Genomic DNA, 72,089 nt, shown 5'->3' with positions numbered 1-72,089 from the left:
AAAAACTCATTAATAATATAAAAATTCCACTTAAATCAAATTCTTACAAATACAATATCAAGAAAAAACCACAACACTTGCATATTCGAAGAACTCAAAATTCTTACAAAGAAAAATAAAAAAATAAACTTTTAATTTTTACAGATTTATAAACAAACAAATAAATACAAAAAAAAAAAAATAAAGAGAGAAGAAAGATAGCCTCCATCCCTACATAATAAATAAATAAAAACTCACAACTCTTACAAATTCAAAGAACTCAACATTCTTACAAAGAAAAACAAAGTTCTTAAACCCATTTCTTTTTTGCTGATTCATAAACAAATACAAAGAAAATAAAAGAGATAAGAATTATAGCCTCTATAGCCTCAACTATCTTCGCCCCTTCACCACTTCTGAGAGACTCCACCACTGGCGAGAGCCTCCACTATCGCCGACCTACATGAACAAAATAAATATAGAGAAAGAGAGAGAACAAAAGAGGAAGATCATGAAAGATGGGAAAATGGGGCTAGGGTTTTTTTGAGAGAGGGAGAAGAGTTTGAGAGAAAATGAGAGGTGGGAAGAGGGAAGGAGGGGATGGCAGCTAGGTCATGAGAGAGGGAAGAGAGAGACAAAATGAAAGAGAAAGAGGATGATGAGAGAACTTCATCAATTTTTATGTTTTTTAAGTTTAATAATAATAATATAATAAATTTAGATTGATATAGAAAAGGAGAGAGAGAAAGTGACAGGTATGTGGGTTTTGTTAACTTAATTGATTTATTATATTTTTTTAAAATAAAAAATTAATGAAATTATTGTGAGACAGAAATTGTAGCTTGTCTTCAAGGAAGAGAGAGATGTGTATTGTCAGTCTTTTTAAGTTTTAATAATAATTATAATAATAATAATAGATATAATATATATATAGAAAGAATCGTGGGAGAGAGAAGTTATTCTAAAATTCTATTATTGGCTAACCTTTTTAATAAATATATTTGATTATTTAAATGGTATTTTTTGAAATTATATATTGGGTATTTAAGTGTGATTGTGTCTCATTTTGGTAAGAATCAATTCTTTCTTATGTGCATTTTATATATAGTCAAGTTTCCTTAAATATTTATGGTAACCTTGTCTATAATGAGTATGTGTCTTAAAGAAATATTCTCTGTATATTTTCCCTTGATTTTATCTGTCTAAAATAAGGAAATTGAATGAAGCTTGTGCCCAAAGGAAGGAAATTTTGAAATGAACCTGGTTGGGTTTTAAGATCTGGTTCATCCATTTCCTGATGCTACAGAATGGTTGTCTGTCACATCTCGAAATTCCTGCAGTAAATGAAATAAGAAGTTATTTTGAGTAACTTCCCGATTTGGTCTGATTTAGGTCATTAACGAGATTGGATGGCTTAGGGGTTTCTAAAACTCTATAAATACTAAACCTAAGCAACATCCATTCTCACATATTCATCATTTCTAACGCTCTATGCTTTTGAAGAGTTATTTTATTTGTAAAGAGTAGTTATTGTTATACTATCTCTTGTTTATTTGTGAATTGTGTTGTTTATTCTTGAATAGGTCATAAAGCTTGTGAACGTGACATATAAGTCTTTGAGAGAAGGTTTCCATAAGTCTTACTTTGGGATGATGTAAGCACTCACCAAGATCAGAAGGGATTTCGTTCTTTTGGAGATTGTCAAAACCAGATTATTAAAGTTGAGTACTACAAGGTTGTGACAAAGTTTTAGAGGGAGTCTAAACTTGTATAAGTCAATTTCTTTTTGTATTCTTGAGACTTTACAAATTGATTTTATCTCTGGGTGTGGCCCCATGGACTAGGTTTTCCAAACCATGTAAAAACTTCATGTGTCGCGTTACTTTTAGTTTATTTATTTTATATTCGTATATTTTGAGTCATCAGCAATCTATCCTGATTCATCAGAATATCTATCTGATCAAACAATTCTTTAACTATTCCGCATTACTTAACTTGTTTGTTAAATTCACTTGGTAATCTTAAAAAATGGAATTTCAATTGGTATCAGAGCAGTTCACTAAACTCTTAGTGAGATCTTTTGGTTTTCTTTCCCTTTGTTTGTATTTTGTTGTATTTTTTGGTTGTAACATGTCGTTTTTTGCAGAAGGGAGTTCTATAACTCGACCACCATTGCTTAATGATTCAAATTATCCTTACTGGAAAGTTAGGATGAAAGCCTTCATCAAATCTTAAGATGAGAAGGCATGTAGAATTGTTTTGACAGGCTGGTCAGCACCAACAGAAGTTGACGAAAAAAACTGGAGAAACAATGGTAAAATCTGAGTTAAATTGGTCAACTGCTTATGATTTACTGTCTAGTTACAATTAAAAAGCCTTACATGTCTTATTCAATGGTGTTGGCAAAGGATATATTAAACTCATATCCTCTTGTGATTTGGCCAAAGAAGCTTGGCAAATCCTTCAAACTCAATTTGAAGGAACTGCTAATGTCAAGCGTTCTAGGTCCATTATGTTGCAAACAAAATTTGAGGATCTTAGGATATCTGAGACTAAAACTCTTTTGGAATTTTATGAAAGATTGTCTGATATTGCTAATAAATATTTTGCCTTAGGAGAAAAATTAGAAGAATATGTTTTAGTTCAAAAAATTGTTCATATCTTACTTCACAGGTTTAGCACCAAAGAACTGAATACCATGAAAGTAGAAGAACTAATGGGTTCTCTTCGAACCTTTGAACTAAATCAACAATTCAGACAAAAAGAAAAATCAACCAAGGTAAGAGAAAAAGAAAAATCTATTGCCTTGAAAAGTTCTGAGAAGGTAAGTTTTGAGGATGAAGATGTTAATGAGTTGGCGCTACTAACAAGAAATTTTGAAAAATATATGAAAAAATTGGGCAACAAAAATAATTTCTCTAAAGGTAATACATCTTCAAAACCCTATTTTTCTAATAATAAAAAAGGAATTCAATGCAGGGAATGTGAAGGTTTTGGTCACATTCAATCAAAATGTGTAAATACCTTAAAAAGAAATAAAAAAAGGTATGAATGCTACTTGGAGTGACAATGACTCTGAAAGTAGTGATGAAGATGGAGAAAATGTTGCTTTAACATCTATACTCTCAAATTCACGATGTTTTTTGCAGAAAAATAGACACTTTGTTTGTCTAAACAATATTCTTTCGGTAAATAAGATTACTGATAATACAATTGGTACTGTTGATGTTGTCGACACTGATTCTGATGAATCAGTAGTACATGAAGATTCACTGGAGGAATCTTACAAAAAATGTATGATGAATGGATTAAGTTGTGTGTTGTGAATATATCAAATGTAAAAAATATTAAATCTCTTTCTTACAGAAATGATGAACTTGAAACAAATGTTAAAATTCTTGAAACTGAGATTTTTGATAAAAAAAAATGCTAAAATTAATCGTTTGAAAAAAGAGCTTGATCTTATAAAAAGAAATATTCAAATGCTTAATCAAGGATCTACAATTTTTGAGGAGGTCTAGAATGCAGGTCAAAGAAACAATACTGGATTGGGATCTAAAGGGTTTCAATCGAAGGGAAAAACCGTGTTTGTTCCATCTCGCTCATTACCTATTGTATCTTCTGTTCTAACACTACAGGTTTCTGATCCATCAACATCACAAATTGTCTCATCAGCTAAGAGACAGATAGGTAAGAATCTGACGACCAATAAAAAGACTAAGAAATTCATTCCCACTTGTCATTTTTGTGGTGTCAAAGACAAAAGTGTTTTATTATGATGAATGTTTTTAATACATATTATTTTCATCATGAAAAATTCAAAAAGGTACAAAAGAAACACCATGCGCCTAAACAAAAATGGGTCAAAATGAATGTGAAAACTTGTCTTGCTACGTTTACATGTCATAGAACTCATACATCTAATTCTTGGTACTTTGATAGTGGATGTTCTAGACATATGACTGGTGACAAAAATATTCTTATTAATTTTAAAGGTGACAATTGTGGTGCAATCACTTTTGGTGATGGTGAGGCAGGTGAAGTACTAGGAAAGGGAACCCTAAATTTGGAAGGGTTACCTAAACTGAAAAATGTCCTTCTGGTTGATGGATTGAAAGCTAATCTAATTAGCATAAGTCAGATTTGTGATCAAGGATTTATTGTTAATTTTTCTTGTGATGATTGTAGTGTGATTAATAAAAATGGATATTGTGTTTTAAAAGGTTTCAGATCAGTTGACAATTGTTATACTCTTTCTCAAAATTTGTCATGTCACTCAGCCATAAATAATTCAACTGATCTTTGGCATGGGAAACTTGGTCACATTAATTTCAGAAACTTGAAAAAGTTGTCAAATGCAGGTATTGTTAGAGGTTTACCCAAACTGGGTAAAGAGTCTATTGATAAGTGTGAGCCGTGCCAACTTGGCAAGCAATTAAAAATCACTCAGAAAAGTATTGTGGATGTAAATACCTTAAAAGTTTTAGAATTGCTTCACATGGATCTCATGGGTCCAATTCAAGATGAGAGTTTAAATGGAAAAAGATACATTTTTGTGTGTGTAGATGATTTCTCTCGTTTTACTTGGGTTGATTTTATAAGAGAAAAATCTAACACATCTGAAGCTTTCAAAAATCTGTGTTTAAAATTGAGAGTTGAAAAATGTAATGTCCCAAATTTCCTAATAATGTTTAGGCCTTGATTAGGAGGTCAAGATGGAAAATTATAAAATTATGTGATATTTATGTGTATCATTATGTGATTATGTGAGCTATATTATAATATGACTTGATATGCATGTTTAGGTGTATTAAATATGCATGTGGGTCCATTTTTGTTTAATTGGGCAATTTTCATAATTTGGCCCGTTTTGGGTATATTTGGCATATATGTGTGGGACCACATTATTATGTGAGTATGTTTGGGTTACTCGGCACGAGACGATCCTAGGGTGCAAGCAAGTGGGAAAGTCTCAACGAGACCCATACTTGACTCGGAGTGAGTCAAGGGGTATATTAGGTATTTAGCACATTACCGGGATATAGGGTAATGGGAATGAATATTTGATGATTAATTGAGAGTTAGTGAGATCGGGAGGGAATTCTGGGAATTTTGACTATTTTACCACGGGGGGATCTTTTTGGGACCCCAAGCATTAGGATTTTCTTGAGGTTACTTAAGCTTGAAGTAACCTGTAAGAAACATAAAAAGAACGTTCAGAACGTTCTCTCTGTCTCTCGTTCCCTTTTCCACGCCCATTCGCATTTTCGAAGGAAACTCGAGTTTTAGGACTCGGATTCAAGCAAGGATAGAGGCATAGCGATTCTAGGAAAGATTTGAAGCTTATTAGCCGGAGGATTTGGTGAGAAACGACATAATTAGAGGTAATTTAACCTTTGAATTTTTGAGTTTCCGTTTCCTAGAATTTCTTATGTTTTGAATTTGATTTTTCTTTTGAGGATTTTTTGAATTGTTTGAAGCTTGAGTTTTGATGGTTTTGGTCGATTGAGATGATTGAGAACTTTGTTTATGAGATTTGGGTATGTTTGGACAGGTTTTTTAAAGATTTTAAAATGGGAAAAACAGAGTTCTTGGATGTGTTCGTGGTTTGGCCGCGACCCTTTTATTGTGTGTCGTAGCCCAGGCATGAAAAAAAAAGGTTTTTGGCTGTTGGGGGCACTTTGTGTCGTTGCCACTTTTTGTCAGGTCACGACCCACAATGCAGACAGAGAGGGGTTTAGCCCCTGTTCTTGATCAAGTCGCGGCCCAAAAGGGCAGAAATGGCCAAAATGGGTTTTTATTGATGGGAACTTAAACCTAAGGGCTCGAGAACGATCTTACTAGTCGGGTTTGTAGGATTCGACATCTCGGAGGCTAGGACTTGGTCCGGAAGTATTTATTTACTTGTTTTGACCAGATTCCATATTATGGTTGTTACTAAGTTATCGTTGGGGGCTTGGAAACAAGATCGTGCTTGAGGGTCGTTTATTTGTAACATGTGCTTGGACCAAAGGTAAGAAACTACACCCAGTATGTGATGCATGTGATACATGTGATTTTTACATGGCATGAGTGTGAAATATGGAATTAATCAGAGCTTGAGTCTCTGTAAATGTGCATGATTATGATTACGTTTGTGATCGTTGAGTAAGCATGCCGAATGCCTTATATTTAGATATTTGACATATGATATATGCCTTGCTGGATTGCTTACTTGTGAGTGGCACTGACTCATTAGTCAGAAACGACAGTGGTGTTAGTACTGGTCGTGAAGTCTTGACTTATCAGTCATGATTGGCAGTAGTACTAAGCACTGGTCGTATTGTATTGGTCTATGAGTCAAGAGCGAAATTAGCGTGATTAACACGGGCTAAAATGATTAGATTTAATCAACATGAACATTAAATGCTTGACCGACCCTAAGGTCGAAGAAAACTATAGCGCTTGTCTTTTCTAAAGGCTAGTTACTTTGAGCCAGGGCCAAAAGGCTCAGGTGACTGAAACGTCACATGGCTTTGGGTACAGAACCCTAGAGAGAGATTTATTAGTCCTTTACCCAGAGAGTGATTCATTAGTTGCCTACCTAGAGAGTGACTCATTAGTCACCTACTTAGAGATAGACTCTTTAGTCTTCTATTCAGGGCACAGGTCCCAGATATAGACTCATTAGTCATCTATTCAGGGAGTAGATCCCCAGAGATAGAATAATTAGTCATCTAATCAGGGCACGGGTCCCCAGAGATAGACTCAATAGTCATCTTATCAGGGCATGAGTCCCCAGAATAGACTCATTAGTCATCTGTTTAGGGCGCAGGACCCCAGATTGACTTAATAGTCACCTACACAGGGCGCAAGATCCCATAATCATTTATTTGGACTTTCTTAAACGAATGAATAGGGTTATTACTGCTAGGCATGCTTATTATCATTTAGTCACATGTTATTATCTGTTTATGAGCACGTTGAGTTTTCTTGCTGAGCGTCGGCTCACGGGTGCTATGTGGTGCAGGTAAAGGCAATAGAAAGCTGGACCATCCTTGAGTTGGAGAGCTTAGGTGATGATGTGTACATATGCGGCTACTCGACCACCACGGTCAAGGGTTTAAAGAGGAACTAGGGTTAAACCCTATTTTGTCGCTTAGGCCGGCTTGTTGTAAATCGTTTATTGTAATTAGCCTTTAAAATTAATATTGGGATCCCATTGTATACAGTAAACATTTTAGTGAAACGTTGTATCTTTAACAAAAATTGTTAACCATAAACTATTAATCACATTTAGTTACACGATTATGGCCAAATGACTCGGTTAGTGAGTTTATCACTGTTTAAAATGCCCAACGTAACGGTCCCTGGGTAGTAGGGCGTTACAAGTTTGTTTCAGAGCGAGCCAAGGTTAAGGGTTCCTATAGACAAGTTGGGCATGTACACTTGTCACTAATGACAAGCTTCACTTAGGGTATGGTAACTATTTATGTGGTTATGTGCTTAACAGCTTAAAAAAGATGTAAATGCTTTACCTGTACACCTTATTAGGGAGCATGAGATTTTAATAGAGCTTGACTCTTGATTATTGACATGATTATATGATTACCTGCTCAGTGAATATATGAATGTGTTATTTGTATGCTGGAATTGAGAGCATGGTATGTATGTTGGAAGAGCAGGGATTATGATTGATGTATGAATGCTATGGGCGTGTTTTTAGCACTGTTGTGGTTTGTGAATGTGGTGTTGTATGATTGTTCCAGTGGGAAAGGCTTTTGAACATGCTCATCATGTTTAATGGGTCAAGTTATTGACTACAGATTCAATTAGCAGGCATGTATCCAAGCCAAATAATGAGACCAGATGGTAGTTATACCGAGGCTGGGAATTACAGCCAGGGTTTAAGTTCTTCACCCGCCCCTTAGAATTTTCCGCAGGTGTTTACATATGTGCAATTAAGATTGCAGAGGCAATAGGAAGAGATTAGGTGTTTGAAACAGGAGCAAAATATTTCAGGGAACACCTCTTCCTTTGTTATGGTAGGAGTGGCACCAGTATTGGCTCAGCCTAAGGTTGAGAACAGGTGGGAATTTCTTTGTGGAAGATTCCAGGAATATTACCCTCCAGTCTTTGAGGGAGGCATAGATCCATTCAAAGCTGAACAATTGATGGGCATGATTAGTTCCATCCTCGACAGTATGGGGGTGGTAGGTCACGATAGGGTGATCTGTGCTACATTTTTATTGCGAGATGATGCCCGGACATGGTTGGAAGTAGTATCCCAGACACGAGACATAGCTGTGATGCACAGGAAAGAATTTAGGCAGCTGCTTAATGAAAGATATTACTGTGATGCAGTCAAGACTGCTAAGATGAATGAGTTTTTGAACATGGTTCAGGGAAATGCTATAGTAATCGAGTATGTTAACAAATTTGATGGGTTGGCCAAGTTTGCTTTTGATATTGTACCCTTGGATGTAGCTCGGAAGGAAAGGTTTATCCAAGGATTGAATCCTGGCGTAGCTCAGGGTGTTAGAGTTGCCCCAGAACATGAAATCTCTACCTATGTTCAAGTGTTAGGGAAAGCTCTTGCTGTTGAGAGCTTAGGAAATGAGATTATAAATGAGAGTGCCGGAGAGCATGGAGCTCAGATAGTGACACCTCCAGTTTATTGGATCAGGCGAGAACAAAAATTGGAAACTTTACCCAAAATGTGCTCGGTGTAAGAGGCGTCATCTGGTAAAATGCCGAGCAAAGGCATGCTTCTTTTGTGGAATGGTTGGGCATTTCAAGAGGGATTACCCAAGGAAAAGGAAGGATGAGAAAAAGGGGGCGGACATCTCAACTCCAGCTCAGGTGTTCGCTCTGATGCAGTCAAAGTCAGAGACTGAGGCTGGTTCCTCAGTACTCGTAGGTCAGCTTCCTAGTTTTGATTTTTGTATTGTACTGACTAGTTTTTGTGCCATGTTGTTCTTTGCTTGTTGCATCTGGAGAGGTATAAAATTGATATTCAGATTACATGTTTATGTTGTGATGAAAATTTGGTACTCTATTGGTAATTTTAAGAGATGGGTTAGATTATTGTGGGAAAGGACTCATCAGTTGATTTGATAGGATCCATTATGACTGACTTCAGTATGATCCTGGATATAGATTGGTTAACCAAGTATGGGCTAATGTTAGTTTGCAAGGAAAGTATGGTACCTCTTGGGTTTCAGGGTGAGAAACCCTTGTATTTGTTGGCATTGTGCATGGATCCTATATGCTTATGACATTAGTATTTAGAGCTAGAGATCTATTGCAAAAGGATGCATAGAACTCTCAGCTAGTGTGGTGGATACAACTTAGGTCGTGCCAGTGGGACCAGGACAGATTGGATTAGTCTATAAGTTTCTGGATGGATTTCCAAGGGATTTGTCAGGATTACCTTTATAGAAAGAGATAGAATGGTGATTGGATTGGTGCCAGGGATGGAATCAGGTTTAAGGCACTGTATTGAATGACTCCAGCTGAGCTGTAGGAACTAAGAGACTCAATTATTGGATAAGGTGGTATTCTCCAAGGTGGATCTTTGATCTGGTTCGTACCAGCTAAAGATTAGGGAGAAGGATATGCAGAAGACTGCTGTTATATTAGATAAGAGCACTGGGAGCTCTGAGTATTTTTTTAGAATTTGGTTAATGCCAAGTTATTTTTATAAATTAGATGAACAAAGTATTCAAAGATTTATCTAAATTGGATTTTTATCATCTTGATCGATGATATTGTGATATATTCTTGGTTGGAATTTTCCAAGGTCAAGGAACGCTTCAAAAGGCAGGAGTTTCTTTGGACGGACAGAATATTATATGTGAGTTTCTGGACGTGTTTCCAGGGGATTTGCAAAGATTACATTTATACAAATAGATAAATGGTGATTAGGTCTGTGTCGGGGATGGAACCAGGTCTAGGGCATTGTATTGAACGGCTTCAGCAGAGCTATAATAACTAAAGGGTCAATTATTGAGTAAGATGGTATTCTCCAAGGTGGATCTTTGATCTGGCTAGTACCAGCTGAAGATCAGGGAGAATGATGTGCAGAAGACTACTTTTTATATTAGATGAGGGCACTTGGAGTGCTGAGTTATGTTTTGATGATTTGATTAATGCTGAGTTATTTTGATGGATTAGATGAACAAGGTATTTAAAGATTATCCTAATTGGATTTTTGATCGTCTTGATCAACGGTATTGTGGTATACTCTCAGTTGGAGATTTACCTAGGTGAAGGAACACCTTACCGGGCAGGAGTTTCCTTGGATGGGCAGGATATTACCTATGCTTTGTGGAAGAGTTCTGAGTCTTCTTACAGATTAGAACCAGTTTGTAAGTTATTATGACACCTCATTAACAGGAAAAGGTGATTTCCCAAGCAATATGTTCTTTGAAGGATATGACCAGAACTAGAGTAGAGTTACTGGTTGGCCAGTTGGTCACCATTATGTTGAGTTTACTCTTGCAGAGAAGATCAAAGGAAAAATAGTTAAGGGACCCATAGATGGAAAGAGTTGAGGGAAATGTCTTAGCTAGAATAGCCATGGGGGATTATATGGGGGATTCCTGATGAATCTCCTACTACCCTCTTATTCTCTTCATCCAGACGTCATGAAGATGTATCAGGATCTAAAAGCTTTATATTGGTAGCCTGGGATGGAGAGGGACATAACAGAATACATGGCAAAGTTTTTAACCTGTTAGCAGGTCAAGGCCGAGTATTAGAAACGAGTATGGTCATTACAGCCTTTGTGTATTCCATAGTGGGAGAACATCACGATGGATTTCGAGGTGTGGCTGCCCAAGATAGTGGGTCAATATGATTTTCTTTGGGTCATTATGGACCAGTATACAAAGTCAGCTCACTTATATCGATAAGGATGAGTAATATAGTTGATCAGTATATAGGTCTCTATGTGAGAGAGATAGTACGTCTTCTTGAGATTCGAGGTCTATCTTATTAGATGAGGACCTTGCATTTACTTCCATGCTTTGGGGAAAGTTGCACAAGGCAATGAGTATACAGTTGGAATTTAGAACAGTTTATTATCCTCAGATTGATGGTAAATCAGAGGGAGTTATCTAATTATTGGAAGGGCAACTTATCAGATGTTGCATAGTAGGAAATGTATATCGCCCATTCATTGGGATGAGATGGGTGAGATGTTATATTTAGATTCTTGGGTGGTTTAGAGGATCATTGAGGCAATTAAAAAGGTTAGAGCTCGGATGCTCGCTTCTTAGAGTAAATGGGAAAGTTTTGTTAATTGGAAATGCAAGAATATGGAATTCCAAGTGGGAGACTGTATCTTCCTTAGAGTCTCGCCATGGGAAATGGATGAGGAGGTAAGGGCAAGTTGAGCCCTGGATTAGTAAGGCCGTTAGAAGTCCTGTATAGGATCAGTCAGGTTACTTATGGATTGGCCTTATCTGCTGGATACAGTGTATTTCATATTTCCATGTTGAGAAAACATGTGCTAGACGAGACTCATGTGTTGAGTTATGAGGATCTGGAATTGGAGGCTAAGTTATCCTCTGAGGAATACCCAATCCAGATATGAAACATAAAGAACAAGGTTCTAAGAAACAAAGTTATTCCTATGGTTAAGGTATTTTCCAAAAACAGTAGGGTTGAGGGAGCGACATAGGGACTTCAATCAGATATGCGGGATTGATATTCTGAGTTATTCAGTTAAAATTTCGAGGACAAAATTTCTTTAAGGAGGGGGTAGTTGTAACGTCCCAAATTTCCTAATAAGGCTTAGGGCCTTGATTAGGAGGTTAGGATGGAAAATTATGGAATTATGTGATATTTATGTGTATCATTATGTGATTATGTGAGTTATATTATAATATGACTTGATATGCATGTTTAGGTGTATTAAATATGCATGTGGACCCATTTTTGTTTAATTGGCCAATTTTCATAATTTGGCCCGTTTTGGGTATATTTGGCATATATGTGTGGGACCACATTATTATGTGAGTATGTTTGGATTACTCGGTATGAGGCGATCCTAGGGAGCAAGCTAGTGGGAAAGTCACAACGGGACCCATACTTGATTCAGAGTGAGTCAAGGGGTATATTAGGTATTTAGCACATTACCAGGATATTGGGTAATGGGAATGAATATTTGATGATAAATTGGGAGTTAGTGAGACCAGGAGGGAATTCTGGGAATTTTGACTATTTTACCCCGGGGGATGTTTTTGGCACCCTGAGCATTAGGATTTGCTTGAGGTTACTTAAGCGCGAAGTAACCTGTCAGAAACATAAAAAGAACATTCAGAACGTTCTCTCTGTCTCCCGTTCCCTTTTCGACACCCATTCGTATTTTCAATGGAAACTCAAGTTTTAGAACTCAGATCCAAGCAAGGATCGAGGCATAGCAATTCTACGGAAGATTAGAAGCTTATTAGCCGTAGGATTTGGTGAGAAACGACACAATCAAAGGTAATTTATGCTTTGAATTTACGAGTTTCTATTTCCTAGAATTTTTGAAGTTTTGAATTTGGTGAGGAGTTTTTGAATGGTTTGAAACTTGGGTTTTGATGGTTTTGGTCGATGGAGATGATTAAGAACTTTTTTTATGAGATTTGGGTAAGTTTTGATAGGTTTTTGGAAGATTTGAAAATGGGAAAAACGGAGTTCTTGGCTGTGTTCGTGGTTGGGATGCGACCCTTTTATTGTGTGTCGCGGCCCAGGCATGAAAAAAAGAGGGTTTTGGCTGTTGGGGGCACTTTGGGCCGCTGCCCCTTTTTTTCAGGCCGCGACCCACAACGCAGACAGAGAAGGGTTTAGCCCATGTTCTTGATCAGACCATGGCTGGGATTTTGGGGTCGCGACCCAAAAGGGCAGAAATGGCCAAAATGGGTTTTTATTGACGGGAGCTTAAACCTAAGGGCTCGAGATTGATCTTACTACTCGGATTGGTAGGATTCGACATGCCGGAGGTTAGGACTTGTTCCAGAAGTATTTATTTACTTGTTTTGATGGGATTACATATTATGGTTGTTACTAGGTTATTGTTAGGGGCTTGGAAACAGGATCGTGCTTGAGGGTCATTTATTGGTAACCTGTGCTTGGAACAAAGGTAAGAAAACTGCACCCAGTATGTGATGCATGTGATACATGTGATTTTGACATGGCATGAGTGTGAAATATGGAATTGATCAAAGCTTAAGTCTCTGTAAATGTGCAGAATTCTGATTACGTGTGTGATCGTTGAGTAAACATGTTGAATGCCTCGTATTTAGATATTTGACATATGATATATGCCTTGCTGGATTGCTTACTTGTGAGTGGCACTGACTCATTAGTCAGGAACGGCAGTGGTGTTAGTACTGGTCGTGAAGTCTTGACTTATCAGTCATGATCAGTAGTAGTACTGAGCACTGGTCGTATGGTATTGGCATATGAGTCAAGAGCAAAATTAGCGTGATCAACACGGGCCGAAATGATTAGATTTAATCAACATGAACATTAAATGCTTGACCAACCCTAAGGTCGAATAAAACTAAAGCGCTTGTCTTTTCTAATGGCTAGTTACTTAGAGCCAGGGCCAAAAGGCCCAGGTGACTGAAATGACACATGGCTTAGGGCACAGAGCCCCAGAGAGAGACTTATTAGTCCTCTACCTAGAGAGTGATTCATTAGTCACCTACCCAGAGAGTGACTCATTAGTTATCTATTCAGGGCGTAGGTCCCTAGAGATAGACTCATCAGTCATCTATTCAGAACGAAGATCCCCAGAGATAGACTCATTATTCATCTAGTCAGGCACGGGTCCCCAGAGATAGACTCATTTTTCATTTAATCAGGGCACGAGTCCCCAGAGATAGACTTATTAGTCATCTGTTTAGGGCGCATGACCCCAGATTGACTTGACAGTCACCTATACAAGAAGCAGGACCCCATACTCATTTATTTTGACTTTCTTGCATGCATGAATAGGGTTATTACTACTAGGCATGCTTATTATGATTTAGTCACATGTTATTATCTGTTTATTAGCATGTTGACTTTTCTTGCTGAGCCTTGACTCACAGGTGCTATGTGGTGCAGGTAAAGGCAAAAGAAAGTTGGGCCATCCTTGAGTTAGAGAGCTTAGGTGACGATGTGTACATATGCGGCTGCTCGACTACCACGGTCAAGGGTTTAAAGAGGAACTAGGGTTAAACCCTATTTTGTCGCTTAGGCCGGCTGGTTGTAAATCGTTTATTGTAATTAGCCTTTAAAATATATTTTGGGATCCCATTGTATACAGTAAACGTTTTAGTGAAATGTTGTATCTTTAACCAAAATTGTTAACCATAAACTATTATTCACATTTAGTTACACGATTATGGCCAAATGACTCGGTTAGTGAGTTTAACACTGTTTAAAATGCACAACGTAACGATGGGTAGTAGGGCATTACAAAAAAGATTGTAATATTGGAAAAATTGTAAGAATTCATAGTGATCATTGTAAAGAATTTGAAAACAGTGTGGATGATGAATTCTGTAAGTCCTGTGGTATCTCTCATGAATTTTCAGCACCCAATACTCCTGAACAAAAAGGAGTTGTTGAGAGAAAGAATCGTACTCTTCAAGAAGTGGGAAGAGTAATGTTGAATAGCAAGAAATTGTCCAAGCAATTATGGGTTGAAGATATTAATACTGCTTGCTAAACAATAAATAGAGTGTTCTTACGTCCAGGTAGAACCAAAACGCCTTATGAGATATGGAAAGGTAAACACCTTGTGTCTATTACATATTGAGGGATCTTGAAAATATTGGAAAATTTAATAGTAAAAGTGATATTGGTGTCTTTCTTGGTTATTCCATAAATAGTAGGGCATATCGTGTGTACAACATTAGAACCCAAACTGTTATGGAATCTGCTAACATTGTTGTTGAACATATGAAGAATTTTTTAGAATTTTCGACAGAAGCGGAGATTGACAAATTCATAGAAAACGTGCCTGTTGCCTTAGATGCACAAAATGATGTATCAGAAATTTTACCTGCTGCATCAGAAACATCATCTAAACCATCACCCTTGGTGTCTGATATTTCTCCATCTAAATAGGCAGAGGCACAAATGCCAAAAATCATCACTGATTCCGTGCGTAGCGAACCCTCAACCAGGGTGAAAAAGACTCATCCTACTGATCTCATTCTGGGTGATTTGGAGGAGAGCGTGGTCACAAGGAAAAGGTATGTGAATCTCGTTCAACATGTGTGTTGACCTGTGAAATTAGCCAATGGTTGTATGTACAGAATATGACACCTTTTGAATGAAATAAATATAATATATGACAGAGTACAAATATCTTAAAAACACACAGAAATTTTATAGTGGTTCAGCCTTGTTCTGATGAACAGTAATAACCTAATCCACTTAGCTTTTAGTATTGAATCACTCGATAGACAATTACACTGATGAACAAAAGTATTCACTCGTTACTAATTTGCTCAGATTTTCTCCCCAAATATTCCTCAGATCATCGTCCAAAGATCGATCCCCTTCAATGAAGCCCTGGGTCCTTTATATATAGTACCCAGGGGCTGTTACATGATTAGTCGTACTGGGATTGTGGTTTGGTACACCTCCCCATGATTATGAGATCGTAGGTCTTCTCGTTGTTTCTTTGGATCATGATAGAAAATGCACGATTGGAACCTCTAGGAAAATACTAAGTCTAGATTGGTCTATGAGACTTAGGTGCTAGGCTCAATGACCCTTTAGAGCTTGGGTGCTAGGCCCGTTGGTCCTCTGGGTACAAGGCATGTGATCTTCTGGGCACCAGGCCTTTTGATCTTTTGGGTACTAAGCCTGTTGATCTCATTCTCAACGAATGTGAGTTTTACCCATTTTTGGGAGTGTAGGTCGACCACCTAATGGAGGAAATGGTGGGCTGACCACCTGAGGGGTTCTTGGGCATGCTTGGGCCGACCACCCCTAGGGGTTGGGGTCAGGCCGACCACCCCTCGGGGTTAGGGCCAAGTCGACCACCCTTAGGGGGTCAGGCCGACCACCTCTAGGGGTTGGGGCAGGCTGACCACCCCTAGAGGGTTTAGGCCTGGTCCACTTCCCTATAGGCCTTGGACCTATCTTTTTTTCTCATTGGTCTTTTTTCAATACTTCATCATTTTTCCCTAATTTGTGATGCCACGTGCCGCTTTCATATTCGCCACGTCATCCCTAGATTTTTTAGGGATAACATTTCCCCCCCAAGTTTATTGTAATGTGTTCAACATTATGGTAAACTTGATCTTGGCCCAAGAAACATATCATAGCAGTACTTTAATAGCAAAGTCCCTCGAGACATTACGTAATACTTTTATAAACTATCGATAATTTGCTCAGTACGAATTTTTCAAGGATAATTGGTAATTAGTAAAAATAACTAGATTTTTCAAGAAAAAATAATTTTCTAAAATCTAGTATATTTTTCAAGGAAATTTGAAGTCTTAAAAATATAATACATTTTTCAAGGAGTTTGAAGTCTTAAAATTACAAAATATTTTTCAAGGATATTTATTCCTAAAAATACAAAATATTTTTCAAGGAATTTGAAATTTTAACCGTACCAGATATTTTTCAAGGAAATTTGAATTCCTAAAAATACATGATTAGCCTAAGAGGCTATAAGTAGGGCCTCCCTTCTCCCTTCCTTGCTCGTGCGCATCAGCTATAGGATTCTCCAAGCGTTGTTTCTCCAATTCTTCATCAAACTCAGATCTTTATTTGGGTAAGTATTTTCTCCTAATCCTTACATCATTTAATTTAAATGTGCTTAGATTTAGAAGAAATACTTTGAGTCATTAAGGAATCTGTCTGATTCTCCTTGTTTTTCTTTCTTTTGATCCAAAATAATTGACTTTTTTTTAATCAAGTCTACGATTTCCCTAGAATATCCTTAGCCTGGACGATTTCCAAGGTTTCAAATCCTAGCACATGCGATTTCCAAGGATGTAAAACGCTAGGCTGACTACCTTTTTGAGATCCATTAGCTTGGTGATTTCTTGGATTCCAAACCCTGGCATAGGCAATTTCTAGGGATGTAAATTCCATTATGAGCTGAGTACTTCTAGGGCCTCCCATGCATTTCCCTTTACTTGTGCGATTTACAGGGATGTCCATTCCCTCATGGGCCGACCACCCCGAGGGTTTAGTACCTCTAGGGCTTCCCTTGCATTTCCCTTGCCTTATGCGATTTCCAGGTTTAGGGATTAGGGTTTAGGCCGACTACCCCTAAGGTTTCCCTATGCTCTTGGTGATTTCCAAGTTTACATACCCACCATAGGCCGAGCAGTGTTTACCTCATGGGCCAACCACTACACCCTTGGGTGACTTCTAGGGATCCAGGGTCTTCGGCTCAAGCATAAACCGACCACCTAGGACCCTAACAATTTTTTTTTCTAATCCTTTACTGATCTCTTTAGGGTCTTCCTTGTACTGAACAATTTATTGGAGACTTGAACTTTAGTCCTCTGATATTTTTCTAAGGTTTGCATCCATGGGGTGGTCGGCCTAAGGTGGTAGGCCGACCACCTATGCCTTGTAATCTTAGGGACTCAGGGTGGTTGGCCCAGGCTTAGCTCCACTAGGCCGACCCCCCTTTAAGACTTCGATCAATTTTTCCAAATCTAGGGGAGTCCTATGGTGATCGGCCTAAGCTTAGTCTTACTGGGCCGACCCCCTATATAGGTTTTTCCCTTAATTTTTTCAATTTTTCTCCTAAGTTCATGAATATTCCCCCAGCTATTGGCTTTATTATGTTCACTTACTAACTTTACTCTTTATTTTTCCTTTGTTGCAGATGTCTAGCTCCTCTTCATCAGACAACTCAGTAAGCGAGCATACTCCCCAGGAGTTCTTAGAAAGGGTGAAAAGGATTTTCCCTACTCCGCTTTATATTTGTTCAGTGAGGAAGACTTCTTGAAAAGGTATAGCCCAATGGCGAGAGTAAAACAGACAACTCAGAAACCTTCTGAAGATGATCCTCATATTGCCAGGCACATCACTCAAGGCTCTTCGCCTGGCTCTTCTCAGATCTCTTCTCAGCATAGTACGCCCCGCGGCTCTCAAGGCACATCTTAGCGAACTCATTCTTCTGGAATATGTCCGGTTAGCGAGATTCATTGCATCGCCCTTTGCATCGGGATACCAGTCGGGTTCCCCATCACTCTTCTTCTCAGGGAGAACATACCGAGGGATCTCATCCTCAAGGGCATTCTATTCATACGTTTTGGCCTAAGATGGTTCACCCTCTTTCCAAGAGCAAGACAGTATCGCCAGCTGTGCAACAGAAGAAGAGATGACAAAAGGAGTTCCATTCATCAGATTCTGGGGCCACCTTGGCCAGTGAGATCATATGGAAACCGGTTGAGAAGCCTCGCCTTGCTGATTACGAGGTTGTGTTGTTCAAGGGGCTGCCTCCGACATGACTAAAGAGAAGGTAAATAACTTAAGGAAGATATTTGACATATCTGGCATGTCTATTTCTATCCCATGTCCAGAAGATAGAGTTAAGGACCCCAATTTGGGTATGTGCCTTGGACACGTTCTGCCATCATGTCTGGCGCCCTACTTCCTCTTCACCCATACTTCCGTAGTGTTGAGGACTATTTGGGTATTATTCCTTCTCAACTGGCTCCCAATGCGATCTTGGTGTTATCTGTGTTGTACATTATCTATCACCGCAGAAAATGGGCTACTCTAGTGCCTCACAAGATCCACTACTTATTTGACCTGAAGATGAATCCTTCTCAGCACAACTCGGGGTATTTCCACTTTCACCATTATATGAGCGAGGGTACCAACACCTTCTTGGAAGTGATCTCTAGAAATAGCAAGGCGTTCAGATATGCCGACAACTATTTCTTCAGTAAGGATGTAGAGGCAAACTAATCCAAGTTTATGCACGTTTGCCCTTTCTATAGATCGCTCTTGACCCAGGCTCTAATAGTTAGGGCCAAGGCATTGATTGCCATGACCCCTGAGGAGAAGAATGTCAAGAACCTCGTTACTTTAGAGAACCTTAGGAAGGTCGGGCTGTTTCCTCCTACTATAGATGATGTTGAGGATGACGATGGTCCCGAGCCCGTGAATGCCATAGACTCCCTGGGACCCATTCATGTCGAGGAGGTACCCTATTTGCCTGTTCTAGCTGGACAGGAGGGTGATGAGGTGGGTGCATCTGTCGCGTACTTATCGCTTGATTCAAATGACTTTGATGAGACTACGTTCGAGCACGAATCTCATTTAGAAGGTTCGACACTTTATGACCTTTAGTTTATGATTCATCTGTGCTTAATATCCTTCTAACATTTTATATTCTTTTGCAGGCTCAGACATGTTTGGTTTTGTTCATACACAGCAGAGGTCAACTCCCACCGAGGCCAATCCTTCTGTCCGAGCAGCTAAAAGGGCCAGGGTTGAGGCTGAGTCGATAATGGAGGTTCCTCTCGAGGTGCCTCGTCTGACTCCTTTATCATCTAGTCCGACCGCAAAGGTAGATCCATCTCTGCCTACGCCAGTTCCTACCATCTTCACTAATGCGGGTGCCTCCTGTTCTACGCCTGCTCCCTTATCTGAGTCACACCAGTCTACTATACAGAACTTAGGTGCCATCATGGACTGAGCGTCTCATCTGGAGCAAATGACAATGACTTTCAATGGGATTAAGAATGAGGACTTGAGCACCATGCTAACAAAGTCACTCCTAGATATTCAAAGTGTGAGTCCTTTACAATTCTCTTCTTGTCTCGTTAGCTTGTGTTCTGACGTTTATCTAACACCTGTATGTCTTTTGCAGGCAATGATGCTAGTCTCTCATGTCTGCAATAGGTCTGTGGAGTATACCTCTACACTCTCCAACCTTTGTTCTGAGCATGAAGCTGTTAGCCAAGAGGTGTTAGACCATAGGTGTGTTCTTGGCTCTAAGGATGCTGGCATTGCTTCAAAGCATGAAGAGATCAACACCGTCCGTAGTATCGTGGAGATGAAACAGCAAGAAGTAACCGAGTCGACTATCAGGATAACCCAGATGGAGGGGAAACTTGCCAATCAGCTCCAACAGTCTGAAGCTGAGAAAGAGAAGTTGATTGTTGACATGGACCAATTATAGAAGGATACTCTTGTTGAGAAGGAGCAAGAGGTCAAAGCTGCCTGGGACAAGGCTCAAGAGGAGTATTCAGAGAAAGCTTTTTCTTGCTTCTACTTGATCTGGAAGTCTAACAAAGATCTGAACTTGGATTTCCTTTCCGAGAAGATGCGAGCGAAGGAGCTTAGGAAGTGTCTGGCTAATAAGGCTGCCGAGGCTCAGGGTGGTCTTTCAGATGATACACCTCACCCTAGTTAGTCTTCTTTTGGTCTTTTACTCTGTCTTTCCTTTCATGCCATTGGTGGGGCACCTTGTACTTGACAATTTTTATATATGACATTTTATGCCTTTATGATTTTTTGTTATGAGTACTCAGTGTATTGATTGAAATTTTTTATTTCCAATGTTTACTAAGTATATCAACTCGCAACCCTCATTGGTTCAACTATCAGTATACTCTCAACATATTTATTTCATGTGTCATACTAACCTTACTCTTTTATGTTTTTCATGCTAATAACCATGGTAATGTGAGTAGTATGATACTTCACCAAGTACCATGAACAAAACAGGTCAGGTCGACCACCCCTTGGGTGATAGGCCTACCACCAATGCCTTTTTTGTTTTTGTTTTTGTTTTTTGCACTTTTGAAACATATATTGAACAAATGTCCTAGAAAAACTTGAGCTTGCTTAGTACTTAAGGTCATGCCCTCATTACTTCTGTATACCCTAATCGGTATGTTCTATATGCTCCCCAAGTGATCACGGGTTTAAAAGCCTTGGTCACTTGCTACTTGACCATGCCTTGCTTCGAGCGTTTAGACACATAGCACTATCCTTTTCACCCAATGATGCAAGCAGCAAATGCTTGTCCCTCATTGGTATTCGGGTGATGGTTTCATACTCAGTAGTAATGATAGTTATACACAGATGCAAATTGTGTAGCAAGTGTCGATCACGATCTACGTAATCTCTCATGTACTCATTATAATGATTGTAGACAGAAGTGTCTAAGTTTGACCAACCGTTCTAGATGGGGTAATCGAGCCTATAATGAGTCTTAGATCAAATTATCAATCAATCCCTCAAGGACTACATTCAATTATGATCCAATGATGACTACTGGTCTTCAGACCAGTCTTTTTTTTTATCGTATGGGACGATAGGTTCCTCAAGAACTAGGATCAAACGTGATCAATTAATGACGACAAGTTCATCTGACCATTCTCTTTTATTGATCATATAGGTCGATAGATTCCTCAAGAACCAAGATAGAACATGATCAAATAAACTTGCTGCAAGGTCCTCGGACTAGTCTCTTATTTAGATCTTATGGGTTGATAGGCTCCTCAAGAACAAATATCGAACATGATCCATGATTTGACGATAAGGTTCTAGGACTTGTCTCTCTTGTTGATCGTATGGGTCGATAGGCTCCTCAAAAACCAAGATCAAACATGATCAAATAGTTTGGCGACAAGGTCCTTTGATCTCTCTCATATTTGGATCGTATGGGTCGATAGGCTCCTCAAGCACCAAGATCGAACATGATCCAATGATTTGACGACAAGGTCCTAAGATCTGTCTCTCTTGTTGATCGTGTGGGTCGATAGGTTCCTCAAGAATGAGGATCGAACTTGATCAAATAGTTTGGCAATAAGGTCCTAGGACCTGTCTTTTTTTTGGATCATATGGGTCGATATGCTCCTCAAGAACCAAGATCAAAAATGATAAAATAGTTTGGCAATAAGGTCCTAAGACCTCTTTTTTTTTTGGATCTTATGGGTCGATAGGTCCCTCACGGACCAGAATCAAACATGATTCGATGGGGTTGACAGGTCTAAAGGACAAGTCCCTCATTGAAAGAAATTTAAAGAATTAAGTGAAACTTAAGAAATTAAATCTATTCATTCATTGAAGCACAATGGTTGTTACATTGATTATTCGAAAATAATACAATTTCCTTCTGCTCAGTAATGCTTCTTTCCACCAATTATTCGATGGGAATGACATTCAAGGTGTCTGCATCTTTGGCACTGGAAAGCTTGGCTAAGGCATCAGTATTGGCATTCTGCTCCCTCGGGACTTGTGTAATCGAGAATCTCTTGAAATATGTCAACAAGTCCTTCACCTTGTTCAGGTACTACCCCATCCTAAATCCCTTGGCTTGATACTCCCCCAGTACCTGGTACACCACTAGGTAGAAATCGTTGAATATCTCCAAGGACTATGCATGCACATCTCGAGACAAGTGTAATCATGCTAATAATGACTCGTACATTGTTTGAAGTGTTGAATCCAAATCTGAGAGCGCAATGGATTCAGTGATTCTCTGGAGTGATTAGTATGATTCTTGCGCCTAAGTTGTGTTTATTGGATGCTCCATCAACATATAGCTTCCATACAGGATTATCCCCTTTCTTCTCGGTATCTCCATTCTCTGACTGGTAGGAAGGATCTTCAAGGTTGGTGCCTTCGAGTATGAAGTCTGCCAATGCTTGTCTTTTTATCGTTGTCCTCGAATGATAAGTGATATCAAATTGTCCTAGTTCCTCTTCCCACTTGAGTAATCGACCCAAGGCCTCTGGTTTTTAAAGAACTTGTCTCAGCAGTTGATCTGTCAGGACTCGAATCGAGTGAGCTTGGAAATATGGACGCAGCTTCCGAGAGGTGATTACTAAACAGTAGGCTAGCTTTTGAAGAGGGGGATACCTAGACTCCACACCCACTAGCCTTTTACTAATATAGTGCACAAGGGGTTGTACCCTGTTCTCTTCTTTTACCAAAGCAGTGTTGATTGCATGCTCGATGATCGCCAAATAGATGAATAATACTTCACCATATATTGGCTTTGCTAGGACAGGAGGTTGAGCGAGGTTCTCCTTCAAGGCTTGGAAAGCTTTCTCGCACTCCTCGGTCCATTGGATCTTCTTGCTGCCCCTCAGTAGGTTAAAGAAGGGGACACACTTATCTGTTGACTTCAATATGAACCTACTTAGTGCAGCTTCTCTCCCTGTTAAGCTTTGTACTTATTTGATTGTGGTAGGTGACTTCATGTCGATCAATGCTTTGATCTTCTCGGGGTTAGCCACGATTCCACGTGAATTGACTATGTATCCGAGAAACTTACCATCACCAACTCCAAATGAGCATTTGAGAGGGTTTAACTTCATGCTATACTTTCTAAGTATTGCAAAGCATTCCTCCAAGTCTTGAACATTCCCTCCAGCTTCTTTGGACTTGATAAACATGTCATTGACGTATACCTCCATAGTTTTGTCAATAAAGTCTCAGAACAAGCCATTTACTAAACGTTGGTAGGTGGATCCTATGTTCTTCAAGCCGAATGGCATCACCTTGTAACAGTACATTCCCTTGTCTGTCCAGAAGCTGCTATGTTCCATATTAGGAGGGTGAATACTTATTTGATTATACCCATAATCCGCATTCATGAATGAGAGTATTTCATGTCTTCTCGTTGCATCGACCAGCTGGTCTATTCTGGTAGTGGGAAGTAGTCTTTGGGGCATGCCTTGTTCAGATCTGTGAAGTCCATACATGTTCTCCACTTCCCATTTGGATTTAGGACCAGCATGGGATTTGATACCTGTTGACGGTGAGAACTCGTCAACGAAGTTAAGTTAGAAAAATCAAAGTCTATTGCTTATCAATGAAGAACTTCAACTATATAATTAGAAAATTAGAAACTTAGAAAATAGTTGCAGAAGAAAAATGGGGAAAAGAACTTGTATTCCTCCGTTGTCTCAAGCTACAGTGTTTTTTCCAACCCCCTTCCCTGTTGAAGTGGGGTTCCCTTTATAGTGGGCTCTAATGGCCCCTGATACATTATGGTCCAGGGGACCAGATGGTACACAAGTACATTGTCAGGAGAGTGGTATCAGGTGTAGTGGTGTCGGCTTCAGTACATGGTCAGAGTCTGTGGGAGCACCTCTGTAACGCCCTACTACCTTAGAGCCGCTACTTAGTGAGTTTAAGATAGAAATCATGCTTTTGACTGACTCTAAGTGGTTTCTAAAACCAAAAGTGTGAATAAATCAAAGTTTAAGGCTGTACTCTTTTAAAATGTTTAGCTTCATTGAAAACGTTAAGTATAAAACATCTGGGATCCCAAAATAAGGTTTACAAAATATTTACAACTCAAAATTAGATTTACACTTGATCAACTATCAAAAGAATGGTAAATACAACCATATACAAAAATGCCCCCAACCAAAGCAGTCGGGCAGGCCGAACATGTACGCGCCGCCCCCACGCTCTCCATACTCATGGCCGGTTGACTGACTCTTTGCTTTTACCTGCAACACGGAGCACCCGTGAGCCGAAGCCCAGCAAGAAAACCCAAATAGTACATAACATATGCAAATAATATAGCTGACATGATCCACTGACAAATAGGAAATCCATCAGACTAAACAAGCACGGCCATGCCGCCCTAGAGGCCTTACCAAAGCCTGGGGTCTCGGTCCTCACCGTAAGGATAACTCATGTATCCCTTGGGTCCCACCCTGGCTATAAGCATCCCATGTGCTGAGTGTTACTTCCGGCCCCAAGGCCGTACCCGGCCTTCGCCGCTCTCGGCCTTAGCCGTTCATTTCATTATAATAGCACGTATAATACATTTTGAAATAAACATTCCAACATATAATAGTTCATCTAAGATTACACATTTTCACATAATACGATCTAGGGCCATGCACTGCAATCACACTGTGGGCCCATGCCCTATTCTCGGGTGTTACGGTTTTCTTACCTGTATCCCGAGCTTTCCGATGCACCAAGGTCACAAGCACGGTCCTTTAGTACGAGCCTCCCCGAAATCCTTAAGTGGAGAATCCACCCTAAAAGCTTCCTTGATCTCCTCCTAAGCTCCCACTTCAGCCCCTTCTACACCTCTTCTCCTTTCTTCTTCTTGCCCTAGCCTTTCTTTCTTCTTCTTTTTCTTCTCTTCCAATTTTATCAAAACACCAAATGACCCAATGTCCAAACCGTGTACCCCATAAACCCAGCTGAAAATTGTCTAATTGCCTTGCCAAATGACCAATTTATCCCTTCCTAATAACCCTTCCTAACTAAACCTTCAAGGGCACATAAGTCCTTTCACTTCTATTTCATTTCTACCATTTTCTATCTAAAACTTGTTACTCACAGCAGTTACAAATGGTTACCCAGGTTACTCAATCGCCAAAACTATAACCATTAGTTCTCACTTCAACTTACGAAATTCCTAAAGTACCCCTAGGCTCCTCCCGAGCCGGGTATAAAATCCCGTTGTGACTTTTAGACTAATTGGCTCACTAGTACCGTCTCGATGCGTGCATCCTGATAAAAACACCACACTCGCATGGCACAAATCACATAATACAATTATCACAGTTATGCCCTAAAATGGCCAGATTACAATTATGCTCTTTTTAAGACAATCAGGTCTACATGCATACTAATTCACATAGTCATGCATCTCAAATAATGAAATAGTCATATAACGTGCATGAAATCATAATCATGCATAAAACTCATTAAAGACACACACCAAATCCCATTATGCCCTCCAGGCACGCTACTCCAGGCCCTTAAGCCTTAATAGTGGATTTGGGGTCGTTACAACCTCCACTTTAGTACCTGATTGTGCCTCCACTACTTGCCCAGTATGAGTGTCAGAGATTGGTTGCTGAGGACCACAACAGGTACCTCACTTGTACGACCACTACTTGTTTGGCGTGGGCCATATGTCCATGCTCTAGCTCATCTCAGTTTGTCAGGGTGCTCTGTACTTCTTCTGACTTTGCATGAATCACTATGAGGCTTCCCCAATTCGTCCTTAATTGTGTGTTAGAGAGGTCCTTGATCTTACCTCTTGTTAGACCCACAGTAAGAGTGGTGCCCCGTTGGTGGTGCTTATCTTTAGGAGAGATAAGGCCCCTCCAACGAGGCCCACTACGTACGCAACCCCTAGTGGCGCGGATGTGACGAGGTGAGGTGGGGGCGTCTTTCGCGAGGCCCATGGCACGGGTGGTGCGAGGGGGTAAGGCGAGATAATGATCTCGCGAGGCACCTGGGGCGCGCGAGGTGAAATGGTTGGTGCGAGGCGAAGAGGCCCCATGAGGCACCTGGGGCGCGTGAGGCGACATGGCTAGTGCGAGGCAAAGAGGCCCCGTGAGGCGCCTGGGGTGCGCGAGGTGACATGGCTGGTGCGAGGCGAAGAGGCCTCGCAAGGCGCCTGGGGAGCGCGAGACACTTAGGAGCATCCAAGGCGATGAGGCTCGCGAGACGCCTGCAGCGCGCGAGGCGGTTGTGGGACATCAGGGGCGCGCGAGGCCCTCATGCACCTGCGAGGCCACATGGGTGCGAGGTTCCATATGCACTCACGATGCCACATGGGCGGGAGGATCTATATGCATCTGTAAGGTGCCGCATGCACCTGTGAGGTACGAGGCGCCTTGGCTGGTGCGAGGCAACGAGTCACGCGAAACGTTTGGGGCGCTCGTGGGTGTCCGTGGCGAAGTGGTCATTTGGAGCAAAGTTGATTTGGTCATCCCCAGAGCGATCAAAGGAATTTCAGACATGGTTGCTTTGGACCTTCCAGGGACCTTAGGCATGAGATGCGGGTCTTTTGCCGGTGTAGAATTTTTAGCATCCACACTTGCCCCCAGTCTAGGAGAGGGCCTTTAGGCGCTCTGGTAGACTCCTCAGTATGGTGTCTTGGAAGCATAGGCGGTGTTTGTGATGATCCTTGTTATTACTTGAAATTGAATATAAGCCTATTACTTTGCTTTGCGGATCCCAATGTAGGTGCCAAGCTCCTTTCTCAACCATTGATCAGGCCTTAGGTTCGATGGTTAAGATGAGCCTGTGGCTCCTATAAATAAGCCTTCATGTCTAGCCTATTATTTACACATTGCCTCTTGAGCTTAGTGGTTTAGAGAACGTTGCTCCTTTCAAGAGGTAAGGGATTCCATCCCCTACAACCTCACTTTTGCTATCTTTTCCTTTTTTTTTATATATATATTTGAATTCATTTCTTGTATGTCTATATCCATGCAGGTATTTGAGGACTAAAACACCTTTTTCTTTTGTTTTAGCAGAGGAGTAATTTCGACCACTTACTTCTCTTTGACCGTGACGGTGCTTTTGGCCTTTGACCTCCTGTTGACCAAGCAACGCCCAATTTTTCTTGCTTGAGGTATACTTTCTTTCTCCCTTATGTTTATTGGGTCCAAATTAGCACCACTCGGGATGGGGTACTTTGGCCTGAGCTCGTTGTGGTTATTTAGAGCGCTTATGCCTAGAGGTTTTGAGCCCATTCCTTTGTGTTTTGTAGCAATCCTCTCATATATACTTGAACCCTTTTGGCTTTCGCGATGAGGTCTCATGGCATGTGAAGCACCATTCGACGCTCCTCCGGGGGTGGAGTTTGTTGACTTGTCTTCAAACTTTGAGTCCCCCGAGGAGAACCCTCATCAAGACTACGACACCTTAAGGCTGGCCCGTATTCGTCATCTTGAGCACATGGCTGAACTTAGACGTAAAATCTGGGTGGTAGAGAGAAAAATAGACTTAGTTTTGAGGGGAAACGGACCATATAGCGAACTTAACGACCATATAGCGAACCTTTGGGTGACCCTTTTAGATTTGCAGATGGAGTTGGAGTTGGAGTTTATGGAGGGAAATCTCCTGCCTGAGCCTCCTACCCCGTTTTCCCCTAATGACTGTCATGGGGTCATCCCATCTTCTTCTCAGCCCTTGTTCTCGGTCTACCCTTGCTTAGCGCTTTCACACTCGGTGCCTCGATGGAAGACCATTGCTAGGAAGAAAAAATGGAGGGTAAAGTGCCCTGTTTCCACCTTACCTTTTTATTTTGGTTTTACAGATATGCCGAAGAGAGCACGGCGACAGGTGACTGCTGAGAATCAAGACACTAGCCCCCTGTTGGCATCCACCCTAGTGTCCCATGTGTTTGAAAATAAATTGTTGGAATTAGTGGAGAACTACCGTGTTAGCCCGCAATACAAATTATACATTCCTTCGAACAAGTACCGGGCTGTTCGCCCAAGTTCGGGTTATGTGGCCATGAGCGAGCATATCTTGAAAGAGGTTGGCACAATCCCACTACACCTGTTTTTTGTCATGCTTCTCAACCATTTTGACCTTGCTCCGCTCCAGTTGGCATCCAACAGCTAGTTGACCTTGAGTTGCCTCTTTATTGCGTATATGGAGCGCTACGGGTGTGCTCCTACGACCCAAGAGGTGCATTTCATGTACAACCTCATGCCCTCTCTTAAATCCAAAGGCTTTTATTTCCTACAAAAAGCCAATTCTTCGGTCTCCTTGATAGAGGGTTGTGTATTTAACCCAGGGTCTTGGAAGCAGGACTTCTTCTTCGTGAAGGGTCCCCTCTCTATTCGTGAGCACTTTCACTCAGCTCCTAGTAAGTACTTCAAGTATTTTTTTTGGAACTTATGTTCATGTCGGCAACTGTGTTGATTGTGCAGAGAATTTTGCCGTGCCTGAAGTTCTCGGGTCGGAGGCGGATGCAATGGATAAATTTCTCGAGGCTGACCCTGCCAAAAAAATGGTTGTACGTCTCTTCACCATGACCAACCTCAACCATCACCAGCTATCCTCGGTTTTGGAGCCTGAGTTATTGTGGACTATTTCTAAGGGGAAGAAAAAGGTTGTTTTGGCTAAACCTCACTCGGATGGGGGTGAGGCAGAGTGTGTGCTAGAGGGGATCTCCCAAGACATAGCCAACCCCACCGACCATCTTTGTCTTCCAAGGGGTGCCCTCCTTTAGCCCCTACAAACCATGACATGGCCTCCCACTCCCACGATCAACAGGCCATGCTGAGGGGCTTCGTCTATCCCTATTATGAGGACTTCGATGCTTTCCCCCAGGCTTCCCTTAATCCTGGTCCACTTGGGGCTAATTTTTTTGATCTTCCTGTTCCCCCTCCTCCTTCGGCGAGCGGGTCATCTGTCCCTACTCAGCCAAGCGCCCTTGGCTCGAAAGGGGTGCCCTGGGTGGGCCGCATGGCGGGCTCTTATGGGCAACAGTATGTCTAGGTCGCCACGGATCTTCCTAAGGCTGATTGGAAAGGTCTTGGGAATTTTTCCATGTCGGAACTCGGGGAGACTCTTGTGCATTCCGCGACTTGGGTGAGTTCATGCATCTTACGCCGGCCTTATCCTTTTTCTCTCTGTTTTTTTTTCTTTTTTTTTCTTATCATCGTTATTGTTATTTTTCTTGCACAGACCTATACAGTGGCTCAACGATTTTCCGACTCGGCTCAGGACCTCTCCGCGTCGAATGCTAAAAGGGATCGTCTTACGGTCTAGGTTTAGGGGCTTGAGAGGGAGCTTGCTGAAACCAAACTTAAGCTGAAGAAGGCTCTGGTGAAGGCCTCTTCATCATCAAAAAAGAAGAAGAGGACGATTGCCAAGGCAGTGATGCTGTAGGAGAAGGTCACTTGCTTGGAGGTCGACCTTGAGGGTGCAAAGGCTACCATCGCAACGTTGCAGTGGAGGGTCGCTTCCTTAGAGGCAGATAAGGCTGGTATTGGGTATAGATCCATAGAGCGCGCCCTCTATGTAGTATGGAGGCAAAATCCAAACTTCGATTTTTCCTCCTTTTGTGAGCATGTCATTGCCAGGGTCGCTGGCAGGATGCCTTGAGATTATCACTCTGCGATTTTTGTCGTTTCAGTCCAATGTTGTTTTATGCTCATTTGAGCCTTATTTTTCTTGTAATTTCTCTAAGTCCTGTTACATTATCAAAACTCTTTTTATATATATATACATATGTGATCATTCATCTTTATTCCTCTATGTTAGAGGTCCTTTTGAGCCCGCACAATGGGGTTCGAGAGGTTCTCTTTTTTATTTATCAGGCTTGAGGTCCTTTGGAGCCCATGCAAAGGGGTTCAATAGGTCCCTCTTTGGTGCCTCTTGGTTGTACCTATAAGAAAATATTGACCCCTTGGGTTCTAGTTATCCTTTTATATATTTTTGCGCACGCTTATTATCTTTTGCGAGAAGCGTCCTTCTCATCGTTATTCATAGTACTATTTTTGTAAGGGTCTCTTTTACGACCCTTCTTGGCTAGACGGCTTAATGGCCGCTCTAGGCTTATTGGTGGGTGCTTCTCCTGAGGCACTTCCTCTTGAGGAAGCATTTACTCTTATTAGGATGCTTTTTTTGTAGGACCTTTTGACCTCCTTGATGTTCATAAGGGTAGTTAATCCTTGTGAACTCAAGCGATGCCTTACAAGGTCTTTTTCTTTATTTGTTAGGGGGGGTCCTTTTAGGATCCTGATATAAAGGGTCCTTTTAGGATCCTCCTGATATAAGGGGTCCTTTTAGGATCCTCCTGAGGAGGGGTCCTTTTAGGATTCTCTTGATAAGTGATCCTCTTAGGATGAGGGGTCCTTTTAGGACCCTCCTGATAGAGGGGGTCCTTTTAGGATCCTCCTCTTTGCCATTTATTCCACCCCCAAGTGGTTGGTGAGGTTTATCTCGGCAAGCACTTTGATCATTCCATTCATGCATCTCGATAATCATCTTGGTTAAATAAGTACTTTTACTACATATTTGTCTAATGTCACATCATATTCATTGGAAACAGGTGAAACACATGGTAACTTAATGTGACTTCTTTCTTACAACATATTATGGAATCTAATTTAGCCTCCTACGTCATAGCTATTACATTATACTTGCACCTTATAACAATAACACTCTTGCCTCAAACATGGGGGTCTCACTGATAATATTTTTTTTAGATGCTCTGCGTTCCATGCTCTAGGTACCATGGTATCATCCAAGCGTGCGAGCTTTTAGGTGTTAGGGGGCACAACCTGAGCAACTTGATAAGGCCCTTCCCAGTTTGCTCCTCTCACACCCGCACTTGGATCTTGAGTGTTGGGCATGACTTTTCGCAACACGAGGTCTCCAACTCTGAACGCTCTCTCTCGCACCCTCGAATTATAGTATGTCGCGGTTCATTGTTGATATGTGGCTAGCCTCAGATGTGCCCTGTCTCTTTTTGCTTCCAACAGGTCCAAATTCCCAGCCAATGCTGTGATATTGGCCTGGTCATCATACGCTTGTGTGCGGATGGAGTTAATCTTCATTTCTATTGGAAGGACAGCCTCGCAGCCATAGGCTAAGGCAAAAGGCGTCTCTCCCATGGTGGAACGAGGTGTGGTCCTGTAGGGCCCAAAAACATTGGGAAGTTCTTTGACCCAGGCCCCTTTCAACTTCTCCAACTTTTTTTCCAGGTTCCTTTTTAAGATCTTGTTGATGGCCTCCACTTGTCCATTGGCTTGTGGGTGCACTACAGCGGAGAAAATCCTCTTGATTCCCTTTTCCCTGCAATATTCCTCGAATACTCCTCCTTCAAATTGTGTCCCATTGTCGGAGATTATATTGTAGGGTACTCCGAACCTATAGACGATAAATTTGTTGACGAAGGTGGTGACTTACTTAGCCGTTATGTTGACTAGAGGTTCTGCCTCCACCCACTTAGTAAAATAATCGACTGCTACCACCACATATTTTGCTCCTCCTCTTCCTGCTAGCAACGCTCCAATCAAGTCAATCCTCCACACAGCGAAGGGCCACGGACTAATCATGCTCACCAGCTCATTTGGTGGCTGTCTGGGGTAGTTTGCATGCCTCTGGCACTTGTCACACCTTTTCGCGAAATCGCTCACATCCTTTTCCATGGAAGGCCAATAGTACCCCTGGAGGATGGATTTTTTTGTCGTGGACTGCCCCCAGCATGATTTCCACATTCTTTAGCATGATTTCCACATTCTCCCTCATGAATCTCTTGCAGGATTTTTAGAGCCTCTCCCTTATTTACTGTAACGACCCAAATTCAGTGTTAAGGTTTAGGGCCTGGAGTAGTATGCCTGAAGGGCATAATGGGATTTGGTGTGTGTCTTTATTGAGCCTAATGCATGATTATGATTTATTGCACGTTATATGACTATTTGATTATTTGAGAAGCATGACTATGTGAATTAGTATGCATGTAGAACTGATTGTCTTAGAATGAGCATGATTGTAACTTGGCCATGTTAGGGCATAACTGTGATAATTGTACTATGTGAATTGTGCCATGTGAGTGTGGTGTTATTATCAGGATGCACGCACCGAGACGGTCCTAGTGAGCCAATTAGCCTAAAAGTCACAACGGGATGTTGTACCCGGCTCGGGTGGAGCCTAGGGGTACTTCGGGAATCTTATAAAGTTGAGTTGGGAATGAGTGGTTAGTTATTGGTAATTGAGTAACCTGGGTAACTGTTTGTAACTGCTTTGGGTAACAAGTTTTAGATAGAAAATGGTAGAAATGAAATAGAAGTGAAAGGACTTAGGTGCCCTTGAAAGTTTAGTTAGGAAGGGTTATGAAAAAGGGGTAAAATGGTCTTTTGGCTAGGGTAATAGACATTTTGCAGCTGGGATTTAGGGGGATATGGTTTGGGCATTTGGTTTCACTTGTGGTTTGATAAAATTAGAAGAGAAGGAAAAGAAGAGGAGAGAAAGGCTAGGGCAAGAAGAAGAAAGAAGAAGAGGTGTAGAAGGGGCTGAAGTGGGAAGCTTAGGAGGAGATCAAGGAACTTTTAGGGTGGATTCTACTCTTGAGGTAAGGATCTTATGCTTATTTAAGTTTGTTTTCTGTGTTGGTTGAGGAATTTAATGCTTGAGTTAAGATTTTCATGGGTTTTGGTTTAGGTTGCTGAATTTGAGGTCAATGGTGTGGATCTTGGGTGTGTTGATGTTTTGACCTTGATCCTAGTGTTTGTAGGGTGTTAGATTGTTCATATGAGGTTTGGATTTGAGTTTTGAGACTTAGGTATTGGTTTGGGGTGATTTGGAGAGGTTAAAGCTCGAGAAAAATTGCAGGAAAAACCCAGAATTCTGGGTCTGCGAAGGTGTGCCGCGGCAGGGTTTTTGTGTGCCGCGGCGGGGGAGCTTCTGTCTGTTGGGTGCCGCGGCACAAGGCAATTTTCAGGATAGCTTTTTTTGGCAATTTTAGGTCTTAGCTCCGGGGGTTCGGGGGATGCCACCGGGGTGTTGTTTTAAGGTTTTAGAGGTCTCGGGAGTACGGGATTGGTCCCGGGAAGTGGTTTTGGCTTGGTTAGTATTTAAAGTGTTTGATGTGTGTGTTGTGACTAGGATTTGGGAGAGGCTCGTGCTAGTGGACCGTGCTCGTGACCGTGGTGCATTGGAAAGCTCGGGATACAGGTAAGAAAACCATAACGCCCGAGAATACGGCGTGGCCCCCACTGTGTGATTGTAGGGCATGGCTCGAGATTGTATTATGTGCAAATGTTTAATCTTAAATGAATCATGATGTGTGTGAATGATTCTTTCGAATGTGCTATATGTGTGATTACAATGTAATGAACGGCATGGGCCGAGAGCGGCATAGGCTGGGTACGGCCGTGGGGCCGAAAGTAACACTCAGCACATGGGATGCTTATATTCAGGGTGGGACCCAAGGGATACATGAGTTATCCTCGCGGTGAGAACCGAAACCCCAGGCTTTGGTAAGGCCTCTGGGGCGGCATGGCCGTACTTGTTTATTATGATGGTTTTTCCTATTTATCAGTGAATTATGTCAGCTATATGATTTGCATATGTTATGTGTTATTTGGGTTTTCTTGCTGGGCTTCGGCTCACGGGTGCTCCGTGTGGCAGGTAAAAGCAAGGAGTCAGTCAACCGGCCATGAGTATGGAGAGCGTGGGGGCGGCGCGTACATGTTCGGCCTGCCTGACTGCTTTGGTTGGGGGCATTTTGTATATGGCTTTATTTAACCATTCTTTTGATAGCTGATCAAGTGTAAACCTATTTTGAGTTGTAAATATTTTGTAAACCTTATTTTGGGATCCCAGATGTTTTATATTTAACGCCTTCAATGAAGTTAAACATTTTAAAAGAATACAGCCTTAAACTCTGGTTTAATCACACTTTTGGTTTTAGAAACCACTTTGAGTCAATTAAATGCACAATTTCTGTTTTAAAATCACTTAGTAACGGCTCTAAGGTAGTAGGGTGTTACATTTACGCACCGTAGGAGCGGGGTAGAGAAGCCTCTCTTTTATAAGACTCTTTTTACCGGGGAGTATTGGGTAGCTTTGTAAGTCAGCTTATTGGCATCTTTTTTGTTCAAAGACAAGGTCCCGTCACTCATGTACTTCGCGATGGGCGCAAACCATGACTCCTTCGGGCGATTGACCATATGGATCATTTCTTCTGCTATGCTCGACGTGGAGAGGTATTCGACCGGGATGGACTCAAGAATGTCTTCGTCTCAAGTAAAGGTGATTTTTGCGAGTGCATCAGCGTTTATGTTTTGCTCCCTTGGGATCTATTCTATAGTGCATTTTTTGAACTGATCCAGATACCCCTTCACCTTCGCGAGATATGCATCCATTTTTGGGCCTCTAGCTTGATATTCACCTTTCACCTGGAACACCACGAGCTGTGAGTCGCTAAAGACATGCAAATGGGTTACCTTTAACTCCCTAGCTAGCCGCAGGCTAGCCAACAGTGCCACATACTCTGCTTCATTTTTGGAAGCTTCAAATCCGAATCTTAAGGCACAATACATCTTGTGCCCCTCAGGTCCCGTCATTACTATGCCAGCACCAACTCCTCCTTTGTTAGATGCCCCGTCTACATGGAGGGTCCATTCTTCAGGGTGTTTTTCCTCTTCATGCGCCAGTTCATTCTCTTCTATTTCTCCCTTCGCATGGGGTCGGTGTGCAAACTCGACTATAAAGTCTGCAAGTACTTGCCTGTTGATTGAGGTCCTTGGGGTGTAAATGATGTCAAATTGGCTCAATTCAATCGACCATTTTAACAACCTTCCTGAAGATTCTGGTTTGTGCAAGACTTGATGCAAAGGGGTTTTTGTGAGTACCTCGATAGCATGGGCATGAAAATAGGGCCTCAACTTTCGAGAAGCCACTACCAAGGCGTATGCCAACTTCTCTATTTCTGGGTACCGGGTTTCTTCATCTACCAACCGCTTCCTCACATAGTACGCAGGTTGCTGATGCTTCTTTTCTCCTTTGACCAGGGCAGAACTTATAGCATGCTCCGATACGGCTAGATACAAGTACAACCTTTCCCCTTTTTCAGGCTTGGCCAAAAGGGGTGGTTTTCCATGGTGTTCCTTTAGCTTGGTGAAGGCTTCCTGACAATCATCATCCCAAGAAAACTTTTTGCTCCCTTTTAGGATGTTGAAGAAAGGGAGGCTTTTGTCAGTGGACCTGGAGATGAACCTATTGAGGGCTGCTACTCTCTCTATTAAGCACTGCACCTTCTTCTTGCTTCGTGGTGGGCTGATTTCCAGCAATGCCTTGATTTTTTCAGGGTTAGCATCGATACCTCGAGAATTCACCATAAAACCCAAGAACTTTGCTGATGAAACTCTGAAGGTGTACTTGAGCGGGTTTAGCTTCATTCTAAACTTTTGAATGGTGTCGAATATCTCCATGAGATCGTTTTTGAGCTATTTTTCCTTCTTTGTCTTTACCAGCATATGGTCCACGTATACTTCCATATTCCTTCCTATTTTATTTGCAAACATTCTGTTCACCAGCCTTTGATAAGTAGCACATGCATTCTTTAAACCAAAAGGCATCACTTTGTAGCAATAAAGCCTCTTGTCTGTTATGAACAAAGTGTGCTCATCATCGACCGGGTTCATGGGTATTTGGTTGTACCCGGAATATGCATCCATGGAGCTAAGTAGCTCGTGCCCCGCTGTGGCATCTACTAACTGGTCTATCCTAGGAAGTGGGAAGTTTTCCTTAGGGCAGGCCTTATTGAGGTTAGTAAATTCCACACAGGTCCTCCACTTTCCATTGGGCTTTGGGACTAACACTGGGTTTGATACCCATAGTGGGTAGAATGCCTCTCGAATAAACCCATTTGCCTTCAACTTGTCAACCTCCTCTTTTAGGGTCGCGTTTCTCTCTGAGTCCAGCGCTCTCCTTTTCTGGCTCATAGGCCTTGCTTTTGGGTCGATGTTCAGGTGGTGGCACATGATCGTTGGGTCTATCCCTACCATGTCCTCGTGACTCCAGGCGAATACGTCGAGGTTGGCTTTCAAAAATTCTACCAGCTTCTCCTTCACATCACCCATAAGGTTTTTCCCTACCTTCAACTTTCTCAACGACTCATTCATGTTACTTCATCCAACTCTTCTACCTGTTCGGCTCTAGGTTCCTCCACAACTCGCGACTCCAACTTGTGTGGGTTTGCACCTTCGTGTACAACCATTACCATAGGCTCCAAAGGCTTCGTGGCCATGCAGAGGGATGTGTTATAGCTTTCCCTCGCTTCCTTCTGCTCTCCTTTCACACTTGTTATTCCCCCGAGAGTTGGGAATTTCATAGCTAAGTGGTACACAGAAGTTATCGCCTTCAATTCTCTTAGGGAGGGTCTCCCTAATACCGCATTGTAGGCTGAGGCGCAATCCACCACGACAAAGTTGGCCATTATGGTAGTTTGTCTGGGTTTTTCTCCCACGGTGAGGGCTAACTCAATTGCCCCTAGGGACTGTATTAAATCTCCTATAAATCCATATATGGAGGTATTACAGGGCTTCAAGTGCCGGATGTTCAATCCCATCTTCTCCAAGGCAGGGCGATGCAGGATGTCTATAGAGCTTCCATTATCCACCAGGACCCGATGTACCCTCATGTTCGCAAGCTGGACGGTCAGCACCAATGGGTCGTTATGAGCGAAATGTACACCTCGTGCATCTTCTTCGGTGAAGGTTATCGAGTCATTCTCACCCTTGAAGCTATTCGGGGGGCGTTGCTCCAAACTTAAATGCATGGTGGTGGACTCCGTCTCACCTCCCTAGCATATTTGTCTCACCCCTTCCTTAATTCGCCCCCGAATCCGGGCCCTCTGAAAGTGGTCCTGACTTCTCCTTGTATCTCTGGGGCCACCTCTTGTGCCCGTGGCGAGGATACCCCTTCTTCTGGTCTTTGGTTCTCCTTGCGAATGAATCTACCCAAATGTCCCCTATGCATAAGCTCTTCAATTTCTATCTTCAAGTGATTGCAGATGTGATGAAGGGTGATTCATGGTCGAACTCGTCCTCAAGAGCTTGTCCTCCAAATGCAGTGGTGTTCTTGCTTCGTAGGCTTCTCATTTATGTGTCTAAGTCTTGTCTCCTCTTGTTCAAGGAGTCTCTCAACGTGGACGGGTTAGCATCTCGATTTCCTTTGCCTTCTCGGGGTGCCATAGGAGGGGAAGTACTTTTATCCACCCTTTTCTTGTTGAGTTCCTCTCGTAAATCTGAGGGTGTTCTCCATGAGGTGACTTCGAATTCGTTACGAGGGCCAGTGTTGTTCTTCTGCTCCGGCCTCTGGGGCGGCTTCGGTGGTCCGAGAAGTTCGCGCTGCTTCGTCCGAGGGGTGTTACTGGTGGAGAGTTGAGTCCTCCCATCGTCCACCGGGACTATGGTTTCTGCACCCTCTTGACCTCCCTTTTTTCGCTTAGGGAGAGTTATGTTTGATTTCCCTTGCAGCAAGCCATTTAGCACATCCTCCATGTTCTCTAAGGTGGTTTCTAGCCTTTGGTTCTTACGGTGCAGTTCACGTATCTCCTCTTCGTAAAATCGAGATCTAGAACTCGAGCTTACGGAATGGACCTAGGGATGCTTGTCTGGTCTGTGCGTCGATGGGCCCGAATCCTGCCGGCTGGAGTTCGGCACATGCGGCGAGCTTAGAGGCAGGAACTCACTGGCATCCCTTTCTGGGGCAGTTGTTGGCCTTGGATGATCCTCCTCAGATGGGACTGCCAGGGATGAGGCTTCCCTTTCATCTCTGTGAACCTCAAGCTCCGTTGGGGCCTCCACGTTTGTGGGTGGAGGAGGATCCTTCATAGACGCTTTCAGCTGATCTCCGTCAAGGTGGACCTCCACTTCTCGTGGCTTGCTCAGTCGTTTAGATCGTCGTGGCATTTCTTTCTTATCAGAATCAATGGAAGAATAGTGGCTTGACACTTATTCTTCCTAGAGACGGTGCCAAACTTTTGACGGTGAGAACTCGTCAACGAAGTTAAGTTTGAAAAATTAAAGTCTACTGCTTATTAATGAAGAACTTCAACTATATAATCAAAAAATTAGAAACTTAGAAAATAGTTGCAGAAGAAAATGGGGAAAAGAACTTGTATTCCTCCGTTGTCTCAAGCTACAGTGTGTTTTCCAACCCCCTTCCATGTTGAAGTGGGGTTCCCTTTATAGTGAGCTCTAATCGCCCATGATACATTGTGGTCCAGGGGACCAGATGTTACACAAGTACATTGTCAGGAGAGTGGTATCAGGTGTAGTGGTGTCGGCTTTAGTACATGGTCAGAGTCTGTGGGAGCACCTCCACTTTAGTACTTGATTCTGCCTCCACTACTTGGCCAGTATGAGTGTCAAAGATTTGTTGGTGAGGACCACAACAGGTACCTCACTTGTATGACCACTACTTTTCTGGCGTGGGCCTTGTGTCCATGCTCTAGCTCCTCTCAGTTTGTCAGGGTGCTCCGTACTACTTCTGACTTTGCGTGAATCGCTATTAGGCTTCCCCAATTCATCCTTAATTGTGTGTTAGAGAGGTCCTTGATCTTACCTCTTGTTAGATCCAAAGTAAGAGTGGTGCCCCGTTGGTGGTGCTTATCTTAAGGGGAGAAGTAAGGCCCCTCCAATGAGGCCCACTATGTATGCGACCCCTAGTGGCGCAGATGTGAGAAGGCGAGGTTTGGGCGTCTCTCGTGAGGCCCATGGCGCTGCCGGTGCGTGGGGTGAGGCGAGATAATTGTCTCGTGCGGTGACATGACTGGTGCGAGGTGAGGAGACCTCACGAGGCGCCTAGGGCACGCGAGACGACATGGCTGGTGCGAGGTAGAGAGGCCTCGCGAGCTGCCTGGGGCACGCTAGGTGACATGGCTGGTGCGAGGTGAGGAGGCCTTGCGAGGCACCTGGGGCGCACGAGGCAACATGGCTGGTGCGAGGTGAAGAGACCCCACGAGGCGCTTGGGGCGTGCGAGGCGACATGGCTGGTGTGAGGCAAAGAGGCCCTGTGAGGTGGCTGGGGTATGTGAGGCGACATGGCTGGTGCGAGGCGAAGAGGCCTCGCGAGGCACCTGGGGCGCGCGAGACACTCAGGAGCGTCTGAGGCGACGAGGCTCGTGAGACGCCTGGAGCGCGCGAGGCGATTGTGGGACATCAGGGGCACACGAGACCCTCATGCACCTACGAGGCCACATGGACACGAGGTGCCATATGCACTCACGAGGCCACATGGGCGCAAGGTGCTATATGCTTCTGCGAGGCGTCGTATGCACCCGTGAGGTGCGAGGCGACGAGTCCCGCGAGACGTCTGGGGCGCTCGTTGGTGTCCGAGGCAAAGTGGTCATTTGGAGCAAGGTTGATTTGGGCATCCCTTCGAGGGACCAAAGGGATTTTAGACATGGTTGCTTTGGACCTCCCAGGGACCATAGGCATGAGATGCGGGTCTTTTACCGGTGTAGAATTTTCAGCATCGACAATACCCAATCTAGGTAGTAGGCCTCCCTTATAAAATTGTTTTCCTTGAGTCGCTCGACCTCCTCCTTCAGGTCTTAAGATCGGTCTTTGTTAAGCAGTCACCTCTTTTGATGCACTAGTGGGTAGTTCTTGTCCACATTGAGGACATGGCTTATCATGGATGGAGAAATTCCAACCATGTCCTTATATGACCAGGCAAAGACATCCTAGTTCTTCTTCAAAAATTCTACGAACCATGCCTTAATTTTTACCTTTCGATACTGTTGTGTGTAATGCCATCAGGAGGGGTCTCCCGAGCACTACGTTGTAAGCCGATGAACAATCTAGCACCAGGAACTGTTCATCACAATCTCGTGCCTGGGGGCATCCCCCACCATGACTAGTAGTCTGATAGTTTCTACTGGTGCTAGGCATTCTCCCGTGAACCCATATATCACTTGGGAACACGGTGTCAGGTCCTTGACCGTGAGCTTCATCCTCTCGAGGGATGTTTTATAGATGATATCTACTGACCTTCCCGTATCCACCAAGCATCTCTTCTCTCGGGAACTGGCGATTTGAATGGTAAGGACTAGAGGGTCATTGTGGGGATACCTCACGTGCTTGGCGTCATCCTTCGTAAAAGTGAGAGTTTCACATTTGTAATTTGGATTCTTTGGAGATCGTTCCTCGACTGCCATGCACTGGGAAGACTCCCTTACCTCATGTCTTAGGGTCGTTGCATATTGACCACGAGCATTGTTACTGTTACCTGCTATGTGGGGCCCCCCACATATGGTATCTAGTGTGAAGTCTACGGCTGCTGGCTCCAGTGGTGGACTCCTCCACCATCAGAATTCTGGATTCTTGCTCGTGGTTTCAGTCTTGACTCGGTACCTCGAGAGTTTTTCTAATCAGAGAAGAAACTGTAACGCCCTGGATAGCCAAGACCGTTACACTGTGTGTTTATAAAGTGCTAGACTTGCAAATCAAGTTGTTTAGTTAAAAACGTGTTATTGAAACTATAAAAGAAACTAGGGTTAAAATGTTTTGGTCTCAAAAGTCACATTTTCATAAAGAAACATTTCCTGTTTGTACGGGATCCCAAAAATGTTATGTTTGAAACTATTTACCAAAAGATTCAAGGACTAAATATAGTGTTAGCCATATTAAGGCAAAACAAACAATTAGGCAATCTCTGTCCTGATCCACTCCTCGGCCATGGCGACCGAACAAATGGCTATGTACATTCCACCCTGCAGCCCTCCATCTCAGGATTGGTCCAACTTTCCGTTGCCTTTACCTGCACCACGTAGCACCCGTGAGCCAAGGCCCAGCAAGAAAACACAACTACAGAGCATAAGCATTCAACAGACAAATCAATATATTGTATTGCATCACATATTCTTAATCATATCAACATTCAGAATAGTAAATTATTCAGCATACTAAACATATCAATTCATGTCATACACCAAATCACATATGATAACTAGGGTTAGCGCCCTCAGGCCGCACCTTCCGTTATCCCACTGACTCCGGCCCGCTTAAACCAAGCACAGTGAATATTAATCTGTCCAAGCCGCGCCCTGCTAAGCCGCGCCCTGCGCGCAAATATTGTGTACGGCACCCTTAGGCCGCTATCACATGTCCCATGGCATAATACCATCATTGACATAATACAAATATCGGGAGCGCTTAGTCCCATCACAAACATATAACCGGGTGCAGATTTCTTACCTTTCGATTCGCTAGCTTTGATCACTTGACTCTTTGACCACGATCCCTCTCGAGCCCTAGCGCTCACCTAAACACAATCATAGGTCAAAGTCATCACCAAACCTCAAGTCCAAAACCTAGCCTCGGGACCAATCCCGATCCCCTGGGAAGTCCTAGTTCCACCAAACAAGGTGGTGGAATCAAACCCCAAACCCTTGGTCAAAAACCCTTTAAAACAACCCTAAAATCCCTTTCTGGGAACAGGGCAGCACTACAGCACTCTTAAAAGGGTGCTACAGCGCTACAAGCAGAAGCAAAATCCCCCAGGAAGCATGGCCTAGCACTACAGCGCCCAAAGGATAGCGCTGTAGCGCTAGTCACAGACAGGCAACACCTATATTTTCCTTCCTATAATTTCCTCAAACCAAACTCAACCAAAACTTCTCCAAACCTTCACCAAACTCAGAAACAAGCTTATTAACACATTCCACTCATCCCAAGCACCCCAAATACTCAAAACCCAAGCACATGCATCCCTAATCTCAAAATCCACCATAGCCACATCTAGGCCTCAAAACTCATCAGAAACCAGTCAAAACATCAAAGTTAAAAGCTCATAATTTATACCTTTGATGGAACTTCGACCTCAAGTTGCCTCTAGACCTCCTTGGATTTCTTTTCCTCAATCCTTGGCTCCAACTTCCCTAGAATTCCCCATCAACACAGCTTAGATATCTTAGCTAAAAACAAAAACCAGAACTGAAGGAACTACAAAATCTTACCTCAAGCAAATGGCCTATCCTTGCTAAACCCTTGCCAAATCATCAAGCTTAGCTCAAAAACCTTATGGCTTAGTTTACCTAGCTCTCCTCTGAATTTTGCTCCAAGAAGAATGAAGAGAAATGATGAGAGAACCACAAACCGACCCTAGGAAAAGCTGTTCTGTTTTCCCTTCCTTTTCTTTTCTTTCCACAGCCTTCTACCTTTCTCTACAATTCCCACTAAGTATAAAGCCTTAACTTATCTATCTCTGAGACGCCAATTGACCAAAATTCCCTCCCTATTAATTCTAAACCCTTTAATCCACTTAGGGGCATTTTAGTCATTTTACCCAATTCCCGCTAATTCCTCAAGTGTCTCTAATATTTCCCACATACTTCCCAATACTTAATTAATCACCAGTTATATTCCTCGATGTCAAAATAGACGCCAATAAACTCACTAAATTCCCATTTATACCCCCTGGCTCACCCTGAGCTGGGTATAAATCCCCGCCATGACTTTTTCGCTAACCTGCTCACTAGGATCGTCTCGAGTCACAGATCACAGATATATCCACATAATATGCCCATAATGGCCAAAATTACGATTATGCCCTTCTAACCTAATCAGGGCCTACATGCATACTAATACACATAGTCATGCATCTCAAATATTCAAATAGTCATATAACATGCTTTAAATCATAATCATGCATTTTACTCATTAAAGTCACACATAATTCCCATTTTGCCCTCCAGGCACACTAATCAAGGCCCTTAAGCCTTATTAGCGAATTTGGGTCGTTACAGAAACTCTATCTCATCCTTCAATTGTTTACACTCGTTTCTGTCATGCCCATAATCATTATGGAAACGAAAAAAATTATTCTTGTCTCTTTTTCCTTCTGAGTGCAAGGGTGGTGGCTTTCCGTATGGTACCTCCTGGTATGTTTCCAAGTAAATCTCAGCCCTTGATGTAGTCTGGACGGTATAATTGGTAAACTTGGGCTGGTAGGGTTGATGCTTAGGCTGTTTGTCGGCAGGTGCTAACTTAGCTTTCTTCTCTCCTCCCTGCTCGACACCTGAGGTATTCCTCTTCTTTCTATTGCCCCCACTGCCGCCTTGAGGGTTTGCATCCTTCTTATCTGCCGTGACAGTGGTTGGATGATTTATGCCTTTTTCTTCCTTCACGATAGCATCATATAGCTTCATTTATTTGTCTGCTCGATCCAGGAACTTCTGCAAGGAATTGATAGGGTTCCTGTGTATGCTATCCCACCAAGGACTACGATAAATTATTTCTACCGAGATGGAAATGAACTTCCCTTCATCTCCTACTGTGGATGCTCGGTTTGCCTCTCTCATGAATCTCTGGATGTAGTCCTTTAGGGATTCATCCTTCCCTTGCTTGATGTCAGCTAGCTGATTGGCATAAAGTGGTTGAATCCGTCCAGCTCTGAAGACCTTGCAAAATTCCTTCCTGAACTGCTCTTAGGAAGTGATGGATCTAGGCTTGAATTTCCAATACCATTTCTGAGCTGAGTCAAAGAGAGTGGTAGGGAATACTTTGCACCTATAATCATGCTCCACACCGAGTAACTCCACTTGATCCTTGAACTTTCCAATGTCTCGTACTAGGTCTTCCTTCCCAGTGTATGTTGGGAGTTTCAGGATCTTGTATTTTGGTGGTGGTTGAGCATCTTGGATATTAGCACTTAAGGGACTCCCACTTCTATGAGCCAGCTCGATATCGGAAGGTTTCTTTGTTAGACCCTGGACAGCCATGACGAGTGCATCTATTTGAGCCTGCACTGCCAGTGAGATTGCTGCTCCAGGTGGGGTAAACGTCCCTGGTACCCCCTCCTGAGCCCTGGTCCTCCTGTTGATGACCTCCCTCAAATCCTAAGATTGTGCCTCTTTCCCGATCCTATCAAACACAGTATTGGTGTTGTTCATTAGTTCCTTTCTGTAACGCCCTAAACTCTTGGGACCATTATGGTGTGCAATTTGAACAGTGCTAAACTCGCTAATCAATTCATTTGGCCATACTTGTGTAACTAAGTATGATTAGCGGTTTAGGGTTAAAATTTTTGGTTAAGATATAACGTTCCACTAAAATGTTTACTGTATACATTGGGATCCCAAAAATATAATTTAAAGGTTAATTACAAGAAAATATTTACAACCAGCCGATCTAAGCGGCAAAATAGGGTTTATCCCTAGTTCCTCTTTCAACCCTCGGCAGTGGCGGTTGAGCAGCTGCATATGTACACATCGTCACCAAATCTCTTCAACTCAAGGATGGTCCAGCTTTCTTTTGCCTTTACCTTCACAACGTAGCACCCGTGAGCCGAAGCCCAGCAAGAAAACTCAATATGCTCATGAACAGTAATAACATGTCATCAAGTCATAATGTGCATGCCTAGCAATAATAGCCTTAATCACGCATGCAAATAAGTTAAAATAATAATGGTTGTGGGCCCTGCCCTCTTGTATGAATGACTATCAAGTCAATCCTAAACAGATGAGTGATTAACACTTGAGGTTCCGATAACCATACTGGGGCTTATAGCTCTAATCAAATGAGTGACTGAGGAGTAAGTCACTAACATAAGATCTGCACCCTTAGATGAGTGACTGATAAGCAAGTCACTAACATGAGGTCTACACCCTTAGATGAGTGACTAGGAAGCAAGTCACTAACATGGGATCTGCTCCCTTAGATGAGTGACTGATGAGCAAGTCATGGAGAAGGCCTTTGGGTTGGTAACACTTTTACTCCAAGATGAAGTGTTACTCTTCTTAGTCATGGAGGAGCCAGTCTTGGACTCTGCCTCTTCATCTTGTCTTTAGGAAAGTGGCTCTGAGAGCATCCTTGGGGTTCGACTCCTCCCCTGGGACTCCTTGTTACTATTGTCTCCCATTCCTGCTGCTTTGGCCTGAGCCTCCCTCACCACCTGAGCAGCAACTTCAGCATTAGCTCGAGCTAACTGAGTAGCCGCCTCTAGGGCCACAACAGCCTCTTGGTGCCTCCAATCAGCTTCCTACTCCCTCTAGATCATCCTCTGGTCCTGCTCATCTATCTCACGCCGTTGTCATTCCATAGCACCATCTAGAGGGAAATTTCTGAAACAAAGGCTCCTGCCTCGCCAGAAATTGCGCCATCTCCTCCTGGTGAGCATCATATGGATCTTCTGCATCAGGTTGTGTTGTACCCTAATTTTAGTATGAGTTCACTCACTCAGCTAGCGTACAACTGGTAGGTAAATACATGGAAAAGATAACCAAACCGCTCGAGGCTCATGGTGGTCAGACTCGATATTGGGCATCTTGGATCATTACAAGCTAAGGGTCAAATAGTTGTCAAGCACGAGCTCGAGGAAGAAATTTTCTCTCATGAGAACCTAGATATAATGCATGCTGAGGGATCTTGAGATACTCGTGTATTCTTTATGCGCCCATCCATGGCTAGGTTGTCTCATATTTATATCATTTATTACGCGAGATGGAAAGAATGTATTTATTCTAATATCAAATCATATCCCATCATAAATGGGAATATTCTGTATTAATTATATACCATATATATAATTAGGAGGTTTGTTTACACGGTTACCCAAACCTGTCCATGGAGTTCCCCTATAAATATTGGGAATATTGGACAGGAAAGGGGGCCATGATTCTGTAATACAACTCTGCCAAAACAGAGAGAAAAACAGTAATAATATTGGCTCGTGGACTAGGTGGATTTTAACCATTGAACCACGTAAAACTTCTGTGTGTTTCGAGTAAATTCTTGTTATTTCATTACGATTTACCATTAAGCACTAATCTACTCATCTTACTTCTTAATATCTCATTGGCAAAAAATCGCATCAACAATTTGGTGCTTTCATTGAGAGCAAATTAGTGCTACACAAATTCCAGTCCATTTTAACCATGGTGGTCACTCGCTCAATGCACGATAATGAGGAAGAACAACACGGTGGGCAGGAGGTCCATCATACCGTTGTTCCTAATGAAAGGGGTCTGAATGTTTAGCAACGTCCGGGGAAACAATCAGTGGGTCAGGGCGATACCGGGAGTTCGGTGTCGTTACCGTCAAATCCTAATACAGGCTATCTGACTGCCGTCGAGATTGAAAACATGCAGCTGAAGAGCCATCTCGCTAGGGAAAATAGGCAGATTAAGGAGGTTTTGGCTAGGTTACCCCCTCTTACAACCGACGTTAATGACAGAAAGAGGCAAAGTGGGTCTCATAAGTCCCACATGAAAAATCGGTCTAAACCAAGTCGATCTATCAGAACTGCAACCCCAAGTTCTGTGCCTGCGGGGCGAGATTGCGAGAATGCTCGGCCCACTGACCATCATAGAGGTCGTCAGCATGTCAATCAATCAGCCAGAATTGCAAACCCAAGTTCGGTGCCTTCTTCACAAGTCCCCAGGAATTTCCATGACAATCCACAAGGAGGGGCTGGGACAGGGTCACGGAGGCAAACTGCTCCAACCAATCCTTCTATGCCACAATCAGATACCCAAGCACAGAGACCTAGAGATATTGGAGTAGAACAGAGGCGGGCAAATTTAGTCTGTCCTAATGGAACGAGGATAGTCTCACCAATAAGGCATCCCCCATCACCTATAAGATATCTAACACCACCTCGTCCTCAGCGAGATATTCCAGCTCATGGGGACAGTAGGAGAAATCCTCCCCCATTCGCCAATACTTACATCCCACAGACGCGTGTCGAGAATCCAGGTCCTCGATCCCAACCGCAAGCTGTAATCTTCATAGGCAGAAGTTACTGGACCAAAAGCCATCGTAGCGAAAGGCCGAGAGCAACCTAAGGAATCATTTGAGCTCAGCGTAGAGCCCTCGGTATGACCCGCAACCTGATTTGTGCGATCATCTAAACTCGCAGAGAAGGTATCCAGCTTGGGATGAAGATACTTGCTACAGTCAATAAGAGGGGGGTCCATCCATAGTACGCGACAGTGGGAATGCCCCATCGAACCAAGCTCAAACTTTGAGGAACAATAACCCTCCAAACACGTATGATAGGGTGGGAACTATTGAACATCCCCCAACTAACCTAGGGAGTAGGGACCAAACCCTCGAGTGATTAGCTTTGATGGAAGAACAAATGAAAAGAGTTTTATCCAAAAAAGAAAAGGATGATTGCGACTCAGACGAGGAGCTCGAGCCTTTCACTCCAAACATTGCGGCGGCAACATATCCCGTAGATTTTAGGATGCCACACATGTCAAAGTTTGATGGAGAAGGAGATCAGCCTGATCACCTCAGAATGTTTAACACCATGATGATGGCCCACAATGTTGGGCTTGATCTAAGGTGTATTTTATTCCCTGCAACTTTGGTCGGGCCTGCTAGGCAGTGGTTTAAATAATAGAAGAGGCATTCCATAAGCTCGTGGAAGAAATTTTCTTCCAATTTCAAAACAGCATTCTGATCGTCACAGGCAGCTCAGGTTGAGGTTGATTCATTGGCCAACGTAAAGCAGCAACCTGGCGAGACGTTGAAGGCATATCTGAGCAGATTTTCCAATGTCGCTGCACGAGCTAGGGATGTTGATGACAGCTCCAAGCTCATGGCAATGAGGCAGGAATCCTCGTCAAGGGCGATTTATGGCAGGAACTCTAAAGAAAAGGACTTAAGAGCGTAGAAGAATTCTTGGCCCGAGCTCAAGAATGGATAAATCTAGAGGAGACGCGAGGTTCTGTCGCGAGAACCAGCCAGACCCCTGTCCAACCCATTGGAGCGATAACGGATGTTGCAGCTATGGCACAAACTGTTACCCAGAATAACCAAGGGGGGAATAACAAAAGGAAGGGGAATGGTGAGGGCGACCAGAGCGGGATGAAGAAAAACAAGCCTAGGGAGAAATTCAAGCATGTCTACCCTACCTATACCGACCTAACGGACACCTGAGAGTACATTTTTCTTGCAAATTACAATCGCCTTCCATGGAAGAAGCCATAACCATTGATGAACCAGAAGGCGAAGAGAGATCCCTCAAAATTCTATCGATGCCATAATGACATCGGTCATAACATTGATGATTGTCGGCACTTGAAGGATGTGATCGAAACTCTCATTAGAGCTGGATCGTTGGCCCAGTACGCCCGAAATTGGGTAGTCCCTAATCAGCCCGCCGGGCAGAACCCTCAATCAGTCACTAAAGCTCCGATAGGCCAAACTAGAGAACAGGAAAATCAGGTCGAACCCCCTCCGATAGTAGGGGGAGATATAACCACTATTGCTGGAGGACCGCACCTGGCGGGCATGAGCAGCGGGGCCCAAAAGAGGTACATTAATGAGCTGAAGGCTCATAACAGGGTGGAGTTCGTCGCGGAGCAACGATTATCGAAATAGCATTGATTAGAAAAGAAACCAATCTTTTTCACAAAAGACGATGCTAGTAATGTCCAATTCCCACATAATGATCCGTTGGTGATAATCGTCCAGCTCGCAAACTGAAGGGTCCGAAGGACACTAGTGGATAACGGAAGCTCATTGAATCTGCCTTTCAGGTCCACCCTGGAAAAAATGGGGTTATCCATAACTGATTTGAAGGCGACCTCAATGACTCAGTATGGGTTTTTGGGTGAAGGGTCAGCAGCCATCGGGACAATCGGACTGGTGCTGACATTGGGAGAAGATTCACAACTATTTCCAAAGTACTCAAGTTTGTGGTAATCGATTGTCCGGCCGCATACAATGTGATTTTGGGCCGACCTGCGCTGATGGCATTTGAAGCCATAAACTCTATCCGTCGCCTTGCAGTGAAATTCCCCTCAGCTACAGAGATATTTACAATCAGAGGTGATCAGCTCGTTGCCAGGGAATGCTATAGCATTTCTATGAAGGGAAAATCACAACCCGGGCAGCAAGCGATGGTCATAAATGACGAAAGTGAGGAATCTCAGGAAGTGGAAGTAGAAGTCACTCATGGGATGGAAGAACCTCAGCAGGAAAAGGATAGTGAGGGCACCCAACGCGATGACATTGACTTGCGGGTCGGTGAAGATAGATCAGAGCTCAAACCCATAGAAGAGCTCGAGGAAGTAAACATTGATCCTAAGGAATCGATCCGAATATAATAATGCACACTTTAAATTTGGACAAGAATGTACCTGCAAAATCCCAAAAACGGAGACTTTTGGGAACTACCCGAGCTGAAGCCCTTTATGAAGAAGTAGCTCGGTTATTGAAATGCAGGTTTATCCGGGAGGCAAAATACCCGATCTGGGTATCCAATCCCGTACTAGTCCCGAAGCCGAATGGGAAGTGGAGAACCTGTATCGACTTCTCCGACCTAAACAAAGCTTGTCCCAAGGACTGTTTCCCACTGCCAAGGATTGACCAGTTGGTAGATGCTACGGCAGGTCACGAGCTCATGTCTTTCAAGGATGCGTACTTTGGATATAACCAGATCGCGATGAACCCTGTGGACCAGGATCATACTAGTTTGATGACCAAGCATAACGTATATTGCTACAAATTTATGCCATTCGGATTGTAGATTTTCGGGGCCACATACCAGCACTTGGTTAACAAGATGTTCGCTAAACAGATCAGGAGAAATATGGAGGTGTATGTCGATGACATGCTTGTCAAGTCAAAGACTGCTGAAAACTATGTATCTGATCTAGAAGAGTGTTTTTGAATATTAAGGAGGTATGACATGAAGCTGAATCCCTAGAAATGCACTTTTGGGGTGGCATCTGGAAAGTTTCTGGGATTCATAGTCAACATGAGAGGAATAGAGGCAAATCCTGAAAAAATCAGATCATTGTTAGAAATGCCTTCACCCAAGCCGCGTAAAGAATTTCAAAGCTTAACTAGAAGGGTGGCGACTTTAAATCGCTTCATTTCAAAATCCATTGACAAGTGTTTGCCATTCTATAACTTCCTCAGAGGAAGCAAGAAATTTGAGTGGACCGAGGAGTGCGAACAGGCATTCCACGACCTAAAAATGCATCTGGCTGAGCCCCCAGTATTGTCTAAACCAATATCTAGAGAGTCTCTATTCCTTTATCTGGCTGTGACAGATGATGCAGTCAACACCATGCTAGTTTGAGAAGAAGACCGTGCTCAGAAACCAGTGTATTATGTAAGCAAGAGGCTTTTTGGAGCTGAGTCATGATATCCACTGATAGAGAAGCTAGCATTCTGTCTAATATTGGCTTCCAGAAAGCTTCGGCCATACTTCCAGTCCCATTCTATCAATGTCTTAACAAACTAACCTTTAAGGAAGGCTTTGCAAAAGACTGAAACGTCGGGACATCTTTTAAAATGGGCCATCAAAATCAGCCAGTTCGAGATATTGTACAGGCCACAGACTTCAATCAAGAGTCAAGCCCTTCCTGATTTTATGGATGAATGCACCAGCTTTCAGGACAAGCTCATGGGAGACCGGTGCAGGAATTATGGAAAATCTTCATTGACGGATCATCAAACGAGAATGGATCAGAAGCGGGGATCATCTTAATCTCGCTAGAAGGGCATAGGTTCCATACAGCTTTGAGATTCGGATTTGAGGCATCCAATAACGAAGCAGAATATGAAGCGCTGTTGGCAGGACTGAGGGTGGTAAGAGAGCTGAAGGCAAAAGTCGTCCAGTGCTATAGTGATTCCCAGCTCGTGGTGAATCAGGTATTGGGAGAATACCAAGCTTGAGGCATGAAGATGGTGGCCTACCTAGCTATGGTAAAGGGGAACTATCTTAATTTGAGTATAGTTCTATTGAACAGATAACCCACGAGCAAAATTCTAATGTTGACGCTTTGGCACGACTTGCTACCACGAAAGAGGCTGATACATTAAATGTAGTGCCAGTGGAGTTCTTGGAGAGCCCAAATGTAACAAGAGAAGCAATGGAGGTCGGAATGATTGACGTAAGACCGACCTAGATGACTCCTATAATGGAGTATCTCGCAAGTGGAAAGTTACCTAATGACAGAAAAAATGTGAAAAAAATACTCTATCAAGCTGCAAGGTACGTAATAGTCGACGGGACCTTATATAATCGCGGCCATTCGTTGCCTCTCCTGTGATGCGTTCTGCCCGAGGAAGCCAAAACCATTTTGCAAGAAATACATGAAGGATTTTGTGGAGACCATGCTGGGGGGGGGGGGGGGGAACCTGGCGCTGAAGGCACTAAGACAAGGCTATCTTTGGCCCACATTAATGAAAGATTCAATATTGCATGTTCAGAAGTGTGAGAAATGCCAACATTTCACCATAGTTGCCCAAGCTGCTCCAGTCGAGCTAATAATGATTTCCTCCCTGTGGCCATTTGCAGCATGGGGAATTGATCTAATAGGTTCCATACCTATGGGAAAAGGAGGAGTTCAATATGCGATAGTGGCGATCGATTATGTTATCCAGATTTCCGGATAGAGTTCAAACAGAAGAAATTCCCTTTCTTTTTCATACTAACACTCAGGCGGGAAAAAGGAACCCTTCCGGGAACACAGAAGGTGGCCCCTCGCCTAATCTAAGAAACCGAAGTACCCGGAGGACTGTACAAGCTCCCGGATCTCTCAAAGCTCCGTGACCTTGGGGGGTAAATGTTATCCAGATTTCCGGATAGGGTTTAGATTGATATCCTCGGGGAAGCAGAATTACCAATGTCTTTCACGGTAGGTGACCAGAGCTCGCGGATGGACAGAAAGGCTTCGCCTCTCCCGTTTAGTGTCCGGATTACTCTTCCAAGCAAACACGACACGGAAACTCGTCAACTCTCTCGGACTCCCGAAGGGGTATCCTTCGGGGAAGCCCCTTCCAGGAGAAGCTCTTCAAGTGGTCTTCGCGGAAACAGTTCCGTGCCTCGCACGGAACAAAACCAAGCGGTCGAGTCATGGAGGAGGCATATTTGGAATGATATCCACCTGACACAGGATCCCACCTGACACGCCCGACAGGTTAAAGCCGCACACATCCCAGCACGCCTAAGGGTACCTTTTCGCCTACTGTTCCGCTGACAACTTGGAAAAGACGGCTGACTTTGTGTATTCCCCATACTTTCACGTAAATATACCCACATAGAGTCTTGTAGCCATGCTACTACAGTAATTGTATCCCCTATTTATGGCTGGTATAATTAAGACTCATGGAGGTAGAGAAAAACCCTAATCCAAAACCCTAGCTATAAAGACCCCCTCATTTTACAATAAGGGGGACAACCAACAGATCACATAGCAAGAACTCTACAAAAATCTCTCTAGCTTCATCTTCTTCAAGAGAACCCGAGAGAAACACTGTGAGTGTGTGAAGTTCTTGTACACCAGCCATCTTACTGTAATCCTTTCCAAGTATAATAACATCGACTCGTGGACTAGGGCTTGTTAACGCCTGAACCACATAAAAACACTGTTTGTTTAGTTACATTTCAGCACTTCTACAGTTCTTATCTTTTTATTATTCTGTTTGTATTCGTTTCCAAAAAACTCGGTAAACATTTTGGTGCTTTCAATGAGAGCTGTAGGAAGTTGTTAGTCAGCTCTTTTTCTGTGCATTGAAAAGATGGTGACTACGAGAAAATCTGCGGTTGACAAAAGTGCTAGGGTCGACCCCGATACTATGATGGAAGATGTGGTACAAAACGAACCCTTGGACCACCACGGTGAAGACCCGACATCCCGCCAGGATCGGGTCAGTACTGAAGATACGACATACCTAGAAAGCGAGGAAGAGTATGTCCGAGACGGTTACTACAAAGACGGCTACTACTACGAGAAGGATCCAGAACTGGTCCAAGTAGCCGAAGAACTGGTGGTCACTAAGGCCAAGCTTGCTGAGCAGGAGCGCGTCTCCGAAAAAATGCAGCGCATGATGGATCGCCTCCAGAGCAAGTTCGGAGACCTAGGCGACTCGGACGAGGATGCCTTTGTTCCAGGTGGTGCTGATGCCACCATGCCGGATCCAGCCGCCGCTGGACCATCCAAAACCGCTCCTAACAAGGGCAAAAAAAGGTTGGGGAGCCTGCACGCACTAACGCCCCTGCACCTCCTAAAGGCGTGGATCACCAGGCCGACTGCCCCCCCCCCCCCCGCACGCAGAAGGTCTCTGGCGCTTCTAAGCCCAGAAGTCCTTCAGCCCCAAGGGCCCGGTGCCAAGGCACCCAGGCCTAGGGGAAGGAACAACCGCCCCAGTGATTCCGTCAACCAGGACGGTCGGGCTGCGAACTCGCACTCCGAAGATAACTGGTCCACGGTGGACCTAAGAAGAAGGTTGGAGGCTAAGTATGAAAAGGCCAAAGGAGAAAAGGCCCGGCCTCGCGGAGATGACCTCCGAAATCATATTAATGACAAGCTCCGGGGACGTGACCTCCCGGAGAGTGATACAAAGAGGCTCGAGGAACAGATTGCTGCCTTGACCAAGCTGGTCCGGAAGCAAAGTGGGGCCCTGTCAGACTCTGAGGAGGAAGACCCGGAACCATGTATTCGGAGGATCGCAGAAACGTCCCTCCCGGATAACTTCAAAATGCCTCACATAGAATTATATGACGGGAGGATAGACCCGCGCACCCATCTAGCTAAATACAACAAAATGATGCAAGTGGCGCGCGTCAGTGAAGATGCCAAATGCATGTGTTTCTCACTCACCCTTACCAAGTCCGCGGAGGACTGGTGGAAAAGATTAGCTCCCGGATCCATCCACAGTTGGAAGGAGCTACAGTCCGCGTTCAGAAGGCAGTTCATTGCTGCCCGAGACCACGACATGGAAGTTGGTTCCTTAACCAACATCAAGCAGCTACCCAATGAGAACCTTAAAGCTTTCATTCAGAGAATGATGGAAGCTGCTGCAAAAACCAAGGTCAGCGATGACATGAAGCTGATCGCCTTTCAATCGGGCCTTACTGTCGGCTCCCTGTTATGGGGGGAAATGCAAAGGAGACGGGCAGAAACGTTGTCCGAATTCATGTCAAAAGCTCAGGGAATCATCAACCTTGAGGATGCCTACCAGCAGGCCTTTGGAGTCCCCCCAGCTCCAACGCCTTCCGTGACTGCGCCGAGCTTTGCTTCGCAAGCTCCCGCACCAGCCCTCACGCTTCCAGGAGCCCAATTCACTCCAAGCGTGTATGGGCCTTCCGCGTCTGCTCAGACGCCGAGTCAAACCCATTTCTCTGGGTACGGAGCCATACAAACCGGATGTAGTATTGCTCCTGGCCTGCCGCAGCTGCAAGCGGAAGGCCCAGAACGAAATTTGAGCCAATCACGGAGCAAACGAAGCGGAAGAAACTCCAACCGGGGAGACCATTCAAAGAAACCCCGGAAGGACTATGAGCCCAAGTTCACGGAGTATACCAGTTTGATAGACTCGCGAGAGAATGTCTATCGGGCGACCTGTAACATGGTCAACTATAGGAAGCCCCCGAAAGTGTCTCACGGAGGAAGGCGTCCGCGAGACTCCAATAAGAGGTGTGAGCTCCACGGAGACGTGGGGCACACCACGAACGAGTGCCTTCAGCTGAAGGATGAGATCGAGTCCCTGGCAAGAGCGGGACACCTCGGTCAGTGGGTGAGGATACCCATTATCTATCTCAGACAGGGAGTAGTTCATGGAGCTGCATATTCCCCGGGACAGAGGGGGACCGCTAGCGCTCCTGGAGCCGGTCACCCCCAAGCTCCCGGGTCTCAGTTCCCAACGCTTCCTGCTCCAACCGCTCCGGCACCCATTGCCTTGTTGGCTCCAGGACTTGGCAATCCATATCCGCCCGGCCTTGCTCCGCCACCCGTTGACGGACACGTAGCCACCATTTTCGGAGGACCGCACCTTGCCGGAAGCACCCGTAACTCCCAGAAGAGGTACTTGAGGGAGTTAGAACACACCGGGGAGATGTGCGCCTTGGTTCAACCACCTGCTCAACGTCCCCGAATGATGGACCTTCCCATCACCTTCACGGAGGACGATGCTCGACATGTGCACTTCCCCCACAACGATCCCCTCATGGTGGAAGCCCAGATTGCCAATAAGAAGGTCTCACGGATCTTGGTCGATAACGGAAGCTCCGTAAACATCCTCTTCAAAGCGGCCTTCCACGCGATCGGTTTAACCGAGACAGACCTGACCCCATGCCCCATCCAGCTTCAAGGGTTCAATGGGGATGCACTCATGCCATTAGGCAAAATTCAACTTCCAGTCACCCTCAGGGGAGAAAGCGACGCTTGTGCCTTCAAGCACAGCACATTCGTGGTGGTCGACTGCCCCACGGCGTATAATGCCATCCTAGGCCGACCGGTCCTAATAGATTGTGGGGCCATAACCTCGATACGCCACTTATGCTTGAAGTTTCCATGCGACGATGGGCGAATCGGCACCCTCCGAGGAGACCAACGAAGTGCACGAAGCTGTTATAACGTCTCCGTCCGATCCGTCTACACGGTCCAGGAGACGGTTGCTGCCATTCCTTTGGCGGAAGAATTACCAGAAACTGGGGGTGCTCAAGAGGCATACTTTGACGAACTCGACCCAAGAGTGGGAATCGAGAAAGCGATAGATCCGATGGAGGAAGTCGAAGAGGTGATCCTCAACCCGGGAGATCCCACCAAAGTCATTCAGGTGGGGAAAAACCTGTCGTCGGCCATTTGAGATAAGATCGTGGCCACTGTGAAGAATAATCAGGATATCCTGGCGTGGTGCCACGCTGATATGATGGGGATTAATCCTAATGTTGCGTGCCACGCACTCAACATAGACCCATCTGCAACTCCATTTCGCCAAAAGAGGAGGCCGTTAGACCCAGTGAGGGCCGAAGCCGTCAAAGCTGAAGTGGACAAGTTGATGTCCATAGGCTTTCTCCAGGAGTCACACTATCCCGTGTGGTTGGCCAACCCAGTTCTGGTCCCGAAACCCGATGGGTCCTGGAGAATGTGCATTGACTTCACGGACCTAAACAAAGCCTGCCCGAAAGATTGTTTCCCTCTTCCGCGAATCGATCAGATGGTAGACGCTACTTCCGGGTACGAACTCTTATCCTTCATGGATGCGTACTCCGGATACAACCAGATCAAGATGCATGTCGCGGACCAGGAACACACCAGCTTCCTCACGGACAAGGGTGTCTACTGTTACGTGGTCATGCCTTTCGGTTTGAAGAATGCTGGGGCGACGTACCAGCGTCTAGTAAACAGGATGTTCAAGGACCAACTGGGGAGGAACATGGAGGTGTACGTGGACGACATGTTGTTAAAATCCAAGACCTTCGGGGACCACAGTGACGACCTTGAGGAAGCTTTCGCCGTGATCCGAAAGTATGGAATGAAACTGAATCCAAAGAAATGTACTTTCGGGGTCTCGTCTGGGAAGTTCCTCGGTTTCATTGTTAGCTCCAGCGGAGTGGAAGCCAACCCTGAGAAAATTAAGGCGTTCATAGATATGCCTTCCCCCCGGAAGCATAAGGATGTCCAGAGCATTACCGGAAGGATAGCTGCTCTCAGCCGCTTCGTATCCAAGGCCACTGACAAGTGTATCCCCTTCTTCAACGTGTTGCGAGGAAACAAGAAGTTCGAGTGGACCCCCGAATGCGAAGCAGCCTTCCAACACTTCAAGGAACATTTAACCCGAGCTCCCATTCTGTCCAAACCTGTCGAAGGAGAGGCGTTGTTCTTATACTTAGCTGTGACTGAGCACGCAGTGAGTGCCGCTCTCGTCCGGGAAGATGGCCGTATCCAGCTCCCTGTGTATTACGTAAGCAAGAGGTTATTGGACGCCGAGTCCAGATATTCAATGATCGAAAAACTCTCCCTCTGCTTGCTAATTGCTTCGCGGAAGCTAAGGCCATATTTCCAGGCGCACACCATCAAAGTACTCACCAACCACCCTCTCCGACAAGTCTTGCAGAAACCCGAGTCTTCTGGCAGATTGCTTAAGTGGGCCATGGAACTGAGCCAGTTCGACGTCCACTACCAACCACGTGTTTCCATAAAAGGTCAAGCTCTCGCGGACTTTATTGTGGAATGCTCGGGAATGAATGACCTCCCGGAAGATCCTGTCCCGGAACTTCCCACCTGGAAGGTCTATGTAGACGGAGCCTCAAATGAAAAAGGAGCTGGAGCAGGGGTCATCCTAATATCTCCCCAAGGGCATCAGCTCCAGAGCGCCATCCGTTTCGCGTTCCCAGCATCCAACAACGAGGCAGAACACGAAGCCATGTTAGCTGGATTGCGACTGGCCAGAGAAGTCGGAGCCCAAAAAATCGAAGTATACAGCGACTCCCTACTTGTGGTAAACCAAATATCCGGGGAATACCAGACGAAAGGCGAAAAAATGGCTGCCTACGTGTCTCTCTCCCGCGGCCTACTGCAGCATTTCAAAGGCTACCAAATCCGCCAGGTCCCCCGGGACCAGAACTCACTCGCGGACACGCTGGCCAAGCTTGCAACAGACCCGGAGATCGAACAATATGGCCTGGTGCCCATCGGGCACTTAGAAGCACCCACTACCGAGACACAGAGGGTAAATACCATCATCGACCATTCCCATTCCTGGATAGGACCCATCCTCAGATTTCTCACCACCGGAGAGCTCCCCACTGATAAAGCTGACGCAAGAAAGCTCTAGTATCAAGCTCCCCGATACGTGGTTATGGATGGAAAGCTTTACCGCAGGGGGTTGTCCATACCCTTCCTTAGGTGTGTGGCTGGAACCGAAGTCAGCGCCATCATCCATGAGGTTCACGAAGGCTTCTGTGGCGACCATACCTCCGGGCTGAGCCTCTCCAAAAAGATCCTTCGACAAGGATACTTCTGGCCCACCATGAAGAAGGATTGTGTGGATTATGTCAGAAAATGTGAGCAGTGCCAGAGGTACGCCAAGGTTCCGCGAGCGCCGCCTACAGAAATTACCTTAATGACCAGCCCCTGGCCGTTCGCCGTTTGGGGCATTGACCTAGTAGGTTCCCTTCCAACTAGAAAGGGTGGAGTGAAGTATGCCATAGTCGCGGTAGACTACATCACCAAATGGGCTGAAGCTGAACCTATGAACACGGTCACATCTAAAAAAGCACTGGACTTTGTCATTAGGAATATAGTGTGTCGTTTTGGGCTTCCACGAAAAATTGTGTCCGACAACGGGAAGCAATTTGACAGTGAACATTTCACGAACTTCTGTGCTTCGCATGGAATTATCAAAAGCTTTTCCGCAGTGGCCAGACCCCAAGCTAATGGGCAAGTGGAGGCAGTAAACAAAATCTTAAAGACCACGTTGAAGAAAAAACTCCAAACCTGCAAGGCTCACTGGCCGGAAAAACTTCCGCGAGTACTTTGGGCCTATCGCACAACAGAGAGAACTTCGACGGGGCACACGCCTTATTCCATGACCTTCGGCTGCGAGGCTCTCATCCCAGTGGAAACTATGATCCCCTCTCACAGGCAGGATACCTACGACCCTACCTGGAACCACGCCCTTCTCCAGGAGTCCCTGGACATGATCGAAGAACTCCGGGAGCAGTCGCAGGTCCAACTAAAAATGTACTAAGGCAAGATAGCCCGACACTTTAACACGAGAGTCAAGAGCCGTACATTCGAAGTTGGGGATCTTGTCCTACGGAGGGTATTTCCTGCTACGCAGGATCCGGGAGTGGGAGTCCTCGGACCCAACTGGGAAGGCCCCTATGAAGTCCAAGAAAAAGTGGGCCATGGGACGTATCACTTAAAGAGACTCGAAGGATCTAAAGTCCCGCGCGCCTGGAACGCGGAGCACCTCCGCCGTCACTATCAGTAGGCCCCGGACTATCTAGTCGAAAGTCCTTGGTGGACGTAGCAAAAGTGTAAAATGTGGAGATAATCCTCCCTGCTGTAAAACACGTGCCTAGCAGGCTAATTTAATGAAACACGGAGAGATTCACTCCGCTTTTACTGCACTTTTTATCCCTGTGTTCAAAGCTGCGTTTTAACAAGTGACCACGCGGTCCGGAGACGTCCGGACCCCACGCTCACTTGGGGGGGTATACATGGCTAAGGCATAGCCATACACCCCTTGAACAAAACAGACACAGAACACCACTTATGTGCTAGCATTGTGTTTGAAATTTTTAAATTGTTAAGCTTAGGTTAATTTGTTGCCATGAACATGCTTGCATTACGTGTCATGTGTGCATTATGTGTTTATGTGAAAATTGCCATTGAAATGCCTGCCATTATGCATCATGAAAATTATCTCCTGTGTAGCCCATCGATGAACAAGACTGGGGGTTGGGGCACGTTCAGAGAGCTACGCCGAAACACCCCCAACTCCCTGACAAGCCCTTTGCAGAATACTCCGTGATCGCTGTAGAGCTTTGCTTCGCAAGCTCCAGCTCCGGGTCCCGCAAGGTGAAAGATGGCAAGATCCGCGACTGTTGCAAGCCTTGCTTCGCAGGCTCCAGCTCCGGATCTCACAAAATAATGCATGGCGAGCTCCTCGACCATTGCAAGTTTCAGCTCCAGGAGCAGACATGGTCGATCCCCCACTCACAGCAGGCCTTGCTTCGCATAGCCCCTGCTCCGGGATCGCACCTGGTGGGCGTGGCAATTTCACCGACAGCAACGAGCCTTGCTTCGCAGGGCTCCGTGCCAGGTCCCTGAAGCCAGCCACCATGAGTCTAGCGAAGATCTAACCTTAAGTCTAGCGACGCTCACCAAAAGAACTCTCATTCCGAGCCATGGAACGGCTGACCTTAGCAATCCCAGCGAACAGTATAACTACAAGTCCCGGGATTGGCTATTCGCCTTAGGAAAGCTAAAATACGGTGGAAGGAGTCTGGCCGTTGGAACCAGGAAACCTTCGTATCCTAGAAACTACGTGGGAAAAGACATCAGCCGTTAGAGCTTCAAGTGGGAAGTGCATAGGTTCTGGCCGTTGGAACCAAAACCTCATGCGCCCCTACAACAGTTTCTACCGTATAAAAGTCTACCCTAAACGCAAAGATAAATAAAGAACTCGGCAGAAAAGAAAGGAGAATGCTATAATTATGGCAAATATGTCTGCAATGAGAAAAGAGTACAAGGAGCTTCGCCCCAAAGAAAAACTCAAATGAAAAATTATTAAAGATAATGCCCCTTCAAGCATTGGGGGTGGCAGTAGTGTCCGCGTCCAAGGCCTCGAGGTCGGCAGTTCCAACTGGGGCAGGCGGAGTCGACTCATTGGGAGGTGGAACTTCATCACATGCAGGTTCAGAGGTCCCCGCCTCTCCGGGATCTCCTGCTTCAGGGGCTCCAGCACGCTCGTCAACGTTGTAAGTTTGGACGTACACCTCTGGGCCTTGATCCCACACCTGTAACTTCTCCCTCATGGCGTCAGCATCCTCTCCCAGATAGCCTAGTACCTCCGGGTTCATTTTCCAGAGTTGATGCATGAGGGCCACGTGCGATATGTTAATCGTCCTGTTCAGAACCACCTCGGCATCCTCCCTCTCCTTCAAGCGCTCCGCCTCGGAGGTTTCCAGCTGTGCCTCCGCGACAGCTAATTGAGCCCTTAGTTTTTCCATCTCGACCTTGGAGGCATCCCGCTCTCCCTTAAGAGAATCAATCTCCTTGCGCTGCTCCCTATTTTGGCTCAGCACGGATTGCTTCTCGGTCACATGCCCCCTGGCAGTGAATTGCAAGGCTCCGATCTCTTTATCCTTCTCGGCGAGCCCCAACTCCAGCATAGACACGAGATCCTTGCTCCTCTTATGAAATTGCTCCTCCTCGTGCAGCTTACTCTGAAGAGAGGAATATTCCTCTTGCTGCTTAAGGAGGAGATCATTTTTTGATTGCAAGCGGGCTTCCAAGGTATCCTTCTCCACCATGGATTGGGACAGCTCTTCCCGGAGCTGGGAGTTTTCGGCCTTCATCTCATCCGACCGCTGTCTGAACTCATTCTCTGCGTTGGCCTGGTACTCTCGATATTTGGCAAGATATTTCTTGTCCGCCTCTTCCTCAGCCGTGCGCCGGGCCTGATCCATCTTCTCCAAAGCCTCCAAGGCCTGTTGGGTCAGTTTCTGCTTCTCCGCCTCCAAGGCCTGGCGAGCCAGCTGGCTCTCCTCCAGTTGAACCAAAACTGCGCCCACCTCCCAGAACGAGCATTCCGCGATCATAGAGGCCTGCAAGGAAAGAAAACAGATGATCCCAAAACACAACAACTGACGGCTTACCCCGGACAATTGCTGCTTCACGGCATGTGTCAGCAACAGCGGATCCTTACTGCTACTGATGGTCCATTTCTCAGAATTGAGCTCGTACAAGCTCAGGGCCATGTCCTCCATCATCTCCGCTCCGAACGGCGCCAATGCACGTCCAAGCCTAGGCACCAGCCTCTTCACCAAGGCTGGGCCATCCAAAACCGCTCCAGCCGGGTGAAGAGACCTCACCCCCTCGGCCAGCTCAGCCCTCTTCACGGCAGACAAGTTGTCTTCCCTTCCCTGAGTAATGGCCTTCTCAGCCTCCAACCGTCTCTTCAAAAAACTATCGGCCCGTCTTACACCCTCCAGGAGGGCAGCGGGGAAACGGGTTGGTTTCTGCGGGAAGTGGAACTTCAGGCCAGGCAGAGGAAGGTTTGTTTGCTGAGAAGAAGGAGACCCCGAAAGGGTGGACTCCCTTTGGGCTGGAGGAGGAGGCAGACGGGGTATTAAGGCCCCGATCTGTTGTTTTTGCTGCTGCGGTGGCGGAGGTGACTGCCTTTGTTATTGTTGTTGCTTGTGCTGCTGCGGCAGCGGAAGTAATTGCCCTTGTTGTTGCTACTGATTTGGATGTTGTTGTTGCTGCCGCTGTGGCGTTGGTGATTGTCTCTGTTGTTCTTGTTGCTGCTGTTGTTGTAGTTGTGGTTGCTGTCGTTGCTGTTGTTGTTGCCTTCGACCAGGAGAAGAGTGTCTAAGGCGTTTCTTCTTAGCGCCCTCAGCATCTTCTCCGGGACGCTTGCTCACCCCAGTTGTTTTCACGGGGAACACAAGGCCTTCCCCATCGCTACTGCTACTCGAGACCATCATAGCCTCGGAAGGCCCGTCGGCAGGAAACTTCTCTACCCCCGGAGACGCTTGCGCCTCGCCACTTGTCCTCTTGGGGGTGGCAGCTTTACCTCCCTTACCATCCTTGGCATTCCGTCCTTTCCCCTTGGACGGGTCTTGGCTGGTGGCAGCCTTTTTAATGAGCAAGGTAACTCTCCCCAACATCTTGGCTTCTGGGTACTCTGCAAGAAACATACGAAGCAAGGTTAACGAACCAACAAACAATGAGAAAGAAGATAAGCAGAAGACAAGACAATCAACAACATAAAAGGACAAGCAAGTCCGCCCGCAGGGAACAAGAAACAAGAAAAAGAAAAGTTTGAAAGGGACAACCATGCACGAGAAACGTGGATGGCCTTCCCCGAGCAAAACAAAACACCGCTTCCTGCTCCAGGAAGCTCCCGTACTCCCTGAAGTCCGGGAATGACATGCTGAGGGAAGAAGGGTCAACCATGATGACACCTTCTGGCAGACTACCGTCACTCAGACACCCGAGGAGCTCATCTACCCTATCGCAATATCTGTCAAAGGGTATCCTACGCGGATCTAGCCTAAGAAAGCGGGGATCGAACCCCATCTGAGAGGTCCGGGAAACCTCAGACAGGCTGGGGGTGTGGATCAATCGAAAACTAGTCTTACTTCTCCCGGAGGTACTAGCCCCCGGAGCCCCTTCGTTAGGGTAAGCCGCGGCGTGGGGGGCCTCGATCTCCTCTTCCTCCGGCTGGGGGTCGGGGAACCTATCCGCCCAGCTAGGAGATAAAGTATTCTCGTCCCAGGCTGCTTGGTTGATCACCTTGGACAGCTCCAGGGCAATCTGCTCCCAGATGTCAGCTGACACCTGACTTTGCCCCCTGCCACTCACTGGCTCAATGTTTTGGAAAGAGGCGAGTAGCCCATACTCCCTCAAAGATTCGGAGGTCACAAGTCCCTCCACTTTCAACTCTTCCTCCGAAAGCCCTTCGTAAAACTTGGACCTCCTTATCATCTCCGCACAGCGAGGTGTCCGCGGAACGACTTCTGCAAAATTCAAATACAAGCATTAGAGATCCTCCCGAAAGGCAAATCAAACGCAAAGAAACAAAGTTGAAAAGGAGAGGAAGGAGCACTTACCAGGGATTTTGAAGTCCAAAGATAGGGCTGGCACCCTCTTCAGTGGGAAGCCAGTCGTCAGGAACCAGTACTCCCGGAGGTCTGGAACCCTCGCGGTATGACAGGTGGGACACATCACGTCCGGGTGCCTTTCCAGCCTGTAAAATCCCACCTTGTCTGAATGACCCCTCATAGGCTGAGACTTCAACCCGTAGAAGTACAGCACCTCCTCCGGGGTAGGAGCTTCCAGTTTCCGGGACTTGCAAAAGATGAACCACCCCGCTAGGAGCTTGTAGCTGGGGGGAATCAACTGGAAGGGGGCAATCCCCGCCTTCACACAGAAATTGGCAAAGTAACTTCTTAGGGGCAAGTGCGCCCCACACACTATGTGTGCCCAGCTCCAGGCACCAAAGCCTTCGTGACTCTGGCTAGCCGACTCGCCCAGCACCGACAGACGGTGCCACATCAGACCTGGGATGTTCTTCAGGCCTGCCTCGGAGGAATACAGCTCCAGCATGCCGTAATTCCTGAAAAGGTTCGGCTTCTGGTCCATCTCCCAGATTGAACTATTGGAAGTCGGTGGGCTAGCCGCGACCACTTTTGCCTTTCCTTTCCCTTTTGCGCCAGCGACAGGGGAACCCTTCTCCTGGGCAGAATCAGCCTCCACCACAGCGAGGAGTTGTTCCTTTGAGATGTTCGTCACTGAACAAAAGAAACAAAGAAGAAAACACTCTAAGCAATCAGCACCCTTGTCATACCCTAGTGGTATCAAAGGCGTCGGGGAGACCCTCCCCGAAAACTGCTTGGAGAGGCTCCCACCGAGCTTGCCGAGGGGTTGGCACCATGCCACCCAGAGGGCAGCAAGGAACCAGACTCAGACTCTGAGCCTAAGCCCACCAAAAGAAGTGTTTTTCCAGAGAAAGACACCTTAAAGGCGTTCATGCTTATGCCCTAAAATAGCAAACCAGAACAATGCAAGCAAGACAAGGAACGACTTTACAAACGCAAATCGTCAAAGCATGCAAAAGAGACTACTTATCGACTCACATCAATCACATGCCTATCAAAGCCCTATTCACGCATGCACATAGGCGATAATGGCAGAAAACTCAACTCTAACAACTACCAACAACCTAAGGTTTGGGAGGAAAGAGCAAAGTAGAAATACTTACTGGTATTCGGGTAGTTGAAGGTTGAAGGAGTAACCGGATCACTGCACAGCACGATCGCGAGAAGTAAAAGCTGCAAAGACGAACGGCAATTCAAACCCTGAACTTCGGCGAATAAACCCACTGCCAAATCAAAAGAAAAGTTTCTAGATCCCTTACCAAAAGAAGTGGCAAGTTCGAAGGAATGGAAGCTTGGAGGCCTGAGAGTTCGAAGGTTTGGGAATCTGAAAATCCAAAAGATAGAGAATTTGAAAGCGTAAAGAGGAAGAAAGGTCCGTTCCCTCGTTTTTATAGCAGGGAAGAAGTCGTTTCGAATTCCTCAAATGGACGGTCCCGATCTTCCCATTCCGTGTGCATCAGATCCAACGGCTGAAGATGAAGCGACGATCCTATTTATGACTCCTCGGATGGGAATAAAGTATTTATTTCCCATCATTATACCACCTCGGGCCCGGAGTACCATTAAAAACCGTCAAATCATTACTCAGATGACTGACGCACGCATACTCAACCAGTCGCCTCACGCACACGTCTTGGTCGCAGAACCATTCCCAGCATGACGCGTGGTCCTTGCCGCACTTGAGTACTTGAGTTCAAACAGAAGAAATTCCCTTTCTTTTTCATACTAACACTCAGGCGGGAAAAAGGAACCCTTCCGGGAACACAGAAGGTGGCCCCTCGCCTAATCTAAGAAACCGAAGTACCCGGAGGACTGTACAAGCTCCCGGATCTCTCAAAGCTCCGTGACCTTGGGGGGTAAATGTTATCCAGATTTCCGGATAGGGTTTAGATTGATATCCTCGGGGAAGCAGAATTACCAATGTCTTTCACGGTAGGTGACCAGAGCTCGCGGATGGACAGAAAGGCTTCGCCTCTCCCGTTTAGTGTCCGGATTACTCTTCCAAGCAAACACGACACGGAAACTCGTCAACTCTCTCGAACTCCCGAAGGGGTATCCTTCGGGGAAGCCCCTTCCAGGAGAAGCTCTTCAAGTGGTCTTCGCGGAAACAGTTCCGTGCCTCGCACGGAACAAAACCAAGCGGTCGAGTCATGGAGGAGGCATATTTGGAATGATATCCACCTGACACAGGATCCTGCCTGACACGCCCGACAGGTTAAAGCCGCACACATCCCAGCACGCCTAAGGGTACCTTTTCGCCTACTGTTCCGCTGACAACTTGGAAAAGACGGCTGACTTTGTGTATTCCCCATACTTTCACGTAAATATACCCACATAGAGTCTTGTAGCCATGCTACTACAGTAATTGTATCCCCTATTTATGGCTGGTGTAATTAAGACTCATGGAGGTAGAGAAAAACCCTAATCTAAAACCCTAGCTATAAAGACCCCCTCATTTTACAATAAGGGGGACAACCAACAGATCACATAGCAAGAACTCTACAAAAATCTCTCTAGCTTCATCTTCTTCAAGAGAACCCGAGAGAAACACTGTGAGTGTGTGAAGTTCTTGTACACCATCCATCTTACTGTAATCCTTTCCAAGTATAATAACATCGACTCGTGGACTAGGGCTTGTTAACGCCTGAACCACGTAAAAACACTGTTTGTTTAGTTACATTTCAACACTTCTACAGTTCTTATCTTTTTATTATTCTGTTTGTATTCGTTTCCGAAAAACTCGGTAAACAGATTACTTCATGAAGTAGGCAGAAGCAGAACCTCTGGCAACCATTACTTCAAAGAAATTCCTGAAGTTTGTGGTAAAAAGTATCATTTGTCGATTTAGACTCCCTATGAAGATCGTGTCAAATAATGGGACATGGTTCGATAGTGATCTTTTAGCAAACTTTTGTGAAAGATACAACACAAGAAAGAGTTTCTCATCAGTAGCATACCCACATGCCAACAGGCAGGTCGAGGCTATGAATACTTTTGGAAGCTAGGCCATGCTTCCAATTGAAGCAATGGTAACTACTCACAGGCAAAGGATGTTTGATCAAGAATAGAATAACAGGCTACTTAACGCATCTCTCGACCCGATCAAAGAAAAATGAGAGGAATTGCAATTACAGCTCTCCCATTATCAACAAAAGATCACTCGCTATTTTAACTCAAAAGTCACGAGGCATAGACTGGGATTACACGACCTGGTTCTCTGAGGGATCTTTTTGGCGAATAAAGACCCAAGGATGGTGTGTAGAGGTCTAACACGAGTAATCTTTTAAGCTAGCTTGGCTGAATGGGGAAGTAGTCCCACGGACATGGAATGCTCTTCACTTGAAAAAGTATTATCAATAGTACTACCATCAATGTAAGGCTTGTTTATAAAAGTCATTTCAATTAAATAATAGATGGATTATTAAATAACCACTTCTTAGTTTTATTATTACAAGCTCGTGTTCTCATAATTGTAAAAGCAACCAGGAAAGTTTATACATTATGTTTGCTTGGGGGGCACATAACCGAGGTCGGTGAATTATTTTTTTTTTTAAATTAAGCCTACTCGGATAAGATTAAAAACTTAGAAGCTGGAAAAAATTGATTATTCAAAGGATTTTTAAAGCCTAAGTTTTCAATTAACCTAGCGCAAACTAAGTTTAAGTCATCTAAAACCCTGGATATAACCAAGTCCGGGGCCTGATTCTCAACAGGTATAACGCTATTATGCTTATTAAAAACCCTGGACATAACCAGGTCCAAGGCTTGATTCTTAACAGGTACCATGCAAAATAAGCGAGCAAAACCTTGGGTACACCCAAGATTGAAATAATATACCTCAATCTAAAGACGATTCTTAAGATTTCAAATGCGCAAAAGTCTAAGAATTCATAAACATGAGAATAGTAAAGAAGACAAATAGATTACAAGTCAGATGTATATTCAAAATAAATCCTCGAGCTAAGCTTGGAGGCAATTGTTTTTATCCCAATGGATTGTTGGAAAATGAATACAAAAGAAAATCATAAATGAGATCATTGGGCTCTGTCAGCTCGCCCCGCCGAAGTAACCTCCTCACCATCTCCCTCTGCTGCTCCGGAAGCCTCACCAATTTCTGAGGGTTCTTGCAAAACTTGAGCCTTGAATTTAGCAAGGTATGGATCCCACAGCCCAGGCTCTAGGAAGGAGAAGTTCCCGTCTTGGTTGAAAGCCCAACAATTGTGAAGTATCTCCTCCATGGTTGATGATGACAATGACACTCCCTCCTTGGCTTTAACTTCAGCCTCGAGTAGCTTCGCTTTGAGCTCACCATTCTTGGCCTGAAGTTGTTCAGGACGGTAGTTCACCTCTACGACCTGAGCTTGGGCGGCGGAAAATGTGGTCTTTACAGCCTACTCGCCTTCTTGGGAAGAGATAAAAGCAGCCTTAGCAGCATGCTCATTCTTCTGAGCAACTGTCAAGGTAGCTTTGGCGGCATGCTCACTTTCCTGAGCAACATTCAGGGCGACCTTGGTAGCGGCCAGCTCGGTTCGGGTCTCTTTGTTTCTGGCCTTAGCATGAGCTATGCTTCCGTATTGGGCCAGGATGGACTATAGAATAACTAAACAAGTTTAAAAAAATAGGAAGAACACATAGTAAACAAAAAAGAATCAGATGTGGGAGAAGGACTCACGGTGAGGTTCATCCCCATGGCAGATTCGAGAACATCTTTTGGGTTGTGCTTCTCTATGGCCCTCAGATCCCTTGCACTTGCTTTATATGCATGGCCCACCATGTGACTCGCTATCTCATACACTACAGACTGAAAGGCCTCGGGGATCTTTTCCAGGTCCTATGGCTCAACCGGTATTCGGACGATGGGGGCCTCGGCTTGAATTACTTCGGGAGGTGGAGGCATGTGTCGAGGGGGAGGAGGAGGAACTTTACCAACAGTAACGTCTTTACCCTTAGAGGGGGATTTTGTAGTATCCCATGTTTTAGGGGTGGCCTTCTTCGTCACCCTAGGCCTCTTCACGATGGGGCCCGTTCTGAACCTTTCAGCTTGAAAGGCAGTCCTTAGGAGCTCTTGTCGATTCCATCTCTTCACATGAAAAGAACAAAAGGGAGTTAATTCAGAAAAGTAATGTTTCAAAGATATGAAAGGGAGGGGGGGGGGGGGGAAGATCCTACCCTCCGAACTGGGAGAGGAATCTATTACGACCAACTCAGGTGTATGAACTGGACTAAGCATGACCTCCGGCTCTGGGATTAACAGAGGGGAGGGGGAGTCTAAGGCTACAATTTCTTGGATCCTAAGGGATTCAGGTCTCTACACGGAGCTAGATTCGTCTACATACTGCCTAAACCCAGGAGCAAATGCCCCCTAGAGTAGAGAAGGCCAATTCCTAAGGTTGGTTATGTATTCTTCAAAGATAGAAGATGGTGCCTTTGGGATAGATGTGGTCGTAGCGTACCACCAAGCAATCCATGCATTAGAGGAGAGTTACATTTAGTTCTAGATCGGTGGGATGGTGGCTAACTAGCTGGTTGGGGTAAAAACGTAATAACCTAAAGCTAGCAACATCCCAATCTAACTCTCTAAATAGGTATGGGTTACCTTGGCAGGAGGGGCCGGTTGCTGCCCCTGACGTAGCTCGATCAGGATCGGGACGTTGATCAGCTTCGGAAGCCCTCCTTTTTCGCACGAGAGGCACCTTGTCCTCTTCCTCATCAGTGTCCTCAGCAAATGGCAAGGCCTCTTGAGAAGAGGGAAGTTCGAGGATAACTAGGAGCGAAGCTCAGGTCCTCAGGGCTAGTGTTTGACCCTCGCTGATCAAATTACATGCCAGCATCGTGACATCATTCATGACCTGGAGATAATTGGTTTATGTGTGAATTTATTAGTTTAATGCATGATTCTGTGATAAGCATGCTTGTATGATTAAATGAATGTAAATGTGATTGTATACTATAATTGTGAGGACCACATTATTATGTGGGTAATTCTGCAGCATGCGACTTGAGGCGATCCTAGGGAGCTAGTTAGCGGGAACGTCACAACGAGACCTAATACTTGACTTGGAGCAAGTCAAGGGGTATTTCGGGTATTAGATGGTTATTTGGGTTATCGGGTTATGGAAATAAATAATTGGAGATATATTTGAGGTTAGGAAGCTTAGGTGGGAATACTGGGGAATTTTACCATTTTTCCCTTGGGGACGTTTCCGGTACCCCGAGCCTCGGGATTAATTGAATTGATTAAAGGATTATTGATTTGATATCACTATTTATACTGTAATGTTATGTTTTCTTGCTGGGCCTTGGCTCACAAGTGCTACATGGTGCAGGTAAAGGCAAGGGCAAGCTTGATCAGCCCTGAATCGGAGAGCTCTAAGAGTAGAATGTACATGATCGGCTGCTCGACTGCCACGGTTGAGGGGAGACAGGAACAGGAGAACCATAAACGTTGGTTTTGCCCTTAGAGTGGCTAGTGGTTGTTTTGTACTTTGGAAATTTTGTAATCTGACTTTCAAACACTGTTTCTTTTGGGATCCCTTGTGTAAAATGTTTAATTATATGAAATGTATCTTTTGAGACCAAAACCTTTTAACCCTAGCACATTAATGGTTTCAGTGACACATTTTTAACCAAAAGACTTGATTAGCAAGTCCTGCACCTTTATAACTACACAGTGTAGCAGTCTTGGCTATCCAGGGCTTGACAATTTTTGAAAGGGACAAAGTTCACGTACTGGGATTACAAAGATAGAGAACTTACGAGGATGATTGAAGTACCAATGTTCGCAGTTCTTGAACCCATTAAACATAAAGAACAAGTCTTTATAATCGTTTGGATGGTTGGGGAGCTCGATGACGGAGGTGGGATTCAGAAACCGCATAAGGTAGTAGAGCCCATTACCTCGCCCTTTCTGGTCGGGGCTCACTTTGAGACAGAAGAAATATAAAATATATGCTGGAGTGGGGACGTCCCACTCATGTTTCAGAAACAAATATTTTAGCCCTGCCAGAAGTCCGTAAGAATTTAGGGGGAGCTAGAAGTGAGCCAACTTGATGTAGTTTAAAAATTCTACGAAATATTGGTCCAGGGGAAGAAAAGTACCAGCCTTCATGTGCTCATCATTCCAAGCCCCATAATCGTCTTGAAGGGGGGCACAACTCCGCTCTCCTTCAAAGGTAGGTTGTGCGAGGAGACCGCTAGTTCATAGCTCAATGTTATGACTCAGTAGAATATTGTTTACTCACACCTGACTTATTATCTTAGAGACCTTGTGTTTAGCCTCGAAGAAAGCGCTGGGATCGATGATGACCTCCCTCTCCACCACAGGACCAAAATGATGACATTAGGAGGTGACATGTTTGCCTTTGTGCTTGCGCTCGGTAGATGAGCTCGTAGCGGTCTTCTTTAGAGGCGTCATAGTTCAGATCGCCTGACGACAAAGCAGCCTAGTTAGTCGACGACCTAAGATGATCTATAACTATGGTCGTGGAGATACGGAGGACGAAGAGAAGTACTTTCAACATTTGAAATTTTATACGAGCTAAAGTTGGTCCTAACCTCATCACGTGATGCCATGCGATATCCTAGGCTAAGTTCTTTAGTTTCTTAAAATCCCCAAATACTTTGGGATCCACGTGTCAGAAGTGTCAGACCAACTACTTTCCTTTGGAAAGTGGTTTAGTGCAAAACCTCCTATGGAATCGTAACCCCTAAGCTACCTGGTATTAAACCTAAGAACCCTTCAGTTTCTATACCCCAAATAGGTCTTCTTTAAAATGATTTATCATTAGGGCTACCCCCAGATTAACACAGAAATCTTCTATCTTACTTCTTATTATCTCGTTCGAGAAAAACCGTGTCAAAAAGTTGGTCTCCAATCTCCACCTAAGGTTTGTTAATGGGATCAATGGGATCTTCAGTGGTGGAATCCCTGGGAGTCATCTTCTTTGTCTGACTGGATTTTGGCGGCATCATAAAACTGATGAAAGTGTGTTTCTTGATTTCGCACTCTTAATGAAAGAACCAAAATGTTGGCCTGTGAAATTGGCCAATGGCCGTATGTATAGTATACGACACCTTTTTAATGAAATAAATATAATATACGACAGAGTGCAAATATCTTAAAAACACACAGAAATTTTATAGTGGTTCAACCCTATTCTGATGAACACTAATATCCAAATCCACTTAGCTTTTAGTATTGAATCACTCGATAAACAATTACATTGATGAACAAAAGTATTCACTCGTTACTCAAATATTCCTCAGATTATCGTCCAAAGGTCGATCCCCTTCAATGAAGCCATGGGTCCTTTATTTATAGTACCCAGGAGCTATTACATGATCAGTCGTACTGGGATCGTGGTTTGGTACACGATTATTAGGTAGTGGAGATACGTGTCAACCTCCCCATGATTATGAGATCGTGGGTCTTCTCGTTGTTTCTCTGGATCGTGGTAGACAATGCACGATTGAAACCTCTGGGAAAATGCTAAGTCTAGATTGGTTTATGAGACTTAGGTGCTAGGCTCGACGACCCTTTAGAGCTTGGGTGCTAGGCCCGTTGGTCCTCTGGGTGCTAGGCCTGTGATCTTCTGGGTGCTAGGCCTATTGATCTTCTGGATGTTAGGCCTGTTGAACTCATTCTGAACGAGCATGAGTTTTACCCATTTTCGGGAGTGTAGGCTGACCACCCTATGGAGGATAAGGTGGGCCGACCACGCGAGGGGTTCTTGGGCATGCTTGGGTCGACCACCCCGAGGGGTTGGGGTAAGGCCGACCACCTCTAGGGGGTTTTTGAACATCTC

This window comes from Humulus lupulus, chromosome X (genome assembly GCF_963169125.1).
Source record: "Humulus lupulus chromosome X, drHumLupu1.1, whole genome shotgun sequence".
Taxonomy (NCBI): domain Eukaryota; kingdom Viridiplantae; phylum Streptophyta; class Magnoliopsida; order Rosales; family Cannabaceae; genus Humulus; species Humulus lupulus.
This window is presented reverse-complemented; position numbering follows the sequence as displayed.